Here is a 67,962-nt window from a genome sequence, read left to right as displayed (position 1 = left end):
GATGGAAAAACTGGACGTCGTGTGCAGTTTCTGTGGAATTATTGGATCATATAATACCATAATGAATCATATTAATTGCGATCATCCAGATACAGAAACTGACAATTTTGAATCCCATTTTGGATGTAGCAGTGTCCAGGAAGAATTGCAAGAAAATTCACAAATAGATCAGACTGATAACAGCAAAAGTAATATATTTTGTTTTTTGTAGAAATTATAAACTAAATTTTTTACTATGCTACTTTACTTTAATAGGCCTTCTACAATAAAAGTACTTTTTCATGCGCAGCACGTTGCAGCAGCAAAATGTTATTATTGGTTAAAAATCTTTAGCAAGGTGACGCACTTCCCGCACTTCCAATCAGTTCTCGCAAATTTGTATCACATGACATTTTGCTGCCGCAGCGTGCTGCATATGAAAAATCAGCCTAAGCCATAAGTCATAAATCAGAAGTAAGAAACTAAAAATTGACGATTATGATTGGTCCATTTCTATAAGCTTATGAATTATAATTTATGAACTATGGCTTATTGTAAAAGGTCCATAATATTTTACCTATTTATATTAAAAAAGTTTTTAAATAGTTGGAAACTTACTTGAAAAAGAAAGGAAACGATAGGCATGCATCAAAATCACGATTAAAATACAGATAACATCTATCACACATTTTTAATCTTGTTAGAGCTATATATAAATCATTTGTTATTGTTATGTTGAACTAAATAAATAAAATATAGTAGATATTCAATGTAATATATGAAGATCTAATAACACTTAATATTTTAAGATTTAGCAGAATGGAGTGAAGGTGAAACAAAAGTATTGTTCATTTTGTCTCTCGGGAGCTGCTCAGAGTCGCTCCGAACGAACCTAGCGTACTTGGATGTGATCCATTTAATGCTGCAAATGCTTCGTTGATCAATCAGAAGAAAAAATTTTATGAATTGATCAATCAAAGTATGTTTCGAGGTATTTACGTTATTTTTTTGTTTGTTTTTTTTTAAGAATTTTTTGCGACCATCGAGCACCATGCGTGTGGCCTGTGGCTGATGTGGCCGCTAATTGTTTAAAATTTGTTAAATAAACAATAGGGGCGTGATGTTCAAAATTATGACTTGTTTCACTTTCCTCGTGTCTGAGACTACATTTTAGAATTTTTTGCGACCATCTAGCACCATGCTGCATGTGGCCGCTAGAAGTGGCCGCTAGCTTCAGCGTCATATCGTGTATCTATGTAGTATTCATAATTTATTATTTTATATTTAAATATTGTTTAGTGCAGGCCTTATATTCAGTACACATCTACCGACAGTTTGAAGGTGGGAGCCATAAATTAAAAAAAAAGAAGATCCAAAAAGCACAAGAGTGAATTCTGAATATATAAAATGAACGTAACGGAAAAACAAATTCTCATAAATTTTATGAGATCCCATCCAAATTTCGGACGAGGCAGATTGCGGTATAACCGTGAAAATAAAAGAAAGATGGTAAGTAATTTTATAGGTTATTTCGTTATTAAATAAAATTTTATTTTTCCAAATATAAAATAATAAGGTAAATATACCGAATAGAGGACCTCCGCCTCGATGTCCTTTGACCTTCACAACACATGACAAGGTAAGGTTATCGGGGCAGTGTCCCCTATTCGGAATACTTACCCAATAAAAATAATAAACTGTAAATAAAAATTACGAACGAATAAAATATATACACTTTTTGTAAAGGATGAATTATGGGAAGAAGTCACGACAGCTCTTAATTCATCAGGCTGTGGTTCTCAAAAGCTGCCAAAGGAATGGGCAAAAGTAAATATATACATTTAAGTGTGTGTGTTGTGTGTGTGTGTTGTGTATTATAGTTTTAATTAGATAGAACTCACACAGTCAATCGCAACCGTCTATGAAAACTATAGACACCACTGTGACTGGTTATGGTTACCTAATCTTAATGTGGTTAAACGGGATGCTTGTTTTAATTTAATGTTACTAATAATACTACTACGAATTTTATTTTATATAATATTGCATTAATGCTCATTGTTTGTTACAGACTTGGCGTGATTGTAAATCTAATTTATTAAAAAGGGTAGTATCTAAAAAAAGGATAGGGTAAAATCTAATTTATTAAAAAAAACATACAAAAGCTACGCATTCAAAGTAGTATTAAAACTTTCTAACATCTCCTCTCTCACCTTTCACTCACACCTTCACCATCTTCGATGGTAATCATCATATGTGTGAAATTTATATTATATTATCAGATATAAAATTAATTAGCAGTGTATTTTTATATATACAAGAAATTTATAGGTTTTAAAAAATAAGATAATCAATTTGATTTTAATTTGGACATTACCACCTTAATATTTCTTATCTCACACTTTAATAATGTATAGTTTGTATACCATCATGGATGTAATTTTATTTTATTTTATACACAATAAATTGTGTAAAAAGTACACACTGATAATTTGTGTTGGCTCATATTGGCATTTTATTTGTTTCTTTTGATTATGTTTTACTTATATAATTAATTTATATAATTAAAATACTTTTACTGAGAAGAAAATTGATATCAAATAAATAATTTGCAAACAAATCATGCTTCATTTCTTGTGTAGATACCCATTCGCAAATAGTTTGCAAGCTATTAATAAACTTAAAAAATAGTATATATCAGATAATTTTGATTGTAGTTAATTAATTATTATGGTAATACAGTTTGTAAATATAATCTTGTTGAAACAAAGTCTGTGAATAATTGATTTAATTTGATAAAACAATTCAATAACGACGGAAGTTATTTCATTAATATATTTTTATCATTACTGATGTTAGTCGTATTATTTGTATACTGTAAGAAAACATGTATATATATATATATATATATATATATGTGTATATATATATATATATACACATCTTTTCGACTATACTGCAGGTACTGAAGGTGGTGTAAATAATTTGGCTCTTTTCTCTTATTTTTAACTAATTTATCAAATTTATGATTTTACTTTTATGCAGATTTTTGCTTAAATTATTATTAATTTTTGAAAATTAATTCGTCGAGATTAGCGTTTATAAGTAGCTTATTATAATTATAAACAATTAATTTGTATAATCACAATAAAATATTAGTATTTCGTATTAAAATGTGCACGTCATGGTAACAAAATCAATAATCTGCATAAAATATAAATACCTTGCATAAGTTATTTATAAACGTCTTGCAATAAAACCTTGCATAAATTGCATTAAATTCAACGTACCCTATCTCTACATACATTTGATTTTAATGGTTTTATTACAGTAAATGACTATCATCACTCAAAACGACATATCGTATAATAACAAAAACTTTTCTTTTAACTGATAATACCTGAGTTAGATTTATCTTCTCAAACTGAGAAGTAATTAATACGAAATAAAGAAAATATACAGGGTTCTTAGTGTTAAAAATCAAAGATAGATAAAGGTAAATAAGAGTCAATTATAAAATTTTATACAACAATTCATAACATGATAAAATCTTTATAAATAGATTACATAACGTTTTGGCTCCATATTTGAGCCCTCCTCAAATGTACAATATAATTAACTCAATAAAATAAAACGGTGATGGAGTTGTAAACGTTCAAAATGTTCAAAATAAGTTGAGTATTTTCTCAGAGGGAACAAAAGAGCTTATCAAGCGATTGGATGATCGTTATGTAATCTATTTATAAAGATTTTATCATGTTATGAATTGTTGTATACAATTTTATAATTGACTCTTACCCGATGAGAACACATATGTAGTATCCACATGGAATCTACGTGTTTTACGTGGACTACGTGGATTAAAAATTTATTTACATAATATCCACATGGATTCTACGTAGACACTTCCATATAGATTTCAATACGTATAATCCACGTGGATTGCATAGAGTAATATCGATGTTGATTTATCCACGTGAATTCAACGTTACTATATTTCCTATTTTTATTCCCGTTAAATTTCATCAGTAATTCTACATGGATTATACGTATTGAAATCTATATGGAAGTGTCTACGTAGAATCCACGTATTTATCAATGCATTTACCACAATATAACTTTTAATGCATAAACAATTTATAAATATTTTGATCTATATACATATATATATACCCGTGTGGAAATTTCCCTATCTTTTCTTTGTTGTATTCCTATGAGATTTCCCTAAAAAAAGGAACACTAAAGGGATTCTATTCCGTTTTCCTAAAACATACACTATATCATATAAACACATAAACCATTTGTTTCTAATATTTCCATTGAACAGATATATCACAATTATATAAACGTTAACATACAGATTCGTGGGTCATCGAAGTACAGCAGTTCCCTTACGATTGTCAAAGTCAAGCAGCAAGGTTCGTGGTACAACTTCGGATGGGGTGACATTATGAAAAAAAATTTAACTCTCGAATTTAGAGGAAAATTTTTTTTTTCACGATTTTATTCTAAGACTTCTACACGGGTATATTATAGTATAGTGTCACTATTACGAATTTATTATTGCATTATTATTGCACTAGTAGTGGATATTACAAGGAATATCGATTCGATTTCCACGTGGATTTTGGTACCGTTTTTGAGTAGACTGTCACTCGATCGTTTACGTAGAATCTACGTGCTAACCCACGTTGAATCTACGTCGAATCTACGTATGTGTTCTCATCGGGTATTTGCCTTTATCTATCTTTGATTTTTAATACGAAATATTGAAAAGCTCGAAAATCTACTTCGTGCCCCTTGAATTACATTTTTCTCTTTTTTTATTATAATATTTGTTTGATTTAAATAAAACTTAAGGATAAGTACTTATGTTATAAAACATATTTTACAATAACTTTTCCATTATTTTTTTTGCCACAAGTATATAAACTGAACGTAATGCCAACTTATCTCTTATTCCAACGAGACCAGGTTTCCCCTACTTTCCTCAAACGGATTTTGAGTATAAGTTCTCGTAAATCTTTTCGTATTAAATTTAAATTCTGGGGGGTGATTGTGTATCTTAAAACCTAGTGAAAATCATAAAAGTGAGCTCTCACTTGATTGGTTAATTTTCATCATAGTGAGAATGCGATATTTTTCACGTGAGATTGTTCGGCAAGAAATTTCTTGTCGAATAGTGCCAAAGTGTGCCTAACCTGAATAGTCGTCAACTTTAACGCTTAATGTCTCGGTTCGTAGGGCAGAGCGACACTTTTTTTTGCCAGATACTTTCGTTTCATGCAAAAACGCATCGATTGAGTATATTTTTATCAAAATTTAAGAGGAGCGGGTTCTTCTTTATATTTACCGTGTGTCGAAATCAGTCGAAATTGTTCGAACGAAATTTGTCTTATTTAAGACAATGGACATTTTTATGCTTCTTTGCATAGAGGAAAATGAAAATGACAATAATATTTGCAAAAGAAATTTAAATTGAATTAGAAGACGATTACGAGATACACAAGATCCATTCGATATCCCAAATAGTACATTTCAAAAATTATATAGATAAAGTATATACCTAAATAATATTATGCTTTATGGGCCTTCTACAATAAGCCGTAAGTCACAAATCACAAGTCATAAGCTAGAAATGGACCAATCACAGTCGTCAATTTTTAGTTACTTAATTACTTCCGATTTATGACTTATGGCTTATTGTAGAAAGCCCATTATATGTCATGAATTATACACATTAATGTGCGTAATTATTAATATGTGAAAAACATTAAAAACGTTTGAAAAATGTATATTTAATGTAGTCTTTAAACGTGTACAAAATAAGGTTTGTGCCTTATCGTAGGCTTCACTTCTCGTACTTTCATATCACATGAAAAAATACGCGCGATTGGCTATGATCGTAGTGAAAATACGATATCCCTATGCTCACGGGAGCTAAACGTGAAATATATTGCGCATATGAATTAATATGAATTGAGATGTGAATAAGAAATATAACCTCTTTATCTTTGCAGAGATTGACAGAGATATGTAAAAAGGTGTATATTAAAAAATTTTTTGCAAACAATTATTGCGACCTGTGACAAAAATGAACATAACCGAGAAATAAAAAAAAATATTAATTTCCTTTATGCAAAGATATCTCGATTTCGGCAGAGGACGTTTACAATACAACAGTGAAAATAAACGAAAATTAAATTAAATTAAATTTAAATTAAATAATAATTTTAAATAATAATTTTAATTTAAATTTCTTTTGCGAATATTATTGTCATTTTCATCTTCCTCTATGCAAAGAAGCATAAAAATGTCCATTGATATGCCTTAAATAAGACAAATTTCGAACAATTTCGACTGATTTCGACACACTTTGGCACAATTCGACAAGAAATTTCTTGCCGAACAATCTCACGTGAAAAATATTGCATTTTTACTATGATGAAAATTAGCCAATCAAGTGAGAGCTCACTTTTATGATTTTTACTAGGTTTTAAGATACACAATCACCCCCAATTCATATTGATTCATATGCGCAATACATTTCACATTTACCCCCGTATTCATAGTCAGACCTTATACTTAAGGCTTCCTTAAATTTATCTTTAGATACTCAGTAGCCAATAAAATAATTCGTAGATCATCTAAAGATAAATTTAAGGAAGCCTTAAGTATAAGGTCTGACTATGAATACGGGGGTTAGCTCCCGTAAGCATAGGGATATCGTATTTTCACTACGATCATAGCCAATCGCGCGTATTTTTTCATGTGACATGAAAGTACGAGAAGTGAGGAAAGTCGACAAAGATACACAATTAACCCCCTGTTGTCGTCTCATTTATTTTCATTATCCTCTTCATTACAGCACAATAACATTAAATATTCCATTTTTGTGATTTATTTTCTTTACAATTATTAGATTCTAACCTAATGGTGAAAATATACAATATTTCTCAACTCCACTATAAATATGACGATTAAATTCGATGTATCTAGGCACATTTCGAAATAAAATTTCTTGTCGAATAATCTCACGTGAAACATTTCGCATTTTCACTATAGTGAAACTTAGCCAATCAAGCGAATGCTCACTTTTGTAATTTTTATCTCATTTTAAGATACACAATCGACCCCTTGGTATATACGTGAAGATATCTGTGCTCCTATTTCCTTATCGCATATGAAATCGATTTTTATGATTTTGGCGATTCCAAATTCGTTCGTTAATGTTATTTCGACATATACAAATTTTCAAGTTGATGAAACATTTACAGACAATCATAAATTCTGCAGATTATTGATTTTATTACCATGACGTGCACGTTTTAATGCAAAATACTAACATTTTATTGTGATTATACAAATTAATTGTTTATAATTATAAGGTACTTATAAACGCCAACCTCGACGGATTAATTTTTAAAAATTAATAATAATCGAAGCGAAAATCTGCATGAAGGTAAAATCATAAATTTGATATATTAACAATGAACATTTGTATAATATTTGTTACATGGATTTTTAATATTGATATTTAGCGAAGTTTATTATACTTAATGCGTTTTGTCACGTATTACATAATTCTGATAAATTGAAAAAGCAAAAATGAGTGACAAATATCTCGACGATTACCTGTCAGTGGTCGCGATTGACGTTGCCGTGGAAGAGAAGACGAGAATCGCCAGAATGGCTGTTGCGACATTGTACAAGCTGCATAACGGGATGCGGCAGATGAAAGATTGGCGGAACGATAGCGCGAAACTGAAGAGCAATATCTGGCGGATGAAAATGGCTTTGCGTGCGGATGACAAGAATGGGAACGATAACCAGCAGATCGACCCTTTGATCGTGCATCAGAGGACGGAGATTAGCCAATTGGAGCAGGCAAACGATGCTTTGGAGAATGAAGTAACGAATCTAAAATGCGCTTTAATTAAAGCCGAGGAGGATATCGCGCGTATCACCGTCTCTGAAGTAGGCGATAAGATCGCCACGCTTGAGAATAAATTTTCAAGTGAAAGAGAACGCATGAACAACGAGATTTTGTGTCTGAAGAAGCGACTGAAAGAGGCTGAAGAGAATGACACGAGCGTCATGCTGAAACAACTTAGGGATGAGATAAACGAGTTCACGAGAGGTGATCGAACGATAGAAATAATCTTTGCTACCATGATCGGCAAGACCGTTGAGATGATTATCGGTTTGTCGGAGGAGCTCGTGAACGTTAGCGAGAATTTGTATAGATTTAAGACCAGAAATAGGAACTTGCGTCTCAAGCTGGACAGATCGAGGGCCATGCTGCGATCGAGATGTGGTAATAGCGCGGAATATCGGAAGAGAATCGGCGAATTGAACAATCTTGCCGAACAATTGATAGGAGAGATGGGCCGGCTGAAAGTTATTCGTGAGAATGCAAACTATAGCGAAAGTTCGGACGCTACGGATATCCCAGACGTTGTTAGACACGTCGAACGTTTGATGAACGACTTGAGGAACAATTTAAAAAGCGATCGTGAAGCGATGATCGCCGCCGGCGATCCCGACTGTTTGAAATACATGAAGAAAGTAGTTAATCTAAAAGTAAACTTAAAAGTGCTGTCTGTGGAGCTTAGACGATCAAACGTGCCGATAGATAAACGGTTATGCGAGAACCTCCAATACGAGAAATGCTTGAAAACAGCTTCGTCGTTGAATGATTTTCTACAAGAAATCGACAGTGAGATTGAAAAATTGAAAATAAAACCGATGGACAAATATTGCAAAATCGGTGGCATCAGCAGCTCGCGATACATGACCAAAGTTACGGAACTCGAAGATATCGTTAGAAAATCAATTGCAGTAATCGCTATTTTAAAACAAGCTCCACCGGAAGTTATAAATACCAACGAGGAAATAACAGAGGTATTGGAAACCTTGATCGAGCAATTGTGCAGTAAAATAAAGGAACTCGAATTTGTCGATAACCGCGCGAATTTACGTGAAAGAATCGAACAGCTTGAAACTATAATCATGAATTTAAAATCGGAATTATTAAAAAAGAACGAACGTATAAATGCGCTAAACGACGAACGTGCAAACATCGGATTAACGTTAGAAAAAGATCGTGAGAAGTATGAGAAAATTATCACTGACATACGCGAGGTAAACGACACTCTCCGAGGAGATATAGAAAGCGGGAAACAAGAAATATTGGAGTTGTCGCTTAAATACGATCATTCCGAGCGACGTGTCGCGGAAATGCAACTGATGAAGGTTGAAATTGATGCAGCGAGGAAAGAATTGCAGGACCTTCATGATGATAAAGAGACATTATTAGGGGAAACGGAAAGGTTGCGTAACGTTCTCGGGGAGAAAGACAAGGAAATTAAGAATATTATTACCCAGCAGAACGCGCTGAAAGCGGTTCTTAGAATGGAAACAGAGGACCTGAAGACGAAACTTGGGATCGCTTCCGATGAAAATGTAAAACTGAGAAGTATAATTGAGGGACTTGGGAAACAGAAGGAACGCGAGCGACTGGGCAAATTGAAAAGTTCGGAGAAAGAAAGTGGTGGGGAGGAACGAAACAATGATGAACACCGTACACAAAACCTCAAGGATGAATCAGAGTACTTGAGAGCTGAGTCAGATAAGCCTAAAATAAGTCTGAGTAAGGTGGACAAGCAAATCGATTATTTGAAATGCGCGTCAAATGAAGATATCAATGACAAGACCGGGCCGGAGGATAAAATTTCTTATTTGATACCTAATGAACAGTCGTTGATGTATCAATTGAACGTCCCGACGAATGCTGGCGAGGAAACATCGGGAGAATTCGACAGAGTGATAGCGAAGTACAAAGCGTCGAAGAATAAAGTCAAACAAATCCAGAACGAGAAAGAACAACTCGAAGAGGAGTTGTTGAAGTTGAGGTCTGAGAAAGAATTGTTAGATAGATCGATGTCCGATGTCAATAACAAGTGCGCCGTGCTGCAGGATCAAGTTAACAAATTTAAGTCGGAGCGCAACGGCCTTCAGGAGAAGATAAGCGAGCACGAAGCTACTACGGAGAATTTAAAGTTCGAGCTGCAGAGAGCGCGGGCGGAACTCGAAGACGCGGTTGTTAATACAGCGCGCCTGCAATCGGAGAACTCGAAGGCCATCGGCGATTTGGATATGCTGTTTCTACGGAATACCGAGACCGAGGATCGTGTACGAGTGCTGTTGACAGAAAAGAACGATTTTGCGACGCGTATTAACGAGCTCAATGATGAGAACGTCGTTCTGCGAGAACAGCTGAATAAAGCGAGAGAGGAGAATGCATATTTTTCCATGGAATTGAATAAATCGAGGGTCGAAAATGATAAAGCGAAAGCGGAAAATGCTCTTCTGCAGGCTACCTGCGACACGAGAGAAAAAGATAGCGCCGAGCTGAGGAGGGAGAGAGACGGCGCGAATGGAAGAATAAATGAAATCGCTAACGAGTGCAGAGTACTCGATAACCAACTGAAGAGCCAACAAATGAAGTATGAGGCGTTGCGACTAATTGCGGCCAAGTTGCACAACGAAAATAATAATCGTAAAAATTATTTTAAAAAAACCGATACGCAGCATCCCCTCGTGATAGATTGCGAGCGGAAATTCACCGATACTCATAACAAGATTAAACAGGAGCAAAATAGCTCGGATGCCGCGTGTACGAGTATAAAGATCGAAATTGGCGAATCTGATACACACGTCGGTCGCGATAACAAAGCAGTGATCAAAGACGAGCCAAAGAGCGAGGTAGAGAGACCGAAAAGTGAAAATAATTCTTTGAAATTAGAGCAGGCGAATTTGAGATCCAAAATTTCCAAGATTACGATGAAACTGACGGAAGATGGATCGGAAAATTCAGTAGCATGGACAAAAGTATCGAACGACGAAGAAATTGTCGTTTCTATGTTGAAGAAATTTGAGATCGCGAATATCTGGCACGAGAAAGGAATAAGCAATTATTCTAATTATTCCAATCATCCGGATATGACCAAGGGAAGCGGCAGAACCGCGGCATTCGATATCAATCAGCTCAAAATCGAGAACAGAGCGCTGAAGATGAAAGCAGATATTTCGTGTAGTAGTCGTAACTCCTGCCTAATGGACGGCGAGTTCGGTAAAGCGACGGACGAGATTCAAGCTTTGAAACTCGAACTGATGTATCTACGGAATGAGAAAGTGACGTTGAAGTCGCACCTCGAGATATTTAAGGAAGAATTAAACGCATTGAAATCAGAGAGGGTGGCTTTAAAAGATGAACTCGCCGCTTCGAGGAAGTCGAATTTCGATTTTAGGCTTAAAGTGAACGACTTACGAGGCGCTAACGAAAAATTGAAAGAGATAAATGTGGGATTAGAGAGTCGTCTGCAGGATGCGAAAGGAATGAATAAGTGTACCAAAATATCGGAAGTGTCGGATAAAAAGTCAAACAAGAATTTTGAGAATGCATTAAGTGATTACTTAAAAGAGTATATTTTCACGGAACGAAATTTGCGGATAACTAACAGGCGGAATCGATTCGATCGCGTCTCTCCCAAGAATCCTGGACTACAATCCGTCGAAGAAAATCTACATCATATAGAGGGGCAAAAGTCCTGAAACTATACATACTAAATTCTGTATGTGTATTATAATTCATTGAATCTTATTGTTTTTATTCGCTTTATTGTAATTTATACTGTATTATGCTTTATTATATACAGTTGATTTACATTATGAAATTATCTTTATTTTCGTTTAAAGACGTTCTCCGATTGCAGTTGTGCTCAACCTAAAGTTTACTCGCGTCCACGCAGTCGCTCCTACACACAGAAAATATTAGTTGAGTACACATTAGTTGTGTACTCAACTAATATTTTTACAGAAGTGTAAAAATCATCCCACTGCGTTACTCCGTGCGATGCGGCAACGCTGCTTTTTCGCTTACGCGGAATCAGAACGCGCGAAAAGTGAAAGATGAAAAAATTCGCTCGAAATTACGTGATCGCTGCCCTGAGAAAGTACAAGCTTTCTGCTGTCGCGCGCCGTACATTGAGCGTATACGACGCGACCAAGTCGTCAATATCTCTCGCCTTCGCTACTGCCGCCGGTCGAAAAAATAGCCGAACTACTTACTTTGCTAATGCCCATTTCCACCAATATAGATTAACTTTAATCTCAGTTCAATTTGCTCTTCATCTTTTTCTAATTCTAAAAATTAAAAAAAAGATAAACAGTAAGTTTAACCCCGAGATTAAAGTTAATTTACATTGATGGAAACGGGCATAAATGATTTCTTAAAAATCAATACCGGAAGGTATATACAGGAAAATTTTTGCAGGAAGACTTGTACATCTTATACTTATGGTATATCTTTAAAGTACGTGCAAAAATACATTATAAGTTCGAAAGATAAATATAACTATATTACCTTGTAAATTCATTGTACTTTCAATAGATTTTATACATCATTAAGTTTTTTTTTTTTGTCAAAAAGATTTCACGTAACCGGCAGTTTCTTCTATAAAATTTATGAAGGTAACTCGTGTTCTCTCAGCGAGGACCAAGGAATCGTTTTAAGAGCAACTGACAAAACCTCTTGAAAGCATGCTGCTACTTCATCTTCAGCTTTTAGAGCAACGAGTAGTTAAAGCCAAACAGGACAATGACAACAACGGCGTGACGGCGATAAGGATAAAGCGGTGTTGGTGGAGCGCGTAATAATGCATTAATCGCGCGCGCATGTCGGGCTATTATCGCGTACTCTACGACCACGGCATCATGTCGAAAATCCTTGTCTGAGATTATTTCAGCAAAAAGGTAAAGCTCGCTTTGCACGACATAGTTGGTGCTCATCTATCATTCCCCTGGACTGCCAGAGTGCGACGTGACACATTGCAAATGAGTGGATAGTCCTTCGGTACCCCTCTACAATTATATTCTTATATATCTCGGTATTTGGCCTTCACTCTTACCCCACCCACGTAGTAGTAGGGGAGGCCGAGAGGCTAAATGTGGATTTACTCCAGCGTCGTGGGGACCTATTGGATTGTGAAGATTAGATGCTAAAAAGAAAAAAAGGTTATATGATGTATGCCGTTTCAGTGGTGGGGGGAGCGTGTATAGGCTTTCAAAAAAAAACAGTGCCAATGAAATACTCGAGCGTGTCAGATTAAGGTATGGTGTGTTAATTACATGTAGAAAAGTGTACATTTCAAAAATCTGACGCGCTCGAGTATTTAAAATTTTTTTTTTTTCCCCCTTTTTTTGACCCCTTCCTACAGCTAACCCCACCACGCAAACCGTCAGATTAATATTTATCCGTTATCAGAAACACATGGGTCGCTTACACTTTCGAACGATCGATTTTTTTTATTTACTAATCCCCTGGACACCCGCCTCTATATAGAGGTTTAATATTTGGTGGGGGTACTTATTAGGTTGTAAGCTTTCCCCCTTTATGTTATTCTGACGCGCTCGAGTAAATTCCCAAATCCCCGCTTGGCCTCCCCTACTAGCACAGTAGCGCTTAAACAGCGCTAAAAAAAAACGCGTATGCAGATGCATTACTTCAGGAGCTTTTTAACGCTTTGAAAGTGCGTTCAAAATCCACTATGAAAAGCGTATTATAAGCGCATATAATCAGCGCAGAATAAATATCATACACATCTTATAACACATTTTATAACACATTTACTGCACTTTTCATGTCGTATAACAGTCATATTGCAGACATGCAATATGGCTTGAAATTAGCCGAGTTATCCGCATGCAATAAAAGTGCGTAATTAGAGGTGCAATCTGAATAGCGCTTCGAAAGCGCTTTACACGCACTGGTGTGCTACGTGGGCATTCAACTGACACAATTCATACAATTATATTTCGATGAAATATATCTCTGTGAGATCAATGTTACAATACTCTATTGAAGCTATATAAAATTTCTACGTGATAGACTGCAAAATAAAATAATATAGTGTCCAGTGATAGAACAATATCAAATATTAAATCGGTTAGATTCCAATGAATAATACTGTTTTATTTAAAAATAAAAAAAAAACTTCCCGTCTCTCGTCAAAAATTCGTTTTATATTAATAAAAGTCTATAGTAATCTCGCGCGTACGTAATAGCTATATATGCTCAATTATGCTTTATTTTTAGTAATTTTTTACTGCAACACGCACGCGGCATATGGATGAGACGAAAGCGTCTATCGTACTCAATATATGAAAACGCGTTCGGATGTATATTTTGTAATATCTTTCGTGATAAATCAACTGATCGCGCGTAACAGCGGACGTCACACGCGAAAAACATTGAATTGTCGTAACGACAGATGTTACAATGGAATGTTCCTTTGTTTTGCAACTCCGCACGTGAGGTACACATTGATGCGAATTTTTATCTGTGACTTCACATTTACGCGGATTAAATGTCCGGACGTGCATTATGTCGTACGCGTATAATCGCATATTATACGAGCAATCTCGAATAAAAAGTCACTTTTTTCGCACTATTAATGAGATTAAATCATACTTATCATACGTTATGCCAAACATAACGTTTAATTCTAATATTTAAACATAACGAGTTTAATTATAATATATTTATGAATCTCATATATTATATTTAATAGATTATAAATACAGCTGTAGAATAATCCTTCTTATTTCCCTTATACAGCTGTATTTCTTCAGTGCAAAGAATAGATGCAATGTTAATAATTACTGCACTTTATTAGTGACCTGCACTTAAAATTATCAATTTTTCAATAACACGAATACACAAATAGAATACCATCCACAGTTCGAAGAAAAATGTTGCATATTGTATAGAGTTTTCTATAGATGTGTTACAAATATTTGGATAATTCTATGATAATATTCATAACAGAAGTCATTATAATATCATAAGAACACGTCAGCGTGACATTATTTGTCACTCAAAAGTTATAAGTTCACTTATAAGTGACAAATGATGTTACGATTGCTTCCTATCATTATAATTCTTTGGTCTTTATTTTTATATAAAGTCGGATATACATATATATAATAAAATAACTATGTATGTGATGTATGTGTATTAGTAATGAATATAAGAAAAACAATTAGTTTATATAGCATTTTTACAGATAAACAAAATAAAAGGTCAAGCGAGTATGCCACACACTGGATCGTATATATTAGTGAAAGTTATTTATATTATAAAGTACACGAAAAAAAAAGGTAGAGCATTCAACCATACGCAAGATAATGATAGCGAATATGTCATATAACTTAATGAAATCATTCGTTACATGATATACCAAACGTTTCGATCTTCAATATGACCATCATCAGTGGCTGTGTACAGTTCAACCATGATACAAATATAAATCTAAAACTATTTAGTACATTTGTGGTTGTCAAAAATTAAAACAATTCTTCGAGTTGTTATTTGTCGATTACATTCTTACATACAATCCGAATTATAAAATAAAGATTCATTCTTGTTAATTATAATTACATTATAATTACAATATTTTAAATTAGCAAAAGTGTTAATCTTGTTGTGTTGTAACTAATAATTATGTGAATATTGAAGCAAATTAATTCGATTTCCTTTTCTATGTTCTTCATGGATGAACGAGATATAATTTCCAAACCATATCTCTTTATTATACCATGATGATTATGTATCGCTCGTTTACAAATACAATCCACTTGTAATAATACTTCAAAGATATTTAATTTATTTGTGCTATAAATAAATTAAATATCTTTGGTGTATCATGTAACGAATGATTTGATTAAAGTATATGACATATTCGCTATCATTACCTATATTGCGTGTGATTGAATGCTCTACCTTTGTTTTTCATTTATTTTGAAACCACGTATTAACTTGTATTTGTTTATAAAGTACAATTATATACATAGTTACAATAGACGTTTCGACCCTAAATATCATCTTCAGTATACGATAAAATTAAAACAATGTGAAACGGAATAATACAAAGATAAAATGAAATATTGTGTGTTAAGTATTAGTCCTTATAATTATTTAAAATGTAATAATTTTATAAAGTCATTACGCATGTCAATGTTATAATTGTTCGACGTGTAAATTCTATGAATTTAAATGATTTATAAATCGTGATATTTTCCGTAATACATATATATGTGTGTGTTAAGTATTATAATTCTTATAATTATTTAAAATGTAATAATTTTATACAGTTATTACGTATGTCAATGTTTAATTGTTTAACGTGTAAATTCTATGAAATTAAACGAATGGTAAATTGTGATATTTTCCGTGATATATATGTATCACGAAAAATATCACGATTTTCCAATCATTTAAATTCATAGAATTTACACGTTAAACAATTAAACATTGACATGCGTAATAACTTTATAAAATTATTACATTTTAAATACTTATAAGGACTAATACTTAACACACAATTTTATTTTATCTTTGTATTATTCCGTTTCACATTGTTTTAATTTTATTATATACTGAAGATGACATTTAGGGTCGAAACGTCTACTGTAATTATGTATATAATTGTACTTTATAATATAAATAACTTTCAATAATATACGATCCATTGTGTGGCATATGTTTAACCTCTTATGTTGTTTATTTTTAAGCCACTTAAATTTATATATTATGAATATTTTAGTTATTATAATATTACGTACATTTGAATAATCTTTTAATAGTGTAATCAAGTATCTCCCTGATAGAATGCAGAAGTCACAATAATTTTATCATCAAGATATCATCATGATCTTATTTGTCATTGATAAAATTCATTTATAAATAATAAATGAAGAATTTAAATATACACCGTCGTTTATATATATACTTTTATATAAAATTAATTATTATAGTATGAAGATATACGACGGTCTAAATTAAGCAGTAAAACGATTTTAATATTATATAATATAAATCTGCAGTTTACAATGTTAATAGTATAACATAAAATTAAAAATAAAGAAATTAAAAAATTAATAATAATATAATATCCATATAGAACATTTCGAAACTCACAGATCCTTTTTCAGCCATTTTTGAAGATGTCACACTCATAGAGATGAACAATCTTATGGTCTAAGCGACATCGAGTGGTAACGATTGTTTCGAAGAATTGATTCTTTGGTTTTTATGTGAATTGCGTCTAAAGTGAGAAATTCATTGTCATCAATATAAAACAAGACAAGTTATTGAGCTATAGATTGTCAATTATTGTCTATTGTCAAATTCTTTATATTACGTTAATTAATTATTTATTTGGTGATTAAAATTGAGTTGCTTACTTACAATTGTGTGAAAACAGGAGCATCCTAAATATTCGTCTAACACCGTTGAGCACAAATGTTACAATGGTCGCGTTCAGCAAACTTAACCGTTGCGGATCCGTGAGCGCTCGCTGCTATTGGCTGATCTAAAAGAAAATACCAATAACAGTAAGCGCTCACGATCCCCCCATAAAATATATCCACACACTTGCATAACTCATGCATAAACGTATGCGCATAAAGAAAATTACTTAATTACATACCTTTAGTGACAGACGGACTCTTATTAGAGCATTGGAACAATATTTATTTATTTGTTTGACACGTTTTCACAATAGATAACTGTTTAGACATTAAAAAAACGAAGCAAAGGCATAAACTCTCAAAAAGATAGTCCGAAACGACTTGCTTACCGTTATATATATTGAAAAAGTGTGATATTATTTTAATGAGTTTATAATTAGTATTTAACCAATTCTAGAGAATTCTTTGTATTACGTCAATTAATTATATTTATTTGGTGATTAAAATTAAATTTCTTTTTTATAATAAATTGTGTAAAAACAGGAGCATCCTAAATATTAGTCTGAGACCGTTGAACACGCGTGTTGCAACGGTGACAGACGGACTCTTAGGGTTTCGGAACGATATTTATTTATTTTTTTCAATAACTTTTTCAATAACTTTTTTCATTAACATTGTAAACTGTAGTTTTATATTAAAATCGTTTTACTGCTCAATTTAGATCGTCGTATCTTTATACTTTGCTTCGCAAAAAACGAGCGAAATCTAATTAATTATTATAATTAAAATACAAGTTCACAAACCTTTGAGAAAAGTTCTGTAAAGTTTATTACAAAATTAAAATATAAATTTCGAATTTATATTCTTGAATTGGTGTTATCTTCGCTGTGTTTATACATTCGGTTTTCACCCAGAGGCAAACAATGAGTGCAGACCGTTGCAAATAAAACGCAATGCGTCGAGTTGTACAGTCAGATGCGTTTCGCGAATGCAGTTCACGTACTGGTCCATGACTAAACAGACTTTAATTGCGTAAAATCACTGTAATCACAGAATGCTGGCGCAAGCTCGTTTTTTTCCCCACCTTTTTTTCTACTACTGTTATTCCCACCATACATCCTCAAATATACCTGGTAAATGGAGACTGAAAGTAATCGCTATTTTACGAACAAAACTATTGATTATACGTCAATTATTAACATAATATAACAAAATGATATAATATAACATAATAATAACTTTTTTTTATTATTAATTGCTGTCTTCTTCAGCCGCCAGCTGAGTCTTTTTTACGGATGTAATTACAAATTTTTATGATACATTCATTTTTAATATATCCACAATCTAATATATATGTAGTTTTTTGTTAAATTACACCGCGCGCGTGGTATGTGTGTGTGTGATGAGAAAATAATAAGTAAATCTTATTTGATATTTCCATAATTAGATCTATTTTAATATATTAACTCATATTTAAATTTACAAATAATAAATTATTATTAATATAATAAATGTTCAAATAAAGTCACTAAAAATTCTAAAAAAAATTTAAAATTTATTAAACTTAAAATATAATTGGTTTAAAAAGCTAAAAAGTTAAAGCTTGGAAGTTATCAAGTTATTAAAGATTCACTTCGTAGGCAAGCGCGAATAACTTCTTCCTAACGAGAAAGCATGAAATTTAAAACTCGCGCGTGCGCGCGTGTGTGTGCACGCATTAGTCCGATATTTCATGTGTCGTACGACAAGGCTTTTCAAGCACGTTGATTGGCTATAGGACAGAGAGATCCGAGAATCTCTCTGTTTTACAGCCAATAAACAGGCGTGAAAAGCCTTGTCGTACGACACATGAAATATCGGCCTTTACACGTGAAAATTTTTATATATAAATATGTATTATACTATTATACGCATAAAAAGTTTCACGTTTCCGCGTTAGGGAAAAATTAAATTGCACATTGATACATATTCTAGACCGTGTGGAACATTGAATCTATGTGAAAGTTTTACATATATTTTTACTCCGTTTTGAAAGGAAAATTGTATGATTACTGACGAAACGCCATAACCTGTGATATTCTTCGCAATCTTACTTTTCACAGAGTTTGATTTATCATAACTTTAATATTACATCGTTAAATTTTAATATATATGTCTTCCAACATATTATTAGGATCCAATAAGATGCTATGTAAGCATAAAAAGTTATTAGATTGCTTGTCAATTTAACTAACAACTTGTAAATTAGTATTTTAAGTTAGTATTTAATTTGTAAGTGATATTACTGCGGCAGTATGTATGCGTCAATGCTAAAAAACTATCAGCGTCGCAATTTTTGGGGGGATTACATACGCAGTATATAAAATTCACACAATTATAATATAAGCACTGTGATCCAGCTTTGACCGTTATTGGCTTCCTTCTTCTTGTTTATTGTATCATTACTGTCGTGAATTTTAAAAAAGTTAAAAATTTTTCCGAAAAAACAATTCAAAAGTTATCAGACTCTCTGTATAATTTTTAGAATGATTTTTAAATATGGTTCTTACGCTTCAGTTGAACAAAAGAGAAATACTCGACTCTGATTGGTCAGTTCTGACAAATTACTTTGCTATTAATTAATTTGCTATTGTTACACGCTCTACCAATAGGAAAGCACGAAACATCATTGACTACGTTACGTTTACACGAACACCTATAATCGAGTTTAATAACATCCGTAGTTATAAAAACTAGCCAATCACAGTTATGCCATTCTTCAGAAGAATAGCTATGATTGGTCAGTTTCATAATTACAGACGTTATTAAACTCGATTAAGTGTAAATACTAAATGTAGTCATTAATTCAACCTAAAGGAGCCTACAGACCAGAGTGGCGCAGCGGTGAAGCGGCGAGCGATAGCCTGTAGGCCCACCCTAACCTTGCCGGGCTCCTGCCAGATGCGGCATGCGCTTGGCTTCTGATTGGTCACCGCATGCGTTTGCCGCAGGCCGCAGCTCACCTAGTGAAAATCCGGTCGAGCTGAAAATGCCAATAGACGACCATTCAGACGCTCAATGAGCTTTTATATCTGATTGGCATATTCCATTAGATCTGAAAAATATAGACCAAACAGCCAATAATCTGTTTGTTACGTTGCTTGCACTTTTGCACTCATTTATATTCGCTTTCTCTCTTTTCAACATCCGAATATCTATTTATCTCACTTCGAGGGTAAACATTTTTGGGAATTTCAAGCAACACGAACAACTGTTGGCGAGGTCACAGATAGGTACTAGCTAGTGACATTTTGTTGCGCAATGTTGGCACACGTCAAATGACGATAGACTCGAGCAAGTGTGCGCTTGGCTTCATTCATTCGGTAACGATGGCGGCAGATCTCGAACAGTTCCAACAGCTTCTGAATACACTCCTCAGCACAAATAATGATGTCCGGACGCAGGCGGAGGTATGCTTAAACCTTAGTGAATGTTCGCGGCCGCGTTCGACCTTCGTCGAACGTGTGCCGGTCTACGCGAGTGCCCGCGGCATGGCCTGTTCGTGCCGAGCACGTTGCCGACGTGTTGTCACGATCTTGCATGTGGATACCACAATCGGCGTCGAACGCGCGACGCAGCTCGTCCCTTGGCGTCGTCGTGGCGGTTGACCGCGACACGTCGACCAAGAAGGATCCGTCGTGCGGTGACCAGGCGTCAAATGTTGACGCCACTCGTGCGATGGGTCAGGAAATCCAAAATGGTGTCTGGCATGCGGACGGCGCGCGCGCCCCGCGTGCCACCCGTCAGCTTCGCATGTGCGGACGACTCAAGTCCGACATCTCTGCTTCTCGCGGCGCTCATCGTCCGGGTTCGGCTACGAGAGGAGCGGCGGGGCTCGCGGCCACGCGTGAATGACATCGCGTCGCCCGCTCGTCCCCGCGCAACGCGGCGACACGCATGTTTTACGAAATGCATCCCGTTTTCCCGCCTACACGCGTTTCCGGCGAATGCAGTAGCGTGCGTCGTTCTTGCCAACCTTGCGACCCGCCCGACCCATACGATCGCAGCTATCTCATCTGATCCCTCGCACGATTTTAATACCGTTCAGCGAGTTCTATATACGTCTTACCTTGACTCATCGCACGATCACGTGTCGTTATTCGTCGAATATTCATACATGCGTTGATTACAATATGTAACAGTATGACTTTACACAAAATGTTTTCTAATCAAACGGTATAAAATATTTTAGGTCCGGTATTAGATTAGACTCAATTTACTTCTTATCTTTTCCTAATTCTAAGTATTGGAAAAAAGATAAACAATAAGTTAAACCGAGATTAAAGTTAATCTTATATATATGAAACCGGACCTAAAATATTTTATACTGTTTGATTAGAAAACATTATCGCTACATATATTCTTATCGTTAAAAACATTATGACAAAAATTTTAAATAACTTTTTTTTTGTTTAGGAGGCGTATGGTAATCTTTCAGTGGAAAGCAAGGTGACATTTCTCTTAACTACTATTTGCAATGGTGCACTTGAAGAAGACATACGGGCTATTGCCGCAGTATTGTTACGTCGATTATTTTCCTCAGAATTTTTGGACTTTTATCCTAAGGTAGTTTAAAACTTTCTTTCTTAATCTTTAGTTATTATATAAGATATCTTTATTAAAATGTATTTTTTCAATTTATTGCCATTTTATTTCTTAAGAATCTCTTATCAAGAAATTAATGATGTGTTTAAGTCAAAGATTACTTAAAAATAAATTTGATATGTAATTATTATACAGATTCCGCCAGAAGCACAAGTCCAATTAAAGGAACAAATTTTATTGTCGGTCCAAACTGAACAAACTGGAAATATTCGACGTAAGGTCTGTGATGTTGCAGCTGAAGTTGCCAGAAATTTAATAGATGAAGATGGCAATAATCAATGGCCAGAGTTTCTTCAGTTCCTATTTCAGTGCGCAAATAGTGCATTACCAGCATTAAAAGAAAGCGCACTTCGTATGTTTACGTGAGTTTCCTTGAAATCTATCTTATATAAAGTGTTTATTAAGAGAAACAATAAAGGAAATTAAATGCATGTGCAGATCCGTCCCAGGCGTATTTGGAAATCAACAAGCAAATCATCTTGATCTTATAAAACAAATGTTACAACAATCTGTGTTAGATATGACAAATTATGAGGTAATGTGAAATTTACTCCTATTTTTGTTTAGTTTAACGGGAGATGAGATACATGAGTCTCGACAAGATAAGATTACTCGTCACATAATTCTCCCTAAAAAAAGTGCCTTCTGATGACTGTAACTTGTGAAGTATTAATTTACAGACAGATACGGGGCATACATTTTATATGAAACAATTTATGACATTCTAAAAACAAAAATTTAATTATGTGTGAAATTAGTATTATAAGAGTAATTATAACCGTTGCAATTGTCCTTGTCACACAGGTCAGGTTTCAAGCAGTACGAGCAATTGGAGCGTTTATAACATTACATGACAAAGAAGAAAATATACACAAACATTTCTCGGAATTAGTTCCAGCGCTTGTGCAAGTAACCGCTCAATCTATAGAAAACCAAGACGATGATGCTCTTATAAAAGTGTTGATAGATCTTGCTGAAACCACTCCAAAATTTCTCAGGGGACAATTAGATAATATTATGCAAATGTGCATGAATGTATTCTCCAATGAAGACATGCCTGACTCTTGGAGACAATTGGCACTAGAAGTTTTGGTAACTTTGGCAGAAACTGCACCAGCTATGGTACGGAAAGTTGGTGAAAAATACATAATATCTTTAGTACCATTGGTATTGAAGATGATGACTGACTTGGAAGAAGATGAAGAATGGAGTTTCTCGGATGAAATCATTGAAGAAGACAATGAAAGTAATAACGTGGTTGCAGAAAGTGCTTTAGATAGATTAGCGTGTGGCTTAGGAGGAAAAACTATGCTACCACAAATTGTGCAAAATATCCCTACAATGTTGAATAACAGTGATTGGAAATACAGGTAATACATTTGTATCTTACAGATTTAGTTATGTATATTGTTATGACTTGGTATCTATTTAATATTATATGTATATGTAATCAAATAACACATTCACAGAAAAGTCAGCAGTTACATATTTTTATGTAATTGCGTTACATCTGTGATAGAATAACCAATGAAATATCCTCTTTTTCAACTGCCGTTCTGGCAGTTGGTCTGAGATTTTCATTGCGATGTTTAAGATAAGAATTGGCAGTTGTATAATATGACTGCTATAATTATAAAAACATACAGCTTTTTCAATATTTGTTAAATAACCAAGTTTCATACTTTTTTACTTTCTCATCTATTGGATGTGTATATAAAAAATTATATTTTTTATTATTTAGGCATGCAGCACTTATGGCTATCTCAGCTGTTGGTGAAGGGTGTCACAAGCAAATGGAAACTCTTTTACCACAAATAATGGATGGAGTAATACAATATCTACAAGATCCAGTAAGTTAGACAATAACAAAAATTTACTTTATAATTTTATTTATCGCAAGCAGTCTAAAATTATACATATTGTATAATTTACTAGACCACAAATTAATCCGACAGTCATATCCATGTGGATATGATGGCGTTACAATTGTGGCAAATTAAGCAAAGGATACAAATTTTTACTATATTGCTGTTTTAGTAATACAGATAATTACAATTTGTTCCTTGTGGTTCCTGAGAGTTGGTTACTATTAGTAGTGATAGTAATCTTAGTTTTGGAACATACATTTTTATTTGTATATAAATGTAATATAAATGTAAAATTTAAATGAATGTATTAAGTATTGTTGGACTTTTTTTTAGCATCCTCGCGTAAGATATGCTGCTTGCAACGCAGTAGGTCAAATGTCTACAGACTTTTCACCCACATTTGAAAAGAAATTTCACGATAAAGTTATCCCTGGATTATTAATGGTGTTGGACGATAACGCGAATCCTAGAGTTCAAGCTCATGCTGGTGCAGCTCTTGTAAACTTTAGCGAAGATTGCCCGAAAAGTATTCTAATACCATATCTTGATGCTATAATGGCTAAACTTGAATCGATACTGACTGCTAAATTCCATGAATTAGTTGAAAAGGGAACTAAGCTTGTACTTGAACAGGTAAGTTATAATAAATTCATTTACATTGGTTCCAATATATTTTGATCCATTTAAAAAATTCTAGTTTTTTCTTTATTAAATAAATTAAAAATTTATGTAGGATGAAAAATCAAACTTACAACCTGCTAATTATAAGCTGCTTCTACATAATTTACGCGACATTTATTGTAACTCCTAGTTATTATTAACCTAACTAGTTATAAAATATAAATTTTTAAGAATAGTTACGGCTTAATGTAAATTTAAATTTTTTTAATTGTATTTTTACAGGTTGTCACAACAATTGCCTCTGTTGCGGATACGTGTGAAGAACAATTTGTAACTTACTACGATAGGCTAATGCCTTGTTTAAAATATATCATTCAAAATGCAAATCAACAAGAACACAAAATATTACGAGGTAAAACGATCGAATGTGTCAGTCTTATAGGCTTAGCTGTTGGCCCAGAAAAGGTAATTAACATTTTTTATCTTGTTTGATGTATCCTGAACAAAAAAAAACTTGTAATTAATAATTATATTGTTTAATGTTAACAGTTTATTGCTGATGCTAGTGAAGTTATGGATATGTTACTCAAAACACATTCAGAAGGTGATCTTCCTGATGACGATCCGCAAACTAGCTATCTAATATCTGCTTGGGCCAGAATTTGTAAAATTCTTGGTAAGCTATTGATAATGAAGTCTCAATACTTCTATCACGTTCTATCATATTATAAAAACTCTTTATGATTACGCAATTTTATAAAAAATATATTTTTTTACAGGAAAACAATTTGAACAATACTTACCACTAGTAATGGGTCCCGTATTGCGAACAGCCGCTATGAAACCTGAAGTTGCATTACTAGACAATGAAGACATGGAAGGTATTGAGGGTGATCTCGATTGGCAGTTTGTTTCACTAGGAGAGCAACAAAACTTTGGAATTAAAACAGCCGGTTTGGAAGATAAGGCTTCTGCGTGCGAAATGCTGGTTTGTTATGCACGAGAATTAAAGGAAGGTTTTGCGGATTATGCAGAAGAAGTTGTACGATTAATGGTACCGATGTTGAAATTTTACTTCCATGATAGTGTTAGAAGTGCAGCTGCGGCAAGTTTGCCGTATCTTCTTGACTGTGCTAAAATAAAAGGTTATTAGATATTTTTATTAAAAAATATGTTTATTTTATTTTATTTTGTTGTAACTTTCTAATTATAAAACTGCCTTATATTAATACATATATATTAAAATGTGTTTATAGGTCCACAGTATCTAGAAGGCATGTGGGCATATATTTGCCCGGATTTGTTGAAAGCTATCGGTACAGAACCAGAGTCTGAAGTGTTATTGGAATTATTATCCTCTTTAGCAAAATGTATCGAAACGCTGGGTATAGGTTGCCTAAGTGCGCCGCATATGACTGAACTTTTACGACTTTTAGATAAATTACTCAATGAACATTTTGACCGAGCAGTTGCTAGATTGGAGAAACGAAAAGATGAAGATTATGATGAGGTACTGTAAAAATTAATTGTTTATACAGTTTCATGGAAATTTTCTAAATATTTCTTCTACTGACGCTCTTTTTATGTTTAATGGGTTAGGTTGTTGAAGAAAAACTTGCTGATGAAGACAATGAAGACATATATACACTCAGTAAAATTGCTGACATTTTACATGCCTTATTTATAACTTATAAGGCTTCTTTCTTCCCTTACTTTGATCAAATATGCGGACATTTCGTAAAATTATTGAGTCCTGAAAGATCGTGGTCGGATCGTCAATGCGCTTTATGTGTTTTTGACGATGTTATAGAATGTGGAGGACCTGAGTGTGCAAAATATCAAGAATTCTTTTTGCAACCCATGATTCAATACATTACTGATAAGTGTGCAGAAGTTAGACAAGCAGCAGCTTATGGTTGCGGACTTTTAGGTCAGTTTGGTGGAGAAGGCTTTGCGCAAACATGTGCAGAAGTTATACCAAAATTGATGGAAGTTATTAGCGATCCTGAATCTAGATCGTCAGAAAATATAAATTCTACTGAAAATGCTATTTCAGCAGTTACTAAAATTTTGAAATATAATAACAAAGCAATCAACGTTGATGAAATTCTTCCACACTGGTAAACTTTGATATTTAAAAAAATTGTTATTTAATATTACAAACACGAACTTTGTTTTAAGCGTTTCTATCCATATAGGTTAACTTGGCTGCCAGTCGTCGAAGACGAAGATGAAGCACCTCATGTATATGCATATCTGTGTGATTTAATTGAAGCAAATCATGCAGTAATTTTAGGAACGAATAATGCGCATTTGCCTCGACTTATAAGTTTTTTTGCTGAAGCATTGTTCAGAGAAGTTGTGCCTACCGACCATCCTGTTATGTCTAGAATTCTTAGTATTGTTAGAGAAATACAGGTAGACAAAAAGTTTGCTTATATTTATCGTTACGATTCTCGGACAATGAATAATACATGATTTTATATTTTCAGAACAACGACACGATATTCCAGGCGACCATAATGCAGTTAACAACAGATCAACAACAGGCACTTCACGGGGCACTTAGTGCACTAAGTTGAATTTTGACATCGTAACAAGTAAAGAATTTAATACCCGCGTTAATTAATATCCTGAAGAAATCGTAAAGATTATAGGTATATTGTACCTATAAAACATTCGCTCCAGCCTAGCTACACACGCAATATATTTAAGCATTCTATGTATTATTCACGTAATTGTTGAGTATACATATATTTCTGTACCATTTCTCAGATTCAATAATTTTTAGTTTTATCAGGGATTGTTGTTAAACATTTAAAGTAAAATTAGAGTTTCATTATTTTGCAGTGCTTCTACAAATGAACACAAGTCGAAAGAAATTTTATCAGTTATATGAATGAACTCATATTGGCAAAATTTGAAAAAACTGTTTATATTATATTTCTAAAATATTTAAACTCAATATTTTATACATATATATATATATATATATATATACTTAATTTGTATATATAACTAATTTTCTTTCTGCATCACATTGGTGAACATTATTAAAGAGTTTATGACGTCGACTTAACTCAGATATTCAAGCGATAACGTTCTCCTGCCATTGAGAGCCGAACGATGCTAAATTATCTTTAAAAAAAATGGCTTTGTAAAAAATTGCATAGTACTGCATACATATTATAGCTTTGTTATGCGAATATAATGTTAAGGAATTATAATTTTGTCACTGTGATGTCAAATTTTCTAAATTCTGCCTCTACATTCTCAAATATTCCCACATTTTGGCAAAATAATAAAATTAATAATGCAAGATAGACTGGAAAGCCTCAATGTAGCCATGATATGAACGCGTGACATTGTGATTTAGATATTTTTATTATTAACTTTAGATACAGTAAATGTTATTTAATGATAATATCAATAATATTGCAATGTTGAGGATTGTATACGAATGCCTTTTGAATGAAACGTAATGAAATTTTAAAAATTTTAGATTCAAGATCCATAGAATGACTCTGCGATGTATATTAAATATATTTTTTTCTTATAGAATGTAAAATATATACAAATATATTTAAATACCACAAATTATTCTTGTAATCTTACAGCTAATTTGTATTGAATTATGTTTACTTAGCTGTAACATTACATATGTTTGTGTCATAAACTAAACTTATTCAAGAATAAAAAAAGAAAAAATATTACGTAAAAAAATGATTTGGTAATATAAAAATTACGTTTCTTTCGGCTGATTGTAACATGATGAGAATCAAGATGATAAACGAAAAAGGACTGACAATGTTTGAGTGAAATAATCTATTTGAATAACTTCTCCGCCTTTTCGTACTCGTTTGCTATTTATTTATATTTATGTGTTCTGATACATGCGAATATATTGAAATTTCAATGAAAAATTTACCTCTAGTACATCTTTGTGGCTACTCCAAATATAAATGCCCTAAGTAACCAACTTTTTTTTTTTTAAACATGTAGATGAATAAAAGTAAATAATGAACATTGATTTGTACATACGTCAAAGTAAATAAAATATCGCGAACAAGTATCTAAAATTGAAGTACTCTATTGCAAATATATCCTTGACGTACGGTAGGCACTGCCTCATTAATTCACAGAAAATCAACACCATCTGCGTAATTGCAGCAAATATATACATAAAATTAATATTGAATTGTTTATGCGACACATTTGCGACAGAGGAACAGTAAAATCAATGTGCAAGAAATGAAGTTATAATTCTTATATAGAGATTATTTTCAAACTATTATTAGCTAAAATAAATCTCAGCTTTGTAATCGTTTGTTTTACTTCACCTACATTTATATATATATATAATTTTTACTAAGCAGTATATATATATTTTTTTTTTCTGCAAATATATATTGTTACATTACATATATATATAAAATTTTAAATTGTACGCGCTTAATTAAATTTTTGAAAACGAAATCAAATCATCTGAAATAATCGTAAGTTAGTTTAAGCTGACTGCTCGTCTGACGTATCTTAAGAACAGTAATTATCGGAGTAAAGTTTATTACAAGGTTATGTGATAATTACCCTATAGACGTTTTCTGTGACGTATGAAAAGTTGATAAGAGAAATGTGTATAATTATCAGTATGTAATTGAATAGATGAAGTTGAAATAGTTAAAAGTATATTATGAGTTTACTGAATATCACTTCGTCAATTGCTTCCGTAAAAGATAAAATATTTTGGTAAATAGTTGACAAGCACCGCTCATGTAAGTTTCGAAAACGATAACTGCAGGTGAAGGTAATACGTTTGCAACGCGTGTCAATATATCAGGTAATATATCAGAACTGTTGAAATTATTTATAACACTTGCATATTTTGCTGTTTTATTTTATATGAGTAATTCGTATTCCAAAATATATTGGAAGACAGAGGTCAATGTGAATGAATTCAATCCGCTTGATATCGAGTATTTTATACATATAGTCGATTAATGCATATTTATAATTTGTTAGCGAAAATAATTGGAAAAGATCATTAATTAAAATTTAATGAAAAATTACATTTCATGATTTCAAATATACATTTATATTTCCGACTTCTATTTTTGCTATTTTAACGAAAACTCGAAAATATGTATTACGAAAAATTGATACGCTTATTTATTCAATAATATTCATTCATCTTTTTATATACGTGAGAAAAGGTTAGTGGCATCTGCAGTAAAACAAAAACGCATACATGTTTTAAAGTAACGGAGAAAACCTGATTTCAGAACATAATTTGCACAACGGTACTTTACATTTTTTTTTTTGCACTCAATATGCTCTCAATATTTTCCGCACTCGGAATGTTCGAATATTGTATTTATTATTTTATTAATATTTTTTTTATTACAAGCTCACTCGAATTAAAAGAGATAGATCTAGCTAGAATGTTAAAGCATAAATATTAGATACTCTGATACGAAAAATTTTCATCTGTAGCTATTGATTTTTTATTTAGGTATAAATTTGATTTTTATAGCTTAATTGACTATCTTTTATTTCTTTTTTTTTATATTCTTTTTTTTAATGTTTATGTTTTAATTATTTAAAATAAGGAAAATACTATCACAACACTTATGAAAGAAATTTCACGACTGTACATTCACAGGCGTTACATACATATTATTAACATACGTACATATTAATAAATAAAAATTAATTTATACATACATCCATATATATATATATATATATATATATATATATTTTTTTTTAAAAAAATTTAATTAACTATATATATATATATATAGTTATAGATTAAATTTAAATAGTCACTTGTTCGTGAATCGCGCGTGCGGTAATATTAGTGAGCGCTAATAAGGACGTACTATATTAATACTCACAGATGATCATCTAAACGTAGTCTGTAATTATTTGCTATATTTAAATCTTTATATTTCAGAAAGTATTGTATAAAATAAAAATTTACAAATAACTTTTTTTACTTAATTTTTCGAAAATTTTTAGGTCATAGAATTTATAGACCACTATGTACGTTGTGGATGTTCCAGAAATAGATGGCCGAACTTTAGTATTATACAATATTTTACTGTCTCTCTAAGAATAAAAAGAGATCATATAGACATAGGAAATTCTTTTTGAGATATAAACATTTTTTGTTTGTGACAGAATATTTTAAAGCTTTGTAACTTAAAGAAAAAAAGAATTGCTGAACTTCCTTATTATGTTTCACGATACAGACGCTAAGCTTCTCCGCAGTTCCAATTAGCTTATCTATACAAGAAATGAATATCTGCTTTTTCGATATTGTAATAAATAATCTCGATAACACTATCTGAACCATACAACGTTTAGATAAAAACTAATTTACTATGCTTTCGATGTATCACTTGCTCTACTACAATATTTACTTCATGTGATATCTGTTCATGTAAACTTGTAAGATAAAAAGTGTTTATATCAAAAAGAAAGTTTCCGGACCTATGTTTATATGACCTTTTTTCACTCTTAGTGACCGTAGAGTACAATACTAAATAAAGTTTAGCCACAAATTTCTGGGACATCCAGTATTGTATGTATACATACTACATATGGATATATATATATATGTATATATATGTATATATATGTGTGTGTGTGTGTATATATATATTTATATCAAAATAAATATTGATTGTACAATCATATTTTTATTTTATGAAATATTATTAAATATCTAGAAAAATATAATTTTTATAATAATAGGCCAAAAAGTACTTTATATACACTCTCGGTTTTAATTCCTATTATTAAATTATATTTATAGCGACCTGGTTTTCGTTACTTTTATATACACGATATATTTATATTTTATATATTCATGTAAATCAAGATCTCCCACTTCAGAGATGAAATGTATTCAACGCCGTGAATGATCGAACAAAAAATGAAAAAAAACTTTCTCGAGAGTGCATAATGTCTGCTTTTTTTCCGCTTTTTGTGGGTCGTTCCGCGTACCTGTTTCGCGTACATGTAGGTTGTAGACATACGTACACGCCGGCATGCGGAACGGCCGGCACACACATGACGCCGGCGATCATCCGATATTACGTCACCGTCGCCCTCTCGCTCGGTAGCAGATAGCCGGCCCGTTCTATCGTCGTTCCGTCCATCGTGGCCGCTCATACATATCTGCGACACGATAAAGCGCGATAAAAGCAAACGCGACGTAGTGCACAAGTGAGTGTCAATAAATCATCCTCTTCAGGAGTCGCGCGTCTCCGATTTTTCCGATTATCAGATCGACGCGCGATCATCGGCGCGATAAGCCTGTGATCGCGCGAGATCGCGAAAATCCTCTCCCCTTCTCTTCTCCAGAAAAGAGAGAGAACTTGGTGCGGAATTTCCCCCCCCCCCCCCCCCCTCCATCGTTTGAACGACGTCGAGACGCCCGGCAAGTTTTGAAGACCGGAAGGCGTGGCTGTCACGCACACAACGGTAAGACGTCAAGCGGTGTCATTTTTATATAGGAGTGCATTTTCTTTTCCGTTTCACGCATGATGGAAATGATGTGTCATTTTATATTATTGTTGTTCATCGAATATTAAAAAAAAGGTATAAAAATGATATACATCATGCACGTCGTGCGTGAAATAGAATAATGTACCTTAGGACTGCGACGCAAACGAGCCGTGGAATTCTTTGCATTCCGTATGTCGTCGCTCCGGCGTGTGTCACGAGACACGAGTGTCGTGTTTCCGAGGATGGATGTCATTGATCGATGCAAGGCGACGAGGAAGCCAAGAGCGTTTTCTTGCGACTCTTAGAGCGTTATTGTCATGAGCTAACAACGACAGTTCTGTTCTCTATATAAACGCGCTGTTAACACTTTCCACATTAAAAATGAAAAATACAGCGAATTCGGTCACTTATTAACTACGTTAGATTTTAGTAAGAGCTAGTGTACGTGAAATTAGCAAAATTAAAGATATATAAATATTTTAGGCGATTAACTACTTATAATAATATATTAGGTGTAGTAAAAAGATATCCATTATTTTTCCAATAGATTTCATGTAAAAATAATGGATTTCTTTTTACTACACCAATAATATTATCACGTTATTTAACAGAATGATGTATATTATTTCATTGTAAAAGTTGATTATACATTTATCACTGCATTTAGATACAATTCGTAATAAGTATTATAACACTGCAGTCTCTCTCTCAAATAGAGTAACAGGAGTCATAATAAAATATAATATCATCATGGTCTTATTTATTACAAGTTCATTTTTAAGTAACAATTAATGACGTTCTGCGATATTGTTATGACTCAATTATGATAATTCTGTGTTCTATCTGAGATTAGACGTTATAGATTCGTTTTTATTCCTGCATTAGACTTTAATGAGCAAAATGTCTAAAAAAACCGATAATAAGATAACAACAATTTTAAGATATCTTTGAAGTCCAAGACACAATGCGAGGGAATATCGGGGATAATTATCGCTATCGCTATTCCCTCGCATTGTGTCTTGGGCTTAAAAGTTCTTTTTCTTAAAAAGAAAACTCAAGATAGTTATCTTATTGTGTGTCGATCTTATCATTCTGTTCATTAGAGCTCTCTTGCTTTTGTCAAATGTCATATATCTATATCTCACTTTTAAATTTCAAAAGTGCACATTATAAAAATAAAAATTCGGTTACAAAAAATATATACTTATTTAACGTTCTATCACGTGAACGACGGTGGGAACGTCGTTGTTCGAAATTGATTTTTATTGGGAGAGACGTCCGATATTAATTAGTGCACAGTTAATTCGATGCCGGCGTAACGGTATGCATCATAAATAAGAAACTATAGAGAGAGAAAGAGAGAGCGGAAAGAAAACCGCGTTGGCGACAACGCGGCATTTATGAAGCAATCATGCGCGTTGCATAATGCGCACAAAATCCCACAAAGAAACTTGCGTACGTGGCAAGGTTTTGAAAAAACAGCTTTATGTTTTGTTGCCGAGCGATCGAGAGCGCACCCAGACTATTCAGAGGTAGCAAGCTGACGTTAAAATAACGGCAGCTATAACGTCAATTTGCTGAATCCTATGATTTCTACACGAAAAAGATCGAGCTTGTGTGTTTTCTAGAAAAGGAATCTCTTTTTAAATCTCACACACATAGTCAAATCAATATTGATTCAGAACGTTCTTGAATATAAGAACAGACTATAAGTGCCGGCCTATAGAATTGGATTAAGTTAAATTAAATTTTAATTTAATTTAAATGTTACATTTTATTTTAAATCATAAATCTCAATTCATTTTAATATTGAAAGAATATTGAAAAATTTATTGCAACATGAATCCATTTTTATCATGCGAGCATTCCTGAAGTCTACATATCTTGAAGAGCTATCTAATAACATAACACACATACCTACGAAGTTATCATCAGACTAAACATTTACAATCACAATAGGAATAACAATTACGATTCTTGAATTGCATTAGATCTAACGTTAGTTTAATATATAAAAAATTTCATAGAAATTTGATACTAGTACTGGTCAATTAATTATTTATTTTGTGAATATTAAAAATATTATTAACAGTAACTTTTAATATTCAAAATGTGTGATTAATTAGGCAGTACTGGTTAAGAGGTCACATTTCTAGAAAGGTAGTGTTATATATATTTTTATAGTATAGAAGAGTGTTCTTCTGAATTGTGTGACAAACTTAATATATTAAAACAATAGTCGAATTAACTCATTTTTCTGTCAAATATGGGTTAGCCAACACTCATTCATAAATCGAAAGTATCACTAAAGTCGAGCGCAGCAACACGATATTCTTCATTTAATGCACGTGTTTTATACGTATCAAATTAGTACAGTTTAATTTTAATCTCAATTCACAAACTAACTCTTTTTCTACTCCTAAGAATTAGAAAAGAATGAAGAATAAGTTGGAACTAAGATCAAAGTTAATCTACGCGCATTGATATAGAAACGAACATTTATATATATATAGCTGCTCCAAATAGGCGTCAAGCGTGTCCTATCTGTAATGGACTTTCTACAGTAAGCTGTAGCCTTAAAAAAGTTGTAAAAATTGACCAATCATAGTCGTCATTCTTCTTATATTAAACTGTGATTGGCCAATTCCTTATTCTCGCAACCTCATTCACTACTGCAGTATTGCTATGTAGACCACCGACCACGTATAAAGCTGGCAACACAATGAAAAAGCACAGAGATTTCAACCTATCGGAAATCATGTAGAACGGACGTTTTCTGATGGGTATAAATCTCTTATATTACCTGTTCCTGCTGCCTGTGTTTTTTCATTGTGTTTCCAGCTTAACTGTCCGCAAGCCGGGCCTTGCACTCTTTGCCATTTCTTGTGTGAAACAAAGACAGATGTATGGTCGAACGACGGAATGAGAGTAGGAGGGAAGATGAGTAGGTGCGAGGGGCGCAGCTACCGAGAACAGACCTATCGCAACGAGCGTCTGCTGGGTCAGCTGTCGAGCACTGTCGGGCGTCGAGGCAACTTGCTGGCACACTGACACGTTGCAGTTCCTTCACTGTTCTTCACGGGGAGTGCGTCGCGGACCTCGTCGTGTTTCGTTTCGAACGTCAGTCGACATCTCGATCTCTCGTCGGGATTCAAGTTGACCGGAGCAGAAAGGGAGAAGAGCCCGAGGGGGTCGCAATTTTTCAACTTTTTCTTCCCAACTAATTTTCTCGAAACGGGATCGCATAACCAGACCAAATAGCCATGTGAGTGCCGAACGCGAGCGATACCACCCAACCTTCCCTTATCGACGATTGCGCGTCTTACGTCGCTCGGCTGTTCGCGCTAAACGCGGCAAAAGTTGTATACGCTGTGAATGACGTGAAATGTGGTGAAATGTGTGAATCTCCTTTCAACGAAACGACGCGGGCCGCGAAGCGTGCGTGACACGCGGCTTGCAGGCGCGGGCATGACCGCCGTGTGACGTGTCGTCGACGACTGGTAGATCGAACCGGTAGATCGCGGATCTACCCCGACCGCGCTCGTCCGTCGACGCGAGGATGCAGAAAACGCGGACTCCGACGCTCGCTATCTGTCCACGATAGTATAATTGCCGTTGCGGTTTGTTTCTATTTTAAACTGGAGTCAGTTTTATCTTACGTTTTTCCACGAGCTACGACGTTCCATTCACGTGGAACAGCCGCGATTATTCGATCGAAACGCTTAAATTTTCTTGCATAACGTATCGATGGCCACGTGTTCCGTTACGATAGATCCCACGTCGTAGGAATCTTGAACTGCAATTCCGACAGATGTCATTTGCTTGCAGTTAAATCAAGGCTGCATGGCAACGCCGTTGAAAACTTAAGAAAATGTCCAGGAAGCGTACCAGGGAGGAAACTATGCTGGCTACTGCGTCCCACCAGAATAGCGTTAATGGAGAAAGCGCGTCCTGCTCCAGGGAAAATTCTCCGGTTCACGCTGTAAGCATGATCGATGGTGGCATTGTCATTTGACCATGGAAACGTATCACATTACAAGCCACCTTAATAGGAGCCTTAAGTCCGCAAAACTTTCCCAGAGAAATCTATTTTTACTCCAAATTTTAACAAACAACTTTTTTCGTTGGATCACATATGTATTTAAATATGTATATTTGTGTATCATATCGGCTGTAGATTAACATATATGCATATATACATCTTAAATATTCAGTTTCGCCAGACTATATCTCATTAGAATGTATCAACATAGACGCATGTGTTTATTTGTAAACTCTGTGTACGTATAGTCTATTATTGTTATATACAATATTGGAGAAGTCAATCATTAATACGTTGTTTAGAGATAATGTGTAATATTGCTTTTAACTGATAATAGTCTGGCGTGATTCTAGATTGGCATATCTAACATGATAAAAGCTTGGGAATGTTTTATTGCTCCTACAGTCTGGCTCGGTCATTAAAAGTGAAGTCACATTAAATTTAAACTATACCATATATATATATATATATATATATTGAGAGCAATTCAACATTTATTTATAAAACTTGTACATATTTTTTACGGTTGTATACTATCTGAAAGTAGCTAAATGCAATCTTTTTACTTTTAAACATCAAGTGTTTTTAATATAAAATATTGATGACAACATTTGAGATAGTATAAAAATTTTGTTTCTATTATAAATAGAATTGTTTTAAACAAACAATGACTTGGGGATCTAAACAGAATTGTAATGGAGGTAGCAGTGCAAATTTTATGTTTCTAAAGGACTATAATCAAATTTCTGTTTGTCAGGAAAGATTACCAGTAAGTTTTATTTCTTGTTACATGAATCATATATTAAAAATATTATGTGATATAATTAATTGAATTAATAAACAATGAGGACAATGTAATCGTGGTAGTATAATAATTTAAATCTTGTCACATTCTTGAATTTTTGTATGCCTCAAACACGAATTAAGAAACGTGATACATTTTTTTTCTTTTGACATCCATATCATAATTTTACACAAAACGTCAATTGTGTTTCTTTTTTACTGAATAGATATTTATTACTTTGTTAATATATTATCTTGTCATTTATTTTAGTCAATTTGTAAAGAAGCACCTTTCAGTGACGATCCAGATGCTATCATAGAGAGGAATGCATGCGATTATAACACGCGAATTACCTTAAAACAAGCAAGAAGTGGCAAAGGTAGATTCTTATTAAAAATATTAAATATTATAGAAATTTTTTAGTTTTACACAGATCACTTAACTATTTTTTATAGTTCCTAGGAAAATTAGAGTTTATGCCGATGGTATTTATGATCTCTTTCACCAAGGACACGCACGGCAACTTCTACAAGCTAAGAATATTTTTCCAAATGTTTATCTTATTGTTGGAGGTAACTATGCAAAATTGTTTAGAAAAACTTTATTATGACATATTTATTATACTTTGTTTTTGTTTATTATTGAAATAAAATAAAAATATACTTATTGTACATCAATCAAATAATTTTCTTTGCAGTATGTAATGATGAATTAACGCATAGCAAAAAAGGAAGAACTGTAATGACAGATTTGGAAAGGTATGATGCTGTTAGGCATTGTAGATATGTAGATGAGGTTGTTCGAGATGCACCCTGGGAATTAGATGATGAATTTATAAAAAAGCACAAGGTACATTCATATTTATACATCTTTACATTTATATATCCAAATGCTGCACGTTTTATTTCATAGAAATGATATAAATTATGTTGTATTACAGATAGACTTTGTTGCTCATGACGATATACCATATGTAACAGATGATTCATCAGACGTTTATGCTAAATTAAAAGCAAAAGGTATGTTTGTAGCCACACAAAGAACAGAAGGGGTTTCCACATCCGATATAGTTGCGAGGATAGTCAAAGATTATGATATATACGTCAGGAGAAATCTCGCACGAGGTTACAGTGCAAAGGAACTTAATGTGTCTTTTCTCAATGTAAGTGATTATCTAATAATGTCACTTGCTATACTTACATTATTGAACTTAAATGTGTTATGGTCCGTATTTTCAGAACGCGCTTACAATGATGTTAGCGCTCTAACATGCTACAGTTTACGTTATGCATACTATAGAATTTCAGAGATAAAAGCGCACTCTTATCAATAAAAACGCGTTCTGAATATGGATCTATATATATGGTTATGTCGAAAGAAATATACAAAATATTGTAGTAATAAGTAAGAATTAGTTACAACGAATATGTATTATAAAAAATGAAATCTTACAGGAGAAAAAATTTCGCCTACAAAACAAGTTTGATGACCTAAAAGATAAGGGAAAACGAGTAATGGAAAATATTGGTGAGAAGCGAATGGATATGATAAGCAAATGGGAAGAGAAATCTCGGGATTTTATTGATGCCTTTCTTCTGCTCTTCGGAAGAGAAGGCAGATTGGTATGTATATGTGTGGGGATAATGCTTTTCAAATATCTTTTTTAAATTATGTATAAATTACATAAAAATATATTAGAATTTTTTATTTATGTTTGTAGTCAACAATTTGGCATGAAGGTAAAGGACGCTTAATGCAAGCGTTATCTCCACCAGCAAGTCCAAAAAGAGACGGTAGCCCAAGTAGTAGTAATAGTAGCCATGATGAAGATCAGACAAGGTTCGTTTTTTTTTTTTTTAATACACTTTATGAAACTCTACACATTTAGCTATATATAATCTTAATTTATATATTTTATCTACCTCTTACAGTCCACCACCAAAGAAAACAGGACGCTTTGAATTTTCACAAAGTAATCACTATTTAAGTGATGATTACAGTGATGATGAAGAAGAGAATCTACACTCCAAATGATAACTAATTACATTAAAAATACATATATTCTCTCTGACCAAAACGTGCAATTTTTATTTATTATCTTGAAAGTTTAGATGTATTTTCATACACGAACTGCTGATGATATGCTTAATGGATTTTGTATGATATTAACTAGCACTATATATTAAACAAAATTGCCTGTTGTGATGTGAGAGTTTAGTGTGTTTTGCAGATTTATCAATTAGATTATAAAAATTATAATAAACGATACGTGTAGATTATCTGAGCCATGTATTACTCAATATTTTTTTAGTGTTATTGCTTTTGAGATGTTGCTACACCGCTTGGTTCCTATGTTACTTAATGCAAATGAATGCAATCATTTATCTTTAATTTGGTACTGTCTCATAATGGAAAATTATGATTATTACATATTCATATTTTTAAAGCATGAAATGTTGATTAAAGTTATATCTAACATAAGATACATTAATGTACTATTATTTTATGATCAATTTTGTACAGATTTTTATAAAATAATAGTTAATTGCATAAATAATTTATTTTTTATTTTTGGACATACAAAATTAATTATATGATTTAATTTAAATCAATAAAATTCATGTCATGATAATTAAGTTTTATATCAATTATGGTGATATATGTTATATATGAATAATAAGTCATACAAAACGGATACTTTTAGGCTCACAGATTGCAAATTTTTATTGTATTTTGTATGCAAGTGTAAGAAATAAATGGATGTTTAGGAAATATGGTATGTAGAAAATTTTAATACATCACTTTATCGATCATATTTAATCCTTCGTGATCATATCTCTTAAAAATCTGTAATATTAGGGTCCAATCTTTTTCATGGTCGATAATAATTGCCAAAATATGTTGATCGATAATAATTGCGATAAAAGTTGATTTGTAAAATTTTAAAGTCGACGTACGTTTCTGAGTTCATAATAAGCGTTCAGAGATGCTGAACTGCTCTGTCAGAATTTTTGCGCGTTCCGAAAACCATCGAATGAAAAAGTGTTGCAACTGCTTTTAGGCCTTTTAGTAACCGACTGTACACGAGCTCGTGCTTGTGCGCGTGCTACCGATTGCGCCAGGCCGCCGACCGATGGCGCTACCATCGAGGGGGCTGCAAGCGGGTTGGAAATCGCATCACTGCCTTGCGGCTGTCGCCTGCGCGATAGCATTTTAAATGATCGGCGACGGGACGGACGAGTGTCGTTGCACGTCGAAGACGGGAGCTCGGCAAGATTTGCGCGTACAAAGGGGAGAGAAGAGAGGGCCGATGTTGTAACGTAAGGGGCCAAGATGGAAGAGCGTAGCGTCCACGGCAGTATCGGCGATATAAATAGTGCGGAGACGACCAAAAGTAAGCGCGAATCTGTCAACGTTAAATCATCCACGGCGCCGTCAAACGGACGGGAGAGGACGGTGACGTCGTTGCGCGGTCGATTCACCACCTCCGTCGAAAATCCTTAATCCCTGTGTGATTTTGAATTTTTCGCGTTCGGGGCTTTCCGAATCTCGCGAATCCGCGTCAACAATGATCTCGCATTTTTCACGGGTAACGTCCCCGACCGTGTGAACGCGAAAACGGAAGCCCACGAAGACCATGTATACATACAGTTTTAACGAACCGATTCGTCATCTGCACGTTCAAACTTTGTGAAATTTACGACTCGGCATGGTCAATCAATGTCACGGTATCGTACCTTTCGGATCTTTCTAGATGAGCGCTTTTGAATTGTCGCTCTTAAAGAGAAAAAAATATAGAAGAGAAAATGAGAGAAAGTCTTTTTGTAGCTCACGTCCGTTAGTCTCACAAGCTCGGCCTTGAATTGTCCAAAATTATATTAGAGAGACAAATGTGGTGTCTCTCTTTCGGTGACGAATGTCCTTTACGAAACTCCTTGAAAATTACAATGCTGTTTCTCGCAGTAATTCGTGATTCGCTCGTTTCTGTCTCTGCGTCTCCCTCTTATTTGTCTCCCTCTCTCGTTCTGTTGTTCTCTCTTTCTCGCTCCCTCTATCTACTTTCTTTCTCGCTCTCTCTCTCTCCCTCTCTATCTATCCATCCTTCGTGCTTTTCGCGAGTTAATTATCTTACGCCGAGCACGTGAATGGTGCGTACAGATGTATACATGTATACGCGACTTCCCGTTGCCTATGATACGAGATTAGAGCTTGTGTACTTTGTATAACAATGTTTGAACTTTACAGGCACGCTGACACAACTAAAAATAGTGTTTTCTAACAAATCTTCCTAGCTTGTCGAAGTCTAAGTGATTTATCGGTGAACGAAAATTTCGTATTTATTCATGTGCACATATGTAATGTGAATGCACACATCTATAAATTCATAATCACTGAGACACAACTAATTATCATCCTTAATTATGTCCTTCATCTAATAATATTTTTTTTACAATTATATTATATTATAACATAATATATAATATATAATATAGTGTTTAAAAAATATTTTTTATTAAAAATATTTTTTATTAAAAAAAATTGTTAATAGTAAAAATATTTTTTTTACAATTTTTATTTTCTTATATTATATAATTAAGTTATAAAATGAAATATTTAAAGAATATCTCCTGCTCTATTAAAAATTTTCATTTAATAAAATTAATGCTGCTATAATAATTTAAATAATCAGATGTAAATATAAATCATTAGTAGTGCCAATGATAAAAGTTTAATGACAATTATTTGTTATCAGCCTTAATAATACCACGCAAGAAGAGGATATGCTTAGTTGGTGCAACCTGTAATGATCCTGCGCTTAATGTTGCTGCTCAGCAATTCAAAGTGCCAATATTTAAATCTGAAACTGGCACAGAATATATTGAAGACACTACCTACAATACCTATTTTATACTCAAACAATTTGAAGGATCCGAATATGATGCTTTATGCAAGAGTGCTCATAGGTTTGTACATATATATTGTAGTTAATATATTATAGTTTGTAATGTTTAAAATGGTTGAATGTATCTCATTTATAATTCTAATATTAAACAAAAAATTCTAATGGTTATTCGTTTGCCTTACATTTTTTTAGAGTACTGGGACCTACGGCTTTGCTACAATTGGCAGAGAAAAAAGAACCATTACCCAGTATTAAAAGACCAATGTACACACAAGCTATGGTAGGCACAATAGTGGTATTTAGCGGATTTCGGGCTAGAGAGGATGAACTGGTCAGTCCATTATTTACAATTTTTATAATGTTATTAATTTATGTGTATTTCATATTTTTATAAGATATTGTATTTCTTAACAGCGCAAGTTAGCTAATATGATTCTTAATATGGGAGGCAGCATCCGAAAAGAGATGGGTATTAAAGTGACGCATCTTATTGCAAATCATTGCAGTGGAGAAAAGTACAGATACGCTGACACATTTGGATTGCCTATCATGTCGATAGAATGGGTGATAGCATTGTGGACTGCCAAAGACGATATCTCCACGTATGCGAACAATGAGGAATTGGTAAGTGTTAGTAGAGATAATAATTCCAAGATAAATTTTAATAATTTATGAAAATGTTTGATTAAATAAAATAATTAAAACATTAATTTATAATAATTATAATTATTTTATTATGTATAACATTCAAATAAATTCTAATTTTTAATTTTAATATATAATTCTAGCGCCTTTAAGGCACTAACACAACGCGCAATTTGCTGAGTGCCACTGAAGGTAGCAATAAAAAGATAAAGAAAATACGCATGTGTATATGTACGTGAACAAACAATCGTAGTGCAGAATCTGCATTGTATATATATATATATATCTCTCTATTGCTATCTCTGAGCGCTTAGTATGATAACAAAGCGATGTAGTGTTCTCATTCGAGTTTTAATGGTGACATTATGATAAGAATTTCCTTAGTCTTAAAAACACACTTAATTCTAATTACAGATAGCAACTTACAAGCTAAAGCCATTTTATGGGGCAAAAGTATGTTTTTCTGGTTTTCCTGAAGAAGAGAAGAAACATATGTGTGAGGTTCTGGAACAACAGGGCGGCGAACCCACTGAGATCGATGATCCGAGTTGCACTCATGTCGTAAGTTAATTCGTATAATTTTTACATTATTTATAAATAATTTTCTGTATATAAATTTATTTATATGACACTATATCACATATACAAACATTTATGTATTACATAAATGTACACATGCTTTAGGTGGTAGATATATCCGGCCTTTTCTACAAGAGAGCAAATGTGGACTTATATCTTAAAAATACATCCAATAATCTACCTTCCTTAACGTATATTAAACCAACTCCTTCTTCTCTTTATCCTTATTCAAACGCAATTTTTAATACAACAAAAACTGATTATAGTAATATATCGAGTTATCCTTCATCGAAAAACAATTCATTGCTTTCGTATACACATGATGTAGAATATAATAATCAATGGAACGACCTCGTTTCCATATATGATATCAGTCAAGATTCTGCTATTAGTATGAACGATAATTGTCATGATTTGCAAAATTCAATTATTAAATCTGGAAACTTGTACCATTCTTTCACAGAGCAAAGTGATTCTGGTGTAGACATAACCAGATCATCTAATTCATCTTCAACGATTTTTATGTCTAATAAATATTCAGTTCCAATACCATCGACAATTAGAAACAATAAAAATGTTAAATTCTATATTTCTGAAAGTTCTTTGTTTGATAACGGAGTATCTCTTTGTGAAAATTTGTCAAACTTTCCAGATAAACTAGATGATTTAAAATCGTTACCATCTTACGAAAAAAATAACGAATATAATCCTTGTGTGTCACCAGTAAGCAATAATACATTATCTTTAAAATATCGTAAAAATATTCATTACGTACAGAATAATACATCAAAAAGTAAAATAATTCCCAAACGATATATAAAATGGAGAAAAACTAATTCTTGTACATTTGTTCATAAAATGGCGACGCTTGAAAAGTATAAATTTATGAAAACGCTCTCGTATCCGAATATATTGAAACATAACGAGGAACAATATAGTGATACTTTTTTGCACAATTCATTAGGTGAAAGAAATAGGCATTTATCTAAATCACACACATCTTTTTTCTCAAAAATTAGTCATTTCTCTTTCTGTCCAATACTGTCTGACAGTAGAGAAAATATTTCCATCAGTTCGTGCTATCGTCCTCCCGAGAAAACTCTTTTCAAAAATAAATATACATCATTATCCAAGTCTTTCCCAATGCCTACAAAAATTTCAAATACTAAACACAACTTACAAAATACTTCTATATTTGATGGAAAAAATAACAATGTATCATCTGCACCACATGATTTGAAAACCGAGTGCTCAGATTTGAAGATACAGGATAAATTACTCGTGGTATTTATTTATTTATTTTTTTGTTTGTTTGTTTGAAAGATATTACAAAGGTTTAGCAATTTTATCTGTGAAGGAAAATAATTTTACTTTTAATTATATGTGATGTAAAAAGAAGCGACTTACAAAGTATATACAGTATTTACTAATTTAAATAAAAAATATTTGATGGACACGGAAACACACACACACACACACACACACACAATACATAAGTTAAATTAAAAATTAATTTTTGTGATATAGATAATTTATTCATACATTTCTGTTGTCTCATGTGAACGTCCTGTTTACCTAGAATTCATATTTATATACAAAATGTTCGATGTGTACATTGTATATGTGTATCAATGTATGGTATATACAGTACATGATATTGTCTTTTGAAAATTTGGTGTATGAAAATTGTGATGTACACGTGTTGTACAAAATTTTGTCAAATTGTATAATTGTCTAGTGACTATACATCCGACTGTAAATGGTCCACCGTAATAAAGTATAATAATGACAATGTTTTTACAGGTCGTTGATGAGTCCAATGTAAATGTACTACCAAATTTAGTGTCAGTATCTGCATTTATAGTCAAAACCGGATGGTTTTGGACATCTGTACAGAATGAGGCAGCCGCTGATGAGAAAGAATATCTATTTGAACATGTAAGTTAATAACAATAAATTTCTTAAATATTCTTATTATTGTTTGATAAACAGAATTGTGTGTTGTTTAGTATCTAGAAAAAGTTCTGTCTCCTACTGTGACGGGTAGACGAGACAGTCAACAGATTGTATCACAGAATGTAACATTGTCAAAGCACCCCTGTTGGTTAGGTGGTCCATTATCTAATTTGTTACAAAATGGAGCAGATTCACCAGCCAGTGTCAGTGGAAGCTTTTTGGATTGTACAGCGAGTCCAGATAAACAATTGTTAGACGGTATGCATTCAACATTATTTTTTTCAGTTTTACACGCGTATTTAAATCTGTGTATAAGATATAATATATCAAAATAAAAAAAAAAATTTAAATATATGTTGATTAACACTTACAATAAAGTTACCAAAATGATACATTATTATTTTGATATATCAATAAATAATAGTTTGGTGTCTCTTTTGAACTGTTCATTAAACATAATTAAGTATTAATATTTTTTGTGTTATAATAAATTAATTTTTTATCAATGAAATAAAAGTGCTCTTTTAATATGATACATAAAAAGTTTAATTCGAACAAAATTAGAATATCAAGGCTAAGAAGCTGTAAAAAGTTTAATGTCAGATTGTATTGCAAAAATTAATATTTAAAAATGCAATATATACTTTTACTTGTAAAATGAACCAAATGAAAAGGAAGATTGTATTAAAATTATTTATTGCTAATTCAACTATTTCAGAGGTAGAATCTGTTGCTACAGAACATTTACCGATAGTTAAAGAAAATTTGTCGCAACGTCATAAAGTCTTTCTTGAATTAGTAGAGACTGAGGCCAATTATGTAGGTATCCTTAATACAATTATGACGGTAAGTATTTGTATATTAAATCATTATATATTTCTATTAAAATTTTTAATATAATCTACATTTATATAATATTTTACAGCTATTCAAATTGCCATTGGAAAATCTCATAGGTAAAAGTGGGAAAGAGTTGCTAAACAGCACAGAAGTAAAAATTATATTTGGTAATTTTCCACCTATTTATGACGTTCATAAACAGTTGTTGGAGGCATTGCATTGTAGTGCCGCTCATTGGACAGAGGACATCAGTATTGGCGAAATATTTCTAAAGTTTGAACCAGATTTGGTTAAAGCGTATCCTCCATATGTAAATTTCTTTGAAAATACAAAACAGATGTTGGAAGAGTGCGATCAAAACAAACCACGATTTCATGCCTTTTTAAAAAATTGCCAGACAATACCGGAATGCGGTAGACAAAGCTTAAAGGAGCTGTTAATTAAACCAATACAAAGGTTACCCAGTATTAGTTTATTATTAAGCGGTAAGATTAATTACTTTCAAATAATATTATGTATTATAAATTTTTGCGAACACCAACGAAATGCTTTTATTTTTTATAGATATTCTTAAGCATACGGACAAAAGTAATCCAGACTATAGCGCATTAGAAGCTTCTATTAGCTGTATTAAAAAAGTGATGACGTATATAAATGAGGACAAAAGGAAAACGGAGCGCCAGTTAGCAATGTTCGATATCTTTAATGAGATTGATAATTGTCCACCGCATTTAGTTTCCTCGCATAGGTCATTTATCAGTAAATGTGATGTAATGGAAGTTACGGAAGGTCTTAGCGGACGAGGTGATCATTTAGTGTTATTCCTGTTTACCGATACTCTCGAAATATGCAAGAAAAGATCAAAAGCTTTCAACTCGTTAAAGAGTCCTAATACTATAAATGGCTTACAATCAATTAAACTAAGCCAAGGAAAACCGTATAAGCATATCAAAATGTTGTCGCTAAGTACTATAAGAAAAGTCGTGGATATACGAGAAACTGACGGTACGTAAATATTGATATGTATATAAAATATGCACATTATGAAATAAAAATTATAACTAGTTATACAATTCTTTCAGAATGTCACAAAGTGTTCGCACTCGTGGTACGAGGGACTCAAGAACTGAAGGAAAAATTCTTTTCGTTTATAATTACTGATGAAGAAGTAAACAAAACGAATTACCTACAGACTTTGTGCAGACAGATGGCTCTTGCTGTGCGTGTAGCTGATGCTGTAAGTTATATATTATTTACTTATATAAAAATTTTATAAAGTTTATCGCAAATTTTATTGGCAAAAAAAGTATAAATTGATGCAAGGTTTATTACATATAAATAGTCTTGATAAAGTGTTAGTAAAAATTTAGCAAACTAAGATGGCATTAATGCAATTGCCTGATAGAAGGATTTATCATTTGATAAATTCTGTCATCAATATGCCATTGCATCTTAATTCTGTCAGCAGTTTATGTTAGGCGAACTTAAAGGGTGCGATCCACCTAACGTTGCAAATGCTTTGAAGCATTCTTTAATTGATCAATTCGTAAAAGTCTTTTCCTTTGATTGATCAACGAAACATTTATAGTTTTAAATGGATTGCACTAAAAAAAAAAAAAATGCAAAGATAGTTGATTTTATCTCCTGTAATTTCTGTTTTTGTCCACTGGCAAGCTATAAATTTAGTTTAAATGTCATACTATTTATTCTTTGTTCATCAGGATACGTTACTCATTAGATACGATTCGCATCAGCTTGAAGTTGGTACTAGCGATGTGGCATCAGGAACATTAAAGAAAACAATTAAGTAAGTATATTTGTGTTTTGAAACGATAATTATGCATTCTCTTTGCCAGTTTATATATATCAGTATTTTAACATTATACTATAGTAACTAAAAAGTAATAGTAGTCTGTCTACATATTAGGATAAATAGTAAATTGTCTTTTATGGGATATTTATCAAATGTTATAAAAGGTGTGAGGACTGACTTCTTTCTTCTCTTCTACTGTTGTAGTTAGATGATTCTATTATTTGATCACATTGAAATATAAAAGAGTTAAATTATTTATAGACATACTATATTGTTCAAATATTAATAGAAATCTTAAATTTTTTGCTCAACAAATATTTTGATTGAAAAGATAATGTGAGTTGATAGTTGATACTAGCAAACTTAATTATTAATAACTAAAGTCGCTTCATATTTGATTTTTATATTCAAGATTGTTTAAGTACAGTCTTAATATGTCACAAACCAATTAGAAGGCCGTAGTATCTTAAAACATTATTTGAGATAGTCTTGAAATAAAAACGGACTATAAATATTGGCCGAAGAATGTTATTAGTTTATAACTAGCTAGATGAGTGAATAAATTATTTGTTGGGCAGCAAATTTATGAATTTATTGTTTATATTCAAACGATCTATATAAATGGCACCGACATAATTTTATAAGGCACAATTAAAAGATTTATATATTAGTGTACATATTCTACTGCATTGCATGATGTAAAGAAATAATGGGGCAAACCGTTTGGTTACAGGAGCCTATTTCATAATTTTTACCTGGAGTATATGGACCCGTATGTCTTCCTACTCAATAGCATGTGTGAAACCACGTTACATGTCCCACTACCGTCAGTTTTCGCACCAAGGCTGATTATATTTTTTTACTTGCTTTTTATTCTCAGTCCCTTACTCAGTAGCATAATTATTATTAATAAACGCGCGCGCGCTGGTATTTAGAGTACTTAATAATACAGTTCGTTATATTAATGGATTTAAAAATATTACAAAACTTAAAGTAAAACATGAAAGTATTTTTAATAGGCTTACATAAAACATTAATGATTTTTAACATGTTTAATCTTACAACTGAAATAGAAAAATACAATCTTTTTAATTTGTGTTTCTAAAGACTAAAAATTTATAATTATGCTACTGAAAATTTTTATTTTTAAAATTTTGTTTTATGGTGTGATGAATATAGATATAATTTTATTTAAAAATAATTTTTTGGCCCATTCAATTAATTCAAGTATAATGTAACATAATTAAGCTTTACTTATTAAAAGCTTTATTACATTTTTTTAAACGAAGACTAAATGTTATATATTTCTATTTTTTGAATATATATTAGCATTTTTTAGACTTATTGTGATTTTAATTTATTATAACTGACATGGATAAACATTCTGCATTATATTTTAATTTGCAATTTGATTGCTTAGTTTGTTAAAAAAATATTAGTGTTGCTTGATTAATTTTTTTCAATAGTTTATGTATATATATATATATACACACACATACATATAAGAAAATCAAAAATATACATTCACGTACATTTTTCTTTTTTTTTTTAGTAGCTATCATTTCTCTTATTGTGCAGCCACGGTGCAATTTTCACTATCTTTAATTACCGCATATATGATTGAATGTATTTTATTATGTTTTTAAAAAATCTGCATGTATATCTTATATTTTTTTTGTATTATAGTAGGTGAAATTCTGTCTGCTTGAGCTAGTTTTCTTGATCCGATAAAAAAATGTTTGTGGATTTATAACGCAAGATTTTCTGTTCGCAAACTTTTTTTCCTCCAACCGAAATAGACTATATTACTATATAAAAAAATGTTATGTTAAATTACATGAAAAAGATATTATAATTACTAACTTGGAAGGAGGAAAGAAAGTTTTAATGTTGTTTAAACGATTTCATAAGTATATGAGAAAGAACATTAAAAAATATTCAAATTGTATTTTTCTCCAGGTTTGCATCTCGTACAAGAGCCAGAGTCGGTCGAGCGTTTAGTTTCAATAAAACGCCAAGCAAACTAAATAGAGCTATGTCTACAATTATGTCTCCGTTTGGAGTAACTCAAAATCTTCCTCCATCAAATCAACAAATAGCTCAGATGCGGCTAGGTAGTTGCAACAATATCAGCGTTAGTTGACAATCTTTTATATACATTTTTTTCTGTTAATGCTTTCTTTTTCTTCTTTTGCTTTTCATTTTCTTTTTGCTTTTCTTTTGCTTTATATTCATTATAAGCTATTATTTCTTCCACTAATCTTACTTTAATAATCTTACGTATGGGATGATAACGATAATTATGCATTCTCTTTGCCAGTTTATATATATCAGTATTTTAACATTATACTATAGTAACTAAAAAGTAATAGTAGTCTGTCTACATATTAGGATAAATAGTAAATTGTCTTTTATGGGATATTTATCAAATGTTATAAAAGGTGTGAGGACTGACTTCTTTCTTCTCTTCTACTGTTGTAGTTAGATGATTCTATTATTTGATCACATTGAAATATAAAAGAGTTAAATTATTTATAGACATACTATATTGTTCAAATATTAATAGAAATCTTAAATTTTTTGCTCAACAAATATTTTGATTGAAAAGATAATGTGAGTTGATAGTTGATACTAGCAAACTTAATTATTAATAACTAAAGTCGCTTCATATTTGATTTTTATATTCAAGATTGTTTAAGTACAGTCTTAATATGTCACAAACCAATTAGAAGGCCGTAGTATCTTAAAACATTATTTGAGATAGTCTTGAAATAAAAACGGACTATAAATATTGGCCGAAGAATGTTATTAGTTTATAACTAGCTAGATGAGTGAATAAATTATTTGTTGGGCAGCAAATTTATGAATTTATTGTTTATATTCAAACGATCTATATAAATGGCACCGACATAATTTTATAAGGCACAATTAAAAGATTTATATATTAGTGTACATATTCTACTGCATTGCATGATGTAAAGAAATAATGGGGCAAACCGTTTGGTTACAGGAGCCTATTTCATAATTTTTACCTGGAGTATATGGACCCGTATGTCTTCCTACTCAATAGCATGTGTGAAACCACGTTACATGTCCCACTACCGTCAGTTTTCGCACCAAGGCTGATTATATTTTTTTACTTGCTTTTTATTCTCAGTCCCTTACTCAGTAGCATAATTATTATTAATAAACGCGCGCGCGCTGGTATTTAGAGTACTTAATAATACAGTTCGTTATATTAATGGATTTAAAAATATTACAAAACTTAAAGTAAAACATGAAAGTATTTTTAATAGGCTTACATAAAACATTAATGATTTTTAACATGTTTAATCTTACAACTGAAATAGAAAAATACAATCTTTTTAATTTGTGTTTCTAAAGACTAAAAATTTATAATTATGCTACTGAAAATTTTTATTTTTAAAATTTTGTTTTATGGTGTGATGAATATAGATATAATTTTATTTAAAAATAATTTTTTGGCCCATTCAATTAATTCAAGTATAATGTAACATAATTAAGCTTTACTTATTAAAAGCTTTATTACATTTTTTTAAACGAAGACTAAATGTTATATATTTCTATTTTTTGAATATATATTAGCATTTTTTAGACTTATTGTGATTTTAATTTATTATAACTGACATGGATAAACATTCTGCATTATATTTTAATTTGCAATTTGATTGCTTAGTTTGTTAAAAAAATATTAGTGTTGCTTGATTAATTTTTTTCAATAGTTTATGTATATATATATATATACACACACATACATATAAGAAAATCGAAAATATACATTCACGTACATTTTTCTTTTTTTTTTTAGTAGCTATCATTTCTCTTATTGTGCAGCCACGGTGCAATTTTCACTATCTTTAATTACCGCATATATGATTGAATGTATTTTATTATGTTTTTAAAAAATCTGCATGTATATCTTATATTTTTTTTGTATTATAGTAGGTGAAATTCTGTCTGCTTGAGCTAGTTTTCTTGATCCGATAAAAAAATGTTTGTGGATTTATAACGCAAGATTTTCTGTTCGCAAACTTTTTTTCCTCCAACCGAAATAGACTATATTACTATATAAAAAAATGTTATGTTAAATTACATGAAAAAGATATTATAATTACTAACTTGGAAGGAGGAAAGAAAGTTTTAATGTTGTTTAAACGATTTCATAAGTATATGAGAAAGAACATTAAAAAATATTCAAATTGTATTTTTCTCCAGGTTTGCATCTCGTACAAGAGCCAGAGTCGGTCGAGCGTTTAGTTTCAATAAAACGCCAAGCAAACTAAATAGAGCTATGTCTACAATTATGTCTCCGTTTGGAGTAACTCAAAATCTTCCTCCATCAAATCAACAAATAGCTCAGATGCGGCTAGGTAGTTGCAACAATATCAGCGTTAGTTGACAATCTTTTATATACATTTTTTTCTGTTAATGCTTTCTTTTTCTTCTTTTGCTTTTCATTTTCTTTTTGCTTTTCTTTTGCTTTATATTCATTATAAGCTATTATTTCTTCCACTAATCTTACTTTAATAATCTTACGTATGGGATGAATTACGAAGAAAATTATATTGCAATCTTTTTTTATATTTTTATATACTTATAATAAATAATTATAATAAATTACGCGCGTTAAATCTCTATATTATTCGTATGGTATTTTTATAGCAAGATATGATTTTTCAACATTTAGTAACTGTCTAAATATAAGAGATAATTGTCTAAATATTAAATGATTTTTTTCTATTAAAGTAACATATTATATATTTTTCACTTATAAATGTCTGGAATTTATGTTTTTATAATATTATTGGAATTATATTTTACTTTTGTTTGCAATACTTGTATAATTAATTTTGTTACTATATTATTTTTGTGGAAAATATTTTAATAATCATAATAAACTTTCATGCTGACTTAAAGTCAATGGACGAACTATATTAAGGATTTCATGTAAGTATGTGTTATGAAAAATATATATTGGAATCTATTTTTTTCTTAATGAAAAAATTTTTTTACTAGATCTTTTTATATAAACATATTGATGTTATCATATTGAACTCGACACTTGTTTAATTCCTCAAGACTTAATGTTTTCATTCCATCCGTAAAATTTATTATAGATTAGAGAATAATATATTTTTATAGTATACTTATATAATATAAAATTAAACTAAGATTTAACACAGTCAATAACTACATATATTGCAGTTATACATCTTATGACAAGTTCTATTTTTTCTTCTTTAAGCTGATATTTATAATTTTATTTCAATAAATTATCATTTTATATATTTTTTTCTGTATTATTTTTACTAATGTGATATATGAATTAATAATTCAACATATAATAATTATTTTTTTAGTAAAATTTTTATTTTGTATTCTAAAATGGAATCTAAATGTGAAAGCTTTTATTGATGCATTTTCTGTTTTCATATTTGAAGTATTTAAAAGGATGAAGAATGAATATATTAAGTCTTCAGTTTTATATGTTTTCAGGAACTGGATAATGGTGGTTCAAGTTCTCCAAATAGAGAGGATGTTCTAGTTGCACCTATGTCGGATCAACCGACTCGAAAAGCCCTCAGTATGGCTTCGCTGCGAAGGTTGTAATTAATATACAAGAAGTCATACTTCCTTTTGCTACAGTCGTTTAGTATTCTAAACAAAGAGACGTGCATTTTTAACAAACCACTGTGGTATGTTAAACTAATATATATCGTCTATAAATAAGACATTAGTTACATTTAACGAAAAAGGCCCGAAGACGTGCTGTAATATTTTTATCCATCACAATTCTCTGTTTCAAATAATTATAATTATTTCATTTCTCATTATTACTATTTTTATAATAGAATTTAGTACAATTTCCTAAATACAGCCTTATCCGCGAATACATCATTATAAAAATGATATTACTGTTATTAGTGCCAATAATGCCTAATTATTATTGTTATATTACTATTATTAACATCATTTATTTATTTTATGTATTATCTCTTGTAATTATTGTATATGCTTTCTTAGTTTCCGCAGTTATTCGCCGATAAGATACGATAAAAAACTATCATCTTTTTTTATATATAAATAAACGGTTCGTTCTTCGCGTCAAGTCAATTGATCGTTTTAGGAGATATATAAAATTACATTGATTCGAAGATATTTTTTTGACTCTTCTAATCGTCATTTTAATGACAAATAAAGCCAGACTTATACTATAATAGACACTGCAGGCATGTGCAAAAACTTTTCTTAATAAATGTACCGATAATTTGTAAAAAATAGCATTAATGTCTCTCATTAATTAATATATCCTATTATATTCACAATTTTAATGTAAAAAAAAAGCATTTGTTTAAAATTAATATAACCTATTTGTTTAAAAATAGGTGGATAAATATACTAGCCGATATTTAATCACAGTATGAAATGAATATGTCCTCCAACTAATAACAATAGTTTTTGTGTTTTTTTATATAAAACTGTTCTGCAATTTTAACATTTTACTTACTATTTTTTTTGTCATTTCTGTTTTTCTACTCATTAGAATTTGTTCGGCGGGAATCATACACACACAAAGGAGATCTGATCTTTGAGCTATAAAAAAAATTTATGTGCGGCTTTATCTCTCTTTGATCGTTTATCAATGAAGATATTGATGTGCTGTAATTTTTTAATAAGAGTTTAAAAATATATTTTATATTTTGCAAAAATTAAATTTTAAAATACAGTCTGGTGTATATGCATAAGGTATTTAAATCCAAAAACAGAAAGCATATTATTAAATACTAATATATACCTGCTATGTGCCAAAATAGTCAGTATACTTAATAATAAACATATTGCCAACCGTTACAAATTTGATAAAAAAAATTTTGCTTAGATAATATTATATTTCAATGACCTGTGATTTGATTGGGTTTATTACAAGAAGAGACAATGCAACTAATATTTACTAATTTTTACGTCCAAAAGATTAAAGGTAATCGCACAAAAATATAGAAATTTCACAATTTCAACGTTAATATAGAATTAAAATGAGAACAGATTCGTAAAATAAATCTGTACTATACTATAAATGTTTATACAATTTTGTATCTTTATACTTTTTTCATAATTCTGCATAATTGACTATATCGAGATAAAATGAATTGCCAATGTTAAAATATTATTGGAAAAAAGAACTTAGACAACGAGAAACACATTGCTCCTTTTTCTATATAATTAATTACATGATTATAAAATATATATATATATACATATATATATATATATAGTGGAGAAAATAAAATAATGTACTAAATCTAATTAATAATATTCTTGATATGTAAACTATATTTTTGTCTTACAGTTCTTTAACAAGTTCGCATAAATTCTCTTTTTTATGTAATTAATATACATATAAAAATAACAGATTACCGACAACTTTTTTTATAACATTGTTCATTTTTATGCTTGATTTCTAAGATTTTCAATTGCACATGCTCTAAAACATTGCTGACTGTTGTAATTAAATAATTTATTAAAAAATATTGCATGACAAAATTATTTATGAAAGATAAGTACGATATATTTAATAATATAGCAAAAGTGATCGTGATTGATGAGTTTTTTTAAAGTTCAATACAATATTATGATAAATACAATATTAATTCAAGAGTTGCAAACGTACGGCATAAATTCTTAAAGTTTTCACGGCGTTCTAAAGAAACATTTTATTTCTTACATATATACTGTTTTGTTATAATTTGATTTCGTGCAACGTTAATTATTAATGTTGCAGATATTGCGTTGCTTTTTCAAGCAACATCTTGCCATTGTAACTTTATTCGTAAAATTATAGACAAATCTATATATAAGTAAGATTATTTTACGGATAATCCGCACGTATTCGCTATATTATAATGCAAATATTCCCAAGTGTTTCGTTTAGCCATGACTGTATATTCTGGGTCTATGTATTAGCATTTTTTTTATAATCCATTATTCGAAGATTAACTAAAGTTTATTTTCAAAAGTTAATGAATTAAATATTTAGTTTAATTGCAGAATAATTGATTATAAATGTACTTGGTAGAAAACTCTTGTAGGCAGAATGATTTTTCTCTTTCCAGTCTTTTCTAGCCTTTACTCAATCAATATAACACGGTTCTGCTATCTGTTTTTACAGAATGATACCAGTGTATTAACTGTTAAAGTAGTTAGATAAAACGCTAAATCAAGCTCTTTAATATTATATTATCTTGAGAGTGACGTTTACATTTTTTACAAGTATTACCGTATGTGAGTCATAAGAGAAATCCAACAATATGGTATCGATATATTTTTTTTATTCGTTACATATACGTATTGATTGATTAAAGGAGATCAGCATAAATCGCAAAAGACTGTAAAAAAGTAAAGAACATATTTCAATGACTGCTTATAAAAACACAGTTACATATTACCGATTATATTCTCTCTTGTCATCCTATAATAAATATAATTAGTGCCTTGAGTATGATAACAAGTACGAATAATTATACTTGTATAATAAAATGTACTTTGTATATGTGCCTGATTCGCGAAAGAGAAACTAGAGACGTATCTTTCTCGTGATTTCATCTCTTGTATAATATTTTATGCCTCCTGATTTAGACTATTTATTAAGATTCCGACTTTGCGTACTGCTTTGTCTTATTTCGAAACCAGTGAGAAATACGATACTTTATACTTTCTAATAACGAAATATACCTGTAATACTGAAAACGTACTTTTTTCAAATACCATTCGTGTGCATGCTCGAAATAAGCACACTATCTATTTGTAATAATAATAATAACTATATAAGAGCCGTTAAAAAAAATAGAATAGTGGTATGTGAATCGCGCGAGAAAAATAGAATTTTTACACATATCAGATTTCATTAATTAATCTGACATAATTGGTTTGACATAATATAAAATGTATCTTCGCAATTTTTCAAGGATCGATATATACTACTATTCTCGCGAGTCTTTTGACACGTAGAATGTTCGGAATATCTATACTCGGACACCTGTCTTGTGCGTATTTTCCAATCTCCTATAAATAATCAAAAATATTTAAAAAATTGACAGGTTAATTATTAGAACAATTACCGTTTTTGCATAATCGATTTATTTCTCAAGTTTTATTTTCTTTTATTACAGAAAGTAATTAGATGACAAGGTAGTATGAGAGTCGCGTGGTGATATGCCAAAACAAGTGTCCTTGCTTTAGGTGCATTGTAAATAGTAAAGTTAAGTTTCTCTAAAAACTAATGTAATGTAGAAAACATTTTTTACTATACGCCTAAGATTATATATCGTCTTATAATTCTCGCGTAGTTATTATTTATACATTATTAATGCTGTAATTGAATGTATAAATTTAACATATATTATGTAAACCAAAACTGCTGTTTCCTTGTTCATTCACCTTTTCCCAATTCTTTCAAATACGCAATAGTTGAAATATAGTCAATATTACTTTTTTTTAATCTGAAATAGCATATTAACAATTTTGTTTATAAAAATACGCATATTTACAAGACAAGATTAAATTATCTGCGATTTATGTAACATTTACAAGACAATAAATGCAAAAATTATCAGTTAGAGTATAAACTTGAAATAATAATCAATGTTTGAATGCCGTTTAAAAATTGTTATTTTATTTTATATTGATAAAATAAGTCGTATTATTTTTACTAAATTTGTAATATAATTTCAAAAGTAAAAAATTTTTACGCGATAAAAAAAATTAAGTTAACATCGATAAATTCCATTAATTCGCATCTTGCATTTTTTTTCCATTTACAGAAGAGGCACACAACAAGATCTCACCTTGTGCTGAGACGTCTGATATAAGTCTATACGTTTCTAAATGTACATATTCATATAATAAAGCTTAATAAAGAAGATAATTATAAGTATAAATTATTTGTCTCTTCAATCTTTTTATTATTTATCTGATATATCTAATAGGTTTTATGTTTTATAGGGAAAGAGAGAGAGAGAGAGAGAGAGAGAGAGAGAGAGAGAGAGAGAGAGAGAGAGAGAGAGAGAAAGTGTATACGAACTTACATAAATATTAACTTGTAAGTGCAGTAATATCGCATGTAGCAGTAATTATTGAAATTACATTACCAAATATAATGATAGTATTACTCTATACTGTAGATATTTTACCATTATTCGTATAAATTAATTTATGTAGGGGTAGTATTTGTATATCATCACAACCCGTCCCGATATTAATAAGATTTTTGAGATATGGGTAACACGCGAGCATTTCACATTATATCTGATTTGCATGCTCGAGTTTGTCGAATTGATGAAGATGCAGAAAATATAATTCACAAAAATAATATCGTCTATAAATATTAAAAGTTGAAATTGTTTTATCATTCTTCACATTTTCTACTTAATATTTTAATTACTCTTAATTCATTTTTATTTAATATTTTAATTACTCTTAATTCATTTTTATTTAATATTTTAATTATTTTAATTACTTAATGTTTTAATTATTTTCAATCACTATTTTCAATTACTATTTTTTAATATTTTTTTACTAAAATATGCGAATAAAATATGTGAAAGTGTTGATAGGAAAAATGTTTTAGAAAACGAATATTCCAAAAAAATATATTCTGTTATATATATATATATATATATAAAGTATATATAAAAAAAGCACCTAGATTAGACCGTTGCGGCATTGTTCTCATTCGGTTTGAATTCTAGCGGTCCAGTAAGAACTAAGAATTGATATCGTAAAAAAAGTATCTTTGAAAATATTTTCCTGCTTGTTAATTCTGGCAGCAATCAAATTTATTTCCATCCTTATTCGTATATAAATAAAGTTAATATAAGTAAAGCTAATATTACGACTCTAAAGGATGAGAGGAAACGGATTACACTGCATCAACACTGAAGCAACATGAACTCGGTTTAATTTGTGCTCGGATAAGCGTGGAAATAAATATGATTACTTAATTACCGAAATCAGCAAGTGAAGTTGAGATCGAACATCAACAAAGGTGTAATGTGGTTGGAATCGCTGATGCAAGGCCTTCATCGTGGAAATAGACTACGAAACAGCAAACTCTGTTAACAGTGATGTGTTTCGCGCCTCTATTCCCCCGATACAAATTACAACTTGGCAATTGGTAGAATCGATATCGACCTTTTGCTCTTTACGAAGCATTCACCTTTCATTTCTCTGATACTATTAAGTTTTGATTGCATCACCAAGCAGGAGTTTATATAAATGCACTCTATGAAAGATACTCCGAAGAAGAATATATAATAGATATTTTTTGATGGGTTGTATTCAGAATTTTACTAGAAGATATATCTCACACGTAGCGAAAGAGACTCTACGGAGTCTTATCAAGATATCTTGTTGGAAAATCATGATGTCCCTGAGATACATCCCGCATATAAGAGTAGGAGACATCTGCAGAATATTTTTAAGAGAGACGTACTAAAATATGCTGTGTCATCTATGTTAATGCGCGTATAGTAGCAAAATTAATTAACTCTACGAAATAAAACGTAAAGAAAATTGATGCAATTATAAAGTAATCACGCGCTCATTAAAAATTCTACGAAAAGTTAAGAAAGTATTTTAAAAGTAATTCCATGAGACGAAGTTGGTCACTTTAACTTTTGAGGTGTTCGTATATATACACGTTGATTCACGTTACAAAACATAAGAGGAATAACTTTTTTTACTTATCGAGAAGAAATATAATAGATACCTCAGTTTGTGTAATACTTTACACAAGCCCCGTTAAAAACCGCTGCATAAAGTGATAAGATATTTTTGAAAACATTTAAGAAAGAATATATGTATCTCAAAAAGAATTATCAAAAATATAAAAGTTTACATATTGTTCTATTATTGAATCTGAGTGTAACATTTAAGTACAATTCCCTTATTGATTTAAGTTATTTAATTTTTGTTTTGATTTTTACAAAAAACTGTGTTTTGGTAATATTTATTTAATTGCTATATGGTCGTATTACTACAAATTATATAAAATTTTAATATTTTATACAAATGCTAAAACCTAATTAAAACTTACATATGCATTAAAACTCTAATAAATATTCGTGCAAAAAAGTTTATTTTTGAATTCACTTACTCGTTTGAAAGTTATTTACTAAAAACTGCAACAAAATATGGTCATTTCACTGCACATAAAGCCGTTAAGGTAAATGTCCCAGTGACCAGACATGTACCTACGTCTGAACATTTATTTACACAAAACTTTGCATTATTTGTTTATATTATTATTAATCTCAAATGCTTTTTTTAAACAATCTTTAAATATTGTGTGAATGTTCAGACATTTTGTTATTCCTTTTATGTTTTCTTTTTAGAATCCAATACTTCGTCTGATGCCATGGCTTAATTTTAACCTTTGTACTAAAGAAGCCCCAAAATATGGTTGAAACGTTTATTTACTTTGACATTTTTTAAACAATATTTGTACACATACGCGAATATCCTATTGGCTCAGTATTGGCACTTTTTTATAGTATATAAAAAATTGTTAATAGCATATAATTTTTGTCTTTAAATAAATCCGATAACTCTTTCGGTCTCTTGCATTTCTTACACTGTCTGGCGAGGACCGCCTTATGCTTGTTAGAAGAAACTTAATAGATTTCTTCAATACGAAGTTTTAAATTGAGTTCCTCTCTGCCAAAGTTACGCGATCTTGCTAAATAATTACTAAATAATAAATCCATAACTCCGTACAGAAACTTAGTTTGGAACTCCACATTTCAGGAGAGAAAATCTATAGAATTTCCTTCATGGAATGTGTGACTATATTTCTTTAGCAATTTTCATATTTTTTATCTATTTATTTAACAAAATGCACAGTCGAGAGTATAAAGTATGCTCATCAACTGCACATCTACATAAGTATATAAAACTGCGTGAGTTCTCGGACGTTTCCATTTCGCTCAGAGGAATTATCGTTAATTTTCTTTGAGCTAATTTCAGCTAGCGCGTACGACTATCTCGACGGTTCGCGATCTCTTAATTAACGAATGCGACGACGAGACGGTATATATATATACGAGGTAAGCTCGCGAAAAATTTTCGCGCTCGAGTAACCAAGTTGTCTGCAGTCTGATTAAAAAAATGCCTTCACTACGAGGGAGCAAATAAGAGCAGCCAGTCTGGCGCTGCGTCGTTTTTTTTTTTTCCACCCCCTTTTTTTCGACAAGCAGAATGAAAACGTTTACGTAGCAGCAGACGCGCGGAAACGCACGCCCTGCATGTGTGTCGTTTGCATGTCGTTTTTCCAACACACCCTGAAAAGGCGAACGGAAACGTTTTATTACGGGCGCGTGTGTGCGCCGTTTGCGTGCGTGGGCAAATATGCAACGAGGCGAATTTACGAGCGAGTAAACAGCTCACCGCGCATATACATATGCTGATCGCGCATCCCGGACATCTCGACTCGCCAACTCACCGGAAAATATCAGTCCGATACCCGTTTTTTTTCGTTCCCCTCTTCCAGCCGCGTCCACCCGTTATGAAACGACCGCTTCGTTACATCGGGATTACGACGAAGTTACGCGATGCGTAATAACCAGTTGTTTGACGTGCTCTTCTCTTTTCCGAGCCCTCTTCTCCAGAGGGCTTTGACCAAAAGGAAGGAAAACGAAAGCGCTGCGAAATGTAGACCCTGTCATTTTACTGCGTGCGTATTATGTAAACGCAGGAAAATTAGCATAATTCAGGAGCTTTGAATAAAAAATTATATCGCGCATTAATGAGAGCGTGTGGAGGGCATTTTAAATTGCATTTCTGCACGATTGTGCACGATAATCAGGACCGTGATGAAATATTAGTCCACCGCGTAAGTTAACATCCTCCATTTGTCAGAAGAAAAGCATCGTATATATACCATCTTTGTATTCAGCAATATATATTAGAAACAATTGTATTTATAAACAAAAATATTAATATTTTTTATCTAGTTATACATCTTTACCGTATAAAAACAAAAATTCTTTTAATATTTCGTCTGATAAAGAATTTCTATGTGGTAATATAAGTATATGGTGATGCATACAATTTTTCTTGTCCTGAATTAAAAACATGACTTTTGCGACTTTAAAACGAGTTTGCGCATTGACCTCGCATAAGTTTGTTTTGCTTATAATTTTTAGAACTTTCTTCGTTTGAAATAAAGAAATTCGCTACACATTTATCTAGATAATTAAAAAAAAAAAACACTTTTTTTATTTAAGATATAAATGAAAATAATATAATATAATCTAGTAGTATAGAGAAAGATAAGATGAAGTCATTTCTTTATCTATATGTAGATTATATATATGATCATGATAATTTTATTTAGATCCCAGCAAAACACTACATAGCGTATATAAAATAAAAGTGACATCTGGAGGGGGATTATATAATATACCTTTAATCTGTCGAATGCGAGCAATTGTCGATTTATAGTATAACATCATAATTAATTACTTATCAGCGAAGGCGCACTGATAGAGTCCTACATAATAATTAACTATTCAATCCATCAATTATGCGATCGTATTAGCGAACTACGACAGGTTACAATTGCGTCTATATAGACCACAAAATGCACTGTAACAGTGCGTAATCGCTGGGCGGATAATGAACGTACGATTCGCCCAATTTACACTAACGTTACCCCCGCTAATATATGGAATTGTTCTGCCACGTTCTCAATGCATCGCGAAATGTAGAAACTTCGAAATAGACCCGCAAGTAGGTATATCTCAATCCCGCTGTTAATTACGTTCTGTTTACATTCGCGCATAGCATATATCCAGAACGTCACACGATATAATATATGTACACCGGCATCACGCCTCTTGAGTAACACGCTAATTAATAGCGCGCTTGTGCAGCGGCGTCTTATTGTTGGATGCGCAGCGAGCTAATTCAACGGCAAAGCTTTGCGAGATGCCGCTTTTTAAACGTTTGTGCCATTTTATAATTTCACACGTGCCAACAAAATGAAGAACTGACGATGAGAGGAGTCCAACTCTCTGAGATAGGAAAATTAAATTCTGTCACAGAGAGAGAGAGAGAGAGAGAGAGAGAGAGGCGCGTCGTCGGTAGGGCGCGAAGAGCTCCCAGACCTCATCCCTATAAGACTATCATATTATTATATTAACTCTGTCTCGTAAATGCGACTTAGCTCTTATTTTTATGCTCCTTGCTGTCGAAATTAATTTTTTAATCGTTCCTGAGAGATATCTCGCGCGCATCTCTCGCGAGAAGCTGAAACAGCGTCTCGCGCGCGCGTAGCTTGGAATATCTGAAAATCTTCCGACGTTTGACTGTCCGCTGAATGCAGGACCGCGTTTGTTAGGAGCCTTACTTTCCGCATAAAGATGCACGTGTATTTTTAGGTGTACGGCAACGGCGGAAGAGGGTGAGGAGAACGCCACGTTATCAGAACGGTTAGTAGCGAGACCACAGTGTAGCTGGTAACATTGATTTTCACAGGGGTTGGGGTTCTTGAAGGCCACAGCTGGAATGGAAGCTGCGGCCTTCAATTCTCGCTCATTCACTCCACTACTCGGGATCCCGTCCATTCTCGCTTCTCGCCGCATCGCGTCTTATTTCCCGTCTTCCTCATCTTCTGAGACAATCTTCGTGCTCGTCTCTCTCTCTCTCTCTCTCATCTCTGCTTCCGCGTCCGTTCCGTTCGTACTCATCCGCTTCTTCTTTCTTCCGGGATACGTCAATTTAAAATCCCATTCAGTCGACGTCGCGACATTTTACTTTCTGCGAAATTGCACTATTTCTTTATTTAAACAAACAAAGCGAGAGTGACATCAAATTTCTTCGAGTCTCTTTTTTTTCTAAAGAATTTAATGATATACTTTCTTTATGAGTTTTTCTCGATTCGTTGCGTCGCTTGATTACATTGCTCTTATTTACATACGAATACGCATGTAAATTGACGTTTTAATTAATACCCGTGTTGCATGTTGAGAACGTCGACGTGGTTTGATTTATTGATTTCGTACGTGATAACATATCAATTGTCACAAAATGTTACACCACAGTCTGTATATTGTATTATGCTGCACGACTATACGTTTCAAGTAATGTTAACCAAATACATATCGATTTCCGATTAATCGAAATTGTACACAAAGTGCTTCAGAGTCACGACTTTAATTTTTGCGGAATTAGATATGGATTTCTATTAAGAAAATCGATTATTACGAGTAATATGAATACAAAAGACAAATTATATACGTTTTAAATTTCTTAAATAAACAAATTACAAAATTTTTGTTTTAATGTGACGTACCTTACTTTAATATAAATTTTATTTAGCTTAACTATTTAGTAGTGGAATGCTTGATATTAAAAATAAAAAAAGGTGAGGAAAATATCGTAAGATTCTCATCTAATAAAATTTCAAAGAATCTGTAGAAGAAAAAAGCGATGATAATTACAAAATGTTATGTCCCACATATTCAATGTTATTTTAACGGCAGAAAATTAATTTACCTTTCCAGTTTACGTTATTTCGGCACAAATTTTGTCGAAGATGAGTAATAGATAAGCGTGTTTAAATTCCAGCATGTAAAACTGCGGAAACCATTTCATCGATTTTTCCGCGCCCGGACGCTAATTAAAGCTCGCTTATGTTTTCCTCAAACCAATCTCGCGTAATGTTACAGCTCCTAATTAGTGGCTAACGACATCGGAAACAATGTCGACGAAATCGTCAAAGAACCAATGTAAAATGGGGGAAGCCGAGTTTCTTCCGAAACAACGGTGCCAATGAATGTTGCAACAATGAAAGTTAACGTTATCAGGATTGCCGCGCTAATTAACGTCCAGCAACAATATAATAATATTCCCCTCTAGTTTTGTGAACCGAAGCCGTAGCCGTAGTACAAAGGCGGCGACCTGACTTTAATGAAGTTTGCCGAGGCATTTATCGGCACGGAGTTGCGGGCTAAAACCGGACCCGCGCACTTCTATCCGGTCCACTTCTACTTAAGCATCAACGAGAATCGGCGGTGCACCATTAATTTCAGACGCCTGGACTGGATCCGCCGCGGCGCCAGTCTTTGTCTTTCTATTACTTTTTCGAGATTTAAGGATGTTTTGTCCATACATATTGGCTAAAAATATAAAAATGAAATAATTATTCAAAGGTAACTAATATCATTCAAAAATTTTTGATGATATTAGCGCGTGAAGACAACTACAAAGAATAAAATAATAAATAATTTGGCTTATAACGGTTTTATCCAGCAAAATGACCATATTTTCTTAAAGTTTTATGTCAATAATTTTTAAACTATAATATGTAGTGAGTAGATCTAAATAAACTTTTAAACTAATAAGAGAAAATTGTGCTCAATTTTACATAAATATTAATAATAAGATGTAAAAATATGATAATCTATAAAATTTTTGTTGAATTCCTAATATTTAAAAAATAGGTGTACAAAATATCCTTAATTTCAACATCTCCAACTATCTCGACACATAATTTTATCAACATAATATCACGTTCAATAATTAATATGTTATAATAATACCTTCAAGAATATGTAAAATACAATTACTACGTAATGGACTTTTCACGACTTTTACCGATGTTTTTTTGTGAAATATTGATCGTGTGACACACACGTTTCAGATGCAAAGAGTACATATCGTTACTCACGATGGTAAACGCGAACAATGTTAACAGCGCAGAGCTTTGATTAAAGTTTTAATTTATTTTTGAATTCTGTTGCAGGAAATCGGCTCGCTGGCGTTAACTCGCGGTATCTATCTATATATAGTAAAATGTTTCCCGTAGGTACATATATATTTACAATACTTCTCCGAATGCACGTCAATGTGACGTTAAGCGTAAATTACTTGCACTTTTTGATTATATACATACGTATATGTATGTGTGTGTGTGTAAACCATTTTTATATTTATTCGCGCGTGTCAATTTATTCTATATTGGATTAAAAACGAAACCAGCGGCGTTTAAGATATAATAATAATAAAAATAGATCCAGTAAATTCAAATTATATAACGAAGTACGTTTCACAGTTTATAATCACTCGGTATGGATTGCGATAAATTGCAGTTTTACATTCAATACTCGCGATGATATTTTTCCTGAATGTATATATATATATATATATATATACTATTATTTTTCATTTGTAACCGACTCCGTGAACATTGCAAAATAATAAATCCAACTAATAACCAACGTTTCACAGTTTACGATTTTATTCGTGTGTATGTATTATAATAAATTGCAGTTTTCCATTGTGCTTAAAAACAAATTACAAAAATATTTGTAATGATTCGTTATTTTTTACATGTAGATATATCTCTGTTATTATAGTTTTAAAATATATTAGTTGATAACCTTAATACCAAAGAAACGTGCACATATGTATATATATGTATAGTATATATGTATGAAACTTGCACGAGGAAAAGTGTTTAAGTGGATCGAGAAAAGCTAACGCGGTAGTAGAAAAAGCGCATTGGTGGTCAACCAAGTAGAACGAGTCCAGATTGTGTCAGGCGTAGCACCTAGTAGAAAAGTCGTTTACGTCAGACAGTAGCCAAGCGAGTCCGTGACTCCTAGTGGTCCACACAACTGGCGGTAACAGTTGTTCGTCCTGCTACGTGTGATACATACGGTGCCCGTTTCCTGTCTTACAGTCGACAGTGTCAGAGAGTCACGTTTCAATGCGCAGAATATCCAATTGCATTCGTACTGCCTGAACGGCTAAATAATCCCGGTTTATAATTCGAATCCAGGCAAATCTCATGCTTCAAGTACTGTTGGTTTGAATACAATTAGCCCTTCGATTTTTTTTTTCGGTTGAAGATATTATTAATCCAGGAATAGTCACTTGGAATAGTTTTACATCTCAGTGGCGAAAAAAATGTCAATTATTAGTATAAAACATTGTTTTATACTAATATTGTTTAATATTATTTTCTCTCTTTTAATAACTATTCTTTACAATTTTTTAAATATGCTATTCGACGACGTACAATAAAAAGTATTATATTAATTAAAATCTTTATTTTCTTTTAATTAAGAAAAAAATACTGTTATAATAAATTATTTAATGTGTTTTTGTTCCGTTTAATATTTGGTTTCTATACTTATTGTTTTTTTTTTTCAGAAAATTGTGATTAAATCTATAATATTCTCAAATACTAAATCGGAAAATAATCATTGATATATAATTTGTTGTTAATAATAATGATTTTAACTGAGATATAAAAGTATCTCAGGTAACCGTTTATATAAAAAAAAAATCAGATGACTATTCCCTGGTTAAATCATAATAAACGAAAAAGTAAGTAAAAAAGGAAAATGCATAAATATCACTTATATTTAATATAAATATCATTTATACAGAACTTATGCGTCTTCCTTTTTCTTCACATAAATTATAAATGTATAACTTTCGAAGAGACATGAGAAGCGAATTCATCAGTTGGTTAGACATCCGCGAAGATATGCTCGTCCCGGATATCTTCAAGTGCATCGCCTGGGAGATTGATAGTCCTGCTGCTTAGAAAAGATTTCCCTTCCACGGCTTATATATGTCACAAGTCATAAAAATTACAGCACATTACGCTTTAATGTCACAGTGCCCTCGTTTCCATTCGCATCTCGTCGCGACCTTCTTACGTCGCACTTTCAAGCGCGACGCTTACTTATATTCGTTGAATATTTTCTAGACTTTGGCAGAATGACGTCGTGCGCATATTGCGTCGTTCTGGGCGTGTGATGAAAAGAGGAGGAAAATATGAAACTCGCGACAAAGTGCGAGATAAGCGGAGCGGAAGACCAAGAATTTGAATTAAGGAAAGCCTGGTTAAATTCTTATCGTGGCTGGCCGGGCTGCAAACGCAACGAGGGTTTATGATGGTACATTATAAATTCCATATTGTATTTCGTGACATATCGTAATTACTGCCAATATAGTAGACACGTGAATTAAAATTACAAAATGCAAAGTTAAATGTTGTCTATTTTAATTTATAAAGCAATACATAGAGGCACTAACGTTTGTGTTTACTAATTCTGTCTTATGCTAATTAGTTTTTTTGCTGTTCTTAACTCTTTTAAAAATGACAATTATTTAATAAAATTTGTTAATGATACATTAAGGATATTTAATTGATAATTAGCTTTTAAAGATAACCAATTAGGATTTAATTAAATTTATTAATATTTCAGTTAGTATAACATTAATAAATTCGATTAAATAACTGTGTTACCTTTAAAAGCTAAGAATAATAAGCTAATTAGCAAGACATAACTAGCAAGAGCAAAACTTACTTATTTACTTACTCGGCTTGTTAAAAAATTAATTGTTATTTAATTATAATAAGTGATTTAT

General features: G+C 31.9%; 4 protein-coding genes across 7 annotated transcripts; all 4 read left to right on the top strand.

The window, feature by feature from the left end:
* Positions 1 to 7,587: 7,587 nt before the first annotated feature.
* LOC108776372 (myosin-2 heavy chain) lies at positions 7,588 to 11,595 on the top strand. The gene has a single exon (XM_018542971.1). It carries the CDS (start codon positions 7,588 to 7,590, stop codon positions 11,593 to 11,595), a length of 4,008 nt encoding a protein of 1,335 aa, XP_018398473.1.
* Positions 11,596 to 20,621: 9,026 nt separating this feature from the next.
* Positions 20,622 to 27,221, top strand: Karybeta3 (karyopherin beta 3). The gene is made up of 14 exons (XM_018543028.1): positions 20,622 to 20,741; positions 21,748 to 21,897; positions 22,072 to 22,298; positions 22,375 to 22,471; positions 22,741 to 23,306; positions 23,678 to 23,786; positions 24,138 to 24,437; positions 24,708 to 24,890; positions 24,975 to 25,101; positions 25,205 to 25,570; positions 25,682 to 25,935; positions 26,025 to 26,545; positions 26,624 to 26,843; positions 26,918 to 27,221. The coding sequence occupies exons 1-14, from the start codon at positions 20,661 to 20,663 to the stop codon at positions 27,005 to 27,007; spliced, it is 3,291 nt and encodes a 1,096-aa protein (XP_018398530.1). The 5' UTR covers positions 20,622 to 20,660; the 3' UTR covers positions 27,008 to 27,221.
* Positions 27,222 to 31,876: 4,655 nt separating this feature from the next.
* LOC108776434 (choline-phosphate cytidylyltransferase A) lies at positions 31,877 to 38,839 on the top strand. Of its 4 annotated transcripts, none has more exons than XM_018543046.1 (10): positions 31,877 to 31,913; positions 35,766 to 35,919; positions 36,629 to 36,748; positions 37,034 to 37,142; positions 37,219 to 37,335; positions 37,461 to 37,612; positions 37,704 to 37,925; positions 38,218 to 38,385; positions 38,484 to 38,602; positions 38,695 to 38,839. In XM_018543046.1, exons 2-10 carry the CDS (start codon positions 35,809 to 35,811, stop codon positions 38,795 to 38,797), a joined length of 1,221 nt encoding a protein of 406 aa, XP_018398548.1. In that variant the 5' UTR covers positions 31,877 to 31,913; positions 35,766 to 35,808; the 3' UTR covers positions 38,798 to 38,839. The 4 variants fall into 4 exon arrangements, with proteins under 4 accessions (XP_018398548.1, XP_018398547.1, XP_018398550.1 ...); XM_018543045.1 differs by lacking the exon at positions 31,877 to 31,913 and adding an exon at positions 34,928 to 35,202; XM_018543047.1 differs by lacking the exon at positions 31,877 to 31,913 and adding an exon at positions 35,483 to 35,557.
* A 1,126-nt stretch (positions 38,840 to 39,965) lies between these two features.
* Positions 39,966 to 49,642, top strand: pbl (epithelial cell transforming 2 pebble). The gene is made up of 13 exons (XM_018543037.1): positions 39,966 to 40,157; positions 41,517 to 41,727; positions 41,859 to 41,997; positions 42,081 to 42,290; positions 42,726 to 42,872; positions 44,694 to 44,828; positions 44,900 to 45,104; positions 45,565 to 45,692; positions 45,772 to 46,171; positions 46,251 to 46,691; positions 46,769 to 46,923; positions 47,408 to 47,493; positions 49,459 to 49,642. Exons 1-13 carry the CDS (start codon positions 40,097 to 40,099, stop codon positions 49,640 to 49,642), a joined length of 2,502 nt encoding a protein of 833 aa, XP_018398539.1. The 5' UTR covers positions 39,966 to 40,096.
* Positions 49,643 to 67,962: the final 18,320 nt, after the last annotated feature.

The sequence above is a fragment of the Cyphomyrmex costatus genome, unplaced genomic scaffold (genome assembly GCF_001594065.2).
Source record: "Cyphomyrmex costatus isolate MS0001 unplaced genomic scaffold, Ccosl1.0 scaffold36, whole genome shotgun sequence".
Classification (NCBI taxonomy): Eukaryota; Metazoa; Arthropoda; class Insecta; order Hymenoptera; family Formicidae; genus Cyphomyrmex; species Cyphomyrmex costatus.
This window is presented reverse-complemented; position numbering and strand designations above follow the sequence as displayed.

Excerpts from the sequence above, each read along its gene's own strand:
- LOC108776372 (XM_018542971.1), top strand. The coding sequence starts at position 7,588 with ATGAGTGACAAATATCTCGACGATTACCTGTCAGTGGTCGCGATTGAC.
- pbl (XM_018543037.1), top strand. The coding sequence starts at position 40,097 with ATGGAAGAGCGTAGCGTCCACGGCAGTATCGGCGATATAAATAGTGCG. Across the intron at positions 40,158-41,516 it reads TAGTGCGGAGACGACCAAAA|CCTTAATAATACCACGCAAG; the intron begins GTAAGCGCGAAT and ends ATTTGTTATCAG. Across the intron at positions 46,924-47,407 it reads CTGTGCGTGTAGCTGATGCT|GATACGTTACTCATTAGATA; the intron begins GTAAGTTATATA and ends TTTGTTCATCAG.
- LOC108776434 (XM_018543046.1), top strand. The coding sequence starts at position 35,809 with ATGTCCAGGAAGCGTACCAGGGAGGAAACTATGCTGGCTACTGCGTCC. Across the intron at positions 37,143-37,218 it reads ACAAGCAAGAAGTGGCAAAG|TTCCTAGGAAAATTAGAGTT; the intron begins GTAGATTCTTAT and ends TATTTTTTATAG. Across the intron at positions 38,603-38,694 it reads CATGATGAAGATCAGACAAG|TCCACCACCAAAGAAAACAG; the intron begins GTTCGTTTTTTT and ends TACCTCTTACAG.
- Karybeta3 (XM_018543028.1), top strand. The coding sequence starts at position 20,661 with ATGGCGGCAGATCTCGAACAGTTCCAACAGCTTCTGAATACACTCCTC. Across the intron at positions 24,891-24,974 it reads TAGCTGTTGGCCCAGAAAAG|TTTATTGCTGATGCTAGTGA; the intron begins GTAATTAACATT and ends TAATGTTAACAG. Across the intron at positions 26,844-26,917 it reads GTATTGTTAGAGAAATACAG|AACAACGACACGATATTCCA; the intron begins GTAGACAAAAAG and ends TTATATTTTCAG.